This window comes from Leuresthes tenuis, unplaced genomic scaffold (assembly GCF_036924035.1).
Source record: "Leuresthes tenuis unplaced genomic scaffold, fLeuTen1.0.hap1 SCAF_18, whole genome shotgun sequence".
Lineage (NCBI taxonomy): Eukaryota > Metazoa > Chordata > Actinopteri > Atheriniformes > Atherinopsidae > Leuresthes > Leuresthes tenuis.
Genome location: NW_027325372.1, coordinates 16,894,549 through 16,955,469, shown reverse-complemented (window position 1 = coordinate 16,955,469; position 60,921 = coordinate 16,894,549). Strand labels below are relative to the sequence as shown.

At 42.1% G+C, this 60,921-nt stretch overlaps 7 protein-coding genes across 8 annotated transcripts; 6 read left to right on the top strand and 1 right to left on the bottom strand.

Moving 5' to 3' along the window:
- Window positions 1-7,257: 7,257 nt before the first annotated feature.
- Window positions 7,258-9,811, bottom strand: evx1 (even-skipped homeobox 1). Of its 2 annotated transcripts, none has more exons than XM_072370894.1 (3): window positions 9,448-9,811; window positions 8,257-8,492; window positions 7,258-7,785 (listed from the first exon to the last, which is right to left on the bottom strand). In XM_072370894.1, exons 1-3 carry the CDS (start codon window positions 9,809-9,811, stop codon window positions 7,258-7,260), a joined length of 1,128 nt encoding a protein of 375 aa, XP_072226995.1. The 2 variants fall into 2 exon arrangements, with proteins under 2 accessions (XP_072226995.1, XP_072226996.1); XM_072370895.1 differs by having other exon boundaries at window positions 8,257-8,402.
- Window positions 9,812-18,678: 8,867 nt separating this feature from the next.
- hoxa13a (homeobox A13a) lies at window positions 18,679-20,060 on the top strand. Its single transcript, XM_072370425.1, has 2 exons — window positions 18,679-19,330; window positions 19,813-20,060. The coding sequence occupies exons 1-2, from the start codon at window positions 18,679-18,681 to the stop codon at window positions 20,058-20,060; spliced, it is 900 nt and encodes a 299-aa protein (XP_072226526.1).
- A 9,216-nt stretch (window positions 20,061-29,276) lies between these two features.
- hoxa11a (homeobox A11a) lies at window positions 29,277-31,307 on the top strand. Its single transcript, XM_072370428.1, has 2 exons — window positions 29,277-29,946; window positions 30,797-31,307. Exons 1-2 carry the CDS (start codon window positions 29,277-29,279, stop codon window positions 31,027-31,029), a joined length of 903 nt encoding a protein of 300 aa, XP_072226529.1. The 3' UTR covers window positions 31,030-31,307.
- A 5,164-nt stretch (window positions 31,308-36,471) lies between these two features.
- Window positions 36,472-38,791, top strand: LOC140275043 (homeobox protein Hox-A10a-like). The gene is made up of 2 exons (XM_072370433.1): window positions 36,472-37,333; window positions 38,358-38,791. Exons 1-2 carry the CDS (start codon window positions 36,472-36,474, stop codon window positions 38,630-38,632), a joined length of 1,137 nt encoding a protein of 378 aa, XP_072226534.1. The 3' UTR covers window positions 38,633-38,791.
- Window positions 38,792-43,154: 4,363 nt separating this feature from the next.
- Window positions 43,155-44,410, top strand: hoxa9a (homeobox A9a). The gene is made up of 2 exons (XM_072370429.1): window positions 43,155-43,818; window positions 44,169-44,410. Exons 1-2 carry the CDS (start codon window positions 43,266-43,268, stop codon window positions 44,408-44,410), a joined length of 795 nt encoding a protein of 264 aa, XP_072226530.1. The 5' UTR covers window positions 43,155-43,265.
- Window positions 44,411-48,455: 4,045 nt separating this feature from the next.
- On the top strand, window positions 48,456-50,211 carry LOC140275017 (homeobox protein Hox-A7-like). Its single transcript, XM_072370409.1, has 2 exons — window positions 48,456-48,819; window positions 49,676-50,211. The coding sequence occupies exons 1-2, from the start codon at window positions 48,456-48,458 to the stop codon at window positions 49,966-49,968; spliced, it is 657 nt and encodes a 218-aa protein (XP_072226510.1). The 3' UTR covers window positions 49,969-50,211.
- A 4,570-nt stretch (window positions 50,212-54,781) lies between these two features.
- hoxa5a (homeobox A5a) lies at window positions 54,782-56,500 on the top strand. Its single transcript, XM_072370953.1, has 2 exons — window positions 54,782-55,608; window positions 56,188-56,500. Exons 1-2 carry the CDS (start codon window positions 55,026-55,028, stop codon window positions 56,436-56,438), a joined length of 834 nt encoding a protein of 277 aa, XP_072227054.1. The 5' UTR covers window positions 54,782-55,025; the 3' UTR covers window positions 56,439-56,500.
- The last annotated feature ends 4,421 nt before the right edge of the window (window positions 56,501-60,921 follow it).

Sequence of the window (60,921 nt, the reverse complement as noted above, 5' to 3'; positions counted from 1 at the left end):
GGAAATACACTGGTGGTGAGGTGTGGATATTATCATGTGTGGCTCGCCATCACACACTTATATTAGATAGCATTTGTGATAAGGTTGTATAAGACAAAGTATCTAAAGCACGTCTGTAGTTTTACTGTAAGTAAGTATGGTCAGATTCTCATTGCAACCCAGATGTCTTTTCCTAAGTCCTGAATAATTTCTCCTATCAGAGCTTAGGAAAAGTTAAGAGGATTTTATTTATTTTCTATTTTCATCTTACTATTTTACCAGACTCCTTGAATTTTTATTACCATCCCAGAGGCTACCATTTTGTATGTGAACTCAGTCTGAGCTGCGAGAGGCCGCTCTGGGTGGTGCTTGAAGGCATCAAGAGTGCCAGAATTTTGCAAAATGAACTGACATGTGGTGTGTGGAGCAAATAATTGGGTTCTGAACATTCTGTTTAATCTGAAAATGATACAGTAAGAGAATGTTCAGCAAACTCTAGTCTAGTGTATGTCAAGTTGGGAATGAAACTCTTCAAGGTACTTTCTGTGGTCCATTTTTGATATATTGGTCAATACTATCTTCTCTCAGGCCAGTTCAAACATGGTCAAATCTTAGATGGTGGGGCTCTGTGGAGATGAGGATGCAACACCTCTTTTATTAATAAGAATATGCAGTGTTTAATATACACAGTTAAACGATGGACTGATAAAAGAGGATTTCATCTATATGGCAAACACCCAGGTTACCTGTTACTCGTGGTGGCATAAAATCTCACCAATTTCCCTGTAATTATATCAACAAATTCTAAAGCACATCGCTCACGAGATTACATTGAAAAAGCAAGCAAAACATGCGATACATTAATGGAGATGAAAGTCCTGATGAAATAATGTAGGGTTTTTTGTCTAATCACACGTTCTATACTCCTTCTCAGTTGATTGCAGTAATATTTCACTATGCTGGTCTGCCAGCCACCAATATACCTATAACCAGATGTTTTCTCATAGAGGAGCACGTTGGTAACGTGTTGCTCTGGAGATTTATGTACAATTAATTTTGATACTTGCATTTACTTAGGAGTAGTTGGTTCCTTACATGTAATAGGCAGCAGTCACTCTTTTTGGAGAGGCATGGAGGAATTTTCATGGAGGAGCTAAGCTAACAGCTACTTCTCCAAACCGAGAGTGCTCTGCCCGCTGCCCACTTCAGGTTAGAAGAGTGGAGAGAGTTGAGTTTAGAGTACTTGTATATTGGCTACAGTACATCATGTGTGGTATTTACATAATCATGGCGTGTGTAATCGCAACCAATTGGTTTAACTCCCAGTAACTCCAGCTTTTCAACATCTTGGAAGCCTGCAATGACTTCTATCGCCGAGAACTAAGGCAAAACCACAGGAAGTTTCTTTGGTGCCTTCTAACATACATACATTAACACCAAGAAGCCAAAAGAAAATCTTTTGGAAATATGGGGTGTTTATGTTCTTTTTTCCCCCCTAATAAAACTGAAAGCTGACACTTCAATAGTTTTATAAAAAACAGAAATCACACCTCCTCTCACTCTAAAAAGGCTCAAGTGCGAGAAATCTTATCTTTTATTTTTTACTTGTCTGCGCCCCCAAATCCTTCATCTTAAGATTTGTAACTTTTATATCAGAAATCTGAGTCCTGCTCCGAGACTTATGGACTCGATGTCTTTTGATCAGCAGCTGCATCCACAAAAATTAGTTCATAGTTGAAAACGCAGAAAAAAAGCATCGTACCACTCAAGGCTGTATTTTTTGCTCAGATGCAGAGGAAATATCAGGTGAGTTTAAAGAAGCACGAGTCTGAGTCTCACCACTTCCTTTGAAAATTTCTTTTGGTGTTTCTTTACTAAGATCTGCTGCAGATCTTAAAGTTAAGAGGTGTTGCCTCTTCTGCCCTTTTTAGGATATATGTGTGTGTGTGTGTGTGTGTGTGTGTATTTCTTACTGGGGTCCATTGAAATAGAACTAATTTCTCAGATTGTTAAACATCAAATAAATAAAAATCTTCCCTGTGATATCAAAGGTAGCTTGAGAAAAATCTTCATAAGAAAGGAGACAAGTTTGTAAGAAAATGTTTCATGAAGGTATCAAGGTGTCATCGGGCGAGAGCAACACCTAGAACAGAGCTGGGCTCAGACAGACGAGGGCAGTCAGAGAGAGGCAGGCAGTCTCAGGTAAGTTTAATTGCTTGTCAGTGTTAAGAAATTTGGAGCACATTTACGTTAATAAATGTTAAAACGGCAGTCTTTATGCTGTTATGAATTTTGGTAGCTCTGAGTGTGGACAGAACCTAGGAGCAACAGTAAGCATGTTTGTGGCAGTAGAAACTAAATTATTGTGTTAGTTTGACCAAAACTAGACTTTGAACATTAACATAAACACATTAGTCTGACCAAAATTATACAAAATACCTTCCTGAACCGTACTCCTACACCCAGATAATGCTGTTGCAGCTTGATTTACGCCTACATGTATGTTCACTCAAAGTTACATCTTATTGTAAAAACGGTGAACCACACGTGTGTTTAATGTAATATTGAATCCCCAAGAAAGCTACTCTCATTCTCATATTTTTCATCTTTTTTAGTGGCTGAATCCATCAGAAATTGTGATTAGAAAGTAAGAGACTATGTGTCAAGTCAAGGTTGGTTATAGCATTTCCAGACTGTCACTCTGCTCTAGTAAAATCATGATTTTTTTTTTTTTTTATAGCTGCAGCATCATCAGACAAAATCACCATTTAAGAGGCTTTGAAAACCGTCTGCACAATGGATTCGGGTATACTGATCCCTTAGAAAATGTCAGAAGGGTGAGAATGTCTTATAGGCTTTTTCATACAGTCCTCAGCATCAGACACACCTAAGTCAATAACTCCATTTCACTCAGGTGCATGAATGCAACTACAATAAGAAGCCAAGACTGTACACTTTTTTTTTTTTACTTGTCAGACTGGTTGGAACGTGGGTTATAGAAGAGGAAAATTCACATTTCCAATATCGCTGAAAATTAGACTGAAGAAGATTTACCCACCTAATCCCGTTCTAGTTGTGGTAGAAGAAGTATTCAGACCCTTGACTCGATTAAAAGTATCAGTAAACTTAGAGATAAGGCCTAAAAATCCAAGTTAAGTAAAAGTATTACAGTACTAGATTAAATTTGTAATTACTTTTTAAAATTGGACACTAAGAAAGCAGGTTTTGTCACTGATTAAAATGTTGCAATATTAACACAGAAGCATCAATGGTAAGCAGCCTGGTGCTCCTATAGAGAAGGACCTATACAGAGTTTTATGTCCAGGGGACAACATGCACATTTATGGGCTTATATGTTGAGCGAGGAAATAGATGAACTAAACAAAACAAGACACCATTATACAAATCTAAACATTTTTTGATGAGATAATAGGAATAATTTTATCTACATTTAAATGTTACACCAATTTGGACAAAAAAGTCACTAGATAGTGGAACATATCACCAAATGCATTTCAAATGTATTTTCATGTTTTGTTTTGTTTGTTTTTAAAAAAAAGAGATTAAAAAAAAGATGAAGACCACTGGTTAACCTTCAAGTACGAAAATATACACTTTCCATTACTTGCACTATCCAACTATTGCCCGTATTAGTTATTTTCCAACTTGTTAGATATGGCTGCCTGACGTGAGGTCTATTCCGTATAAAGAAAGTCTAGCTGATAAGTCTATGGTATTATATATTTTTTTCCTTTCATTTTGAGTCACCACAGTAAGTTTCGTTTGTATTCATCATCCGAACGACTTGCTCGTGTACTCTTTGGCGCAGCTGATTTAGACTGAAAAATGTAGGTGACGCAGTAATCTGAAGAACACATATATGAACCCTTATAGAAGACATTGATGAATCTGGACCACGATGAGAGAAAATGAGGCTATCCACTAGATTTAAACGTTTCCTCTCGTGCTCTCCTAACGTGCTCTCTCGGTCACCGTTTCATAAATTAGAATGTGATATGCCAAGTGATTCTAGAATAATTGAGACGAAAAAGCATTTAGAACCAAATGTGCGCCAGCCCCCCAAAATAGTTTTTTTTTTTGTTTTGTTTTTTTAAGAAGCTAAATTGAAAAACGGAACATTGGATCACATAGGGGAAATTTTAAAAACAAATTTGGCTCCACGCTTGGAAACTCGAACGACGACGAGCTAATCGTGAGGCTGTCTTGATAACCTGAACTCCTCCCGCTGCTTTATCACTCCTCTGTGTGACACAAGCGCACAGCAGCCGGCCTATTTTCTTCGTGCCTGTGGCTGTCTCCGGTGCACCGTAAATAATGTTGATAAAGACGCCGCCGAAAAACGACTTTCACGCGTCCCCCGATTGATTTAACGTGACCTCCTTTCCCAAATGATATTGGAAGCCTATTTAAACAGATGAAGGCTTAAATTTGTCGTGCTTGTATGCGCATTAATCCCCCATTCATCATCATTACTGCGTGATTGGTCCGTTCACGCCTCCGCCAGCCTCCTGCGTTACGACAAGGGTCTGTAAATTAGGATGTAATCCAATTCAAACAGCGGTAGCAGCAGCCACAGATCCAAAGGTTTCTTTTGTGTGTGACTTTGTGTGTGTGTTTGTGTGGTTTCACTGTTGGTGGACAGCTGCACTGCACCGCCCCTATCAAAATGCTTTGTGCTAGTTGTGGGATCTGGGGAGCCTTCAGCCCATTTGAACCAATATAATCTTAGAAGGCTGGTGTAATTGCTGTTATGTGCGCGATCTATATGAGCCCATCATGTCTCGAAGCTCAGTCATACGCAATATTTCAGCGATTAAAATGACATGTCTATACTGGATTAGGCCACAGAGGATTCAGCCGCATACAAGAAGGGAGAGATGGAGGTTCGTGTGCGTGGCTGGCTAAATGTGGTTGTAATTTGCCTCACTTAATGTGTCATTCTGGCACAGTGTGGCGCGGGTTTGGAAGATGATTGTATAGTGCTGCTGCACCAGCGTAAGGAGACAAAAAAAAAAGAAAAAAGGAACAAGCCTGTAAACAGAAATAAATAGATAACCATATTTGAGGGACTGCACCTATTTAATATCCAGCCTCTTCCCTTCATCTTTGTTTTACGGTGCGATTTTTACAATGCACAAACCAGAGCCATTTCCCTGCTTGACCCGTGTCCCTATCAGGCTTAAAGACACCGGCTGATAGTTTACATAAATCTGCCTTGTGCATTCGCCTCGACCCGGGAGGCTTAAACGGTGTATTATTCCAAACATATGCATTTTAATCAGCTCGGTCACACTTACAAGAACTCCAGTTAATAAGGCCATCAATCAAAGGCGTGCTGGTGCGGGAGAGGGGGCGGGGCGGCTCATTGGTTCAGTTGTCTGATTAGGATGAGCCTTTTTACCTCAGGAAGCGTCACAGGATGAAAATGTACTGACTTTGTAAGGCAGACTCGCTTACAAATGTTCATACGCAGGGTTTTCGTTGAGTGAGGATCGTGATTTGATTGAGATGTTGGGATATAAATCTGGCATATATTTGTCTTTTTTTTGTCACAGAATCATTGTTACTATAAAACGCAGTCTCCCCTACTTCTATGGCTAAATGCCAGCCATTTCATCATATATTACAGCAATCATTTCTAATATGCGACGTAAAACTCCTTTTAAAGCCTTATTTGAGCGTCTCTCTGTGGGCCTCAGCTTTTCGCCAGTCCTATTACGCTCTGAAAACTCCTTTAATTTGTGCGGCCTCGGTCAAATGTGACCAATTAAGATCCGGTTGATTGTTGGCGCTCCTCTCTGAATGATCGATCTCTTTGCATTTCCAATATCTTTAGACAACTAATTTCGTGTCTATTAAGTGGTTGCAGAGAAAATATGTGTGGCGTTAAAGGAGCCCGGGGACCACTTAGCTGTCACGGTCAATCTAGCGGTTCCATCAGGAAATATGGGGGCACACTCTGGTGTTTTGACAGCAACCACTTGAGAGCAAAATTAGTGTTATTATTGAAGGTAGGGGGGGCTGGGAAAAATCCAACCCAGCAAAAGTGGTCTGAAGGCAGCAGAGATGATTTGAAAGAGTTTTATTCTTAAAATAACATTGAGATTGAAAGCTTTGAGTCCTCATTCGGGACTTCGGCTTTTTCAAGTAAATCAGAGATGAGTTTAGAGGACAAACACTCCATTGCTGCATTGATTCTTTGACATAATTTATTGCAAATTGGACGTCACGGACAACCCAGCCAAAGAACAACAAAACAACCACAAAAGATGAGCAAAAACAGACTGATAAGATAATATTAATAGTATAGGACTAAAAACAAAACGAAAAAAAACCCTATATCAGTCACTTTTTGTCCGTATTAATGCCACAAAACTGGTGCCACTGTAGCTGTGCAAAGCGAAAAGAACGGTCCACTGGGCATAATTTAATCACATTTTCATCAGATTTAAGAACTTCCTTATATCTTTATGGGAGGAAACAGACAGAAGTGTGTTTGAAGGCCTTGAAAATACTCAGACTTTATTTTTCCCTTTTTGATTGTCCTCTCTCCATTCTCCTCATGGACCCCCCTCCCCCTCCACCCTTGCCAAACCGCACTGGCTGTAGTAATCCGTTCCCTCGGCGCCTTGTTACCTTTTGGCAGCAACGATCCCTTCCCGGTATTATCATTAATTCAACGCTCAAAATTCTCCGGGTCGTCCATATACATCACGTACTAATTTTACTTGCATCTGCACATTTCGGCCCGGGCCGCCGCCATGCAGAGACTCGGTGTGGAGAGTTGGTTATAATGAGACGGACGCAGTCTGTTAACAAATCCCCTTGTTAAAAAGAGAGATGGAAAGCATCATTTTCGTGTAACTAACAATACGTGGAGGTCGATTTGGATGCGTAAAAAGACAAGTAATGATAAAAGCCTCAACGCCATCCATCACAGAGATTTAAACGTTTCTCTGGAATGTCCCCGTCCCCTTGTCCACATATCAAATTAATCTTCTAAAAGAAATTAAAAAAAAAAAACAAAGAGTCCATGCAGTCATATTTTAGCCCTCTGTCGTGGCTCTGCACTTGGATTATTATGTTACAGTAATGGCAGATCTGTTGTGCGTCGTCTAGCTGAAGATCAGGCTAACCATCTTCTCCATCTTTGATCTGGAATGCACTGCTACCTCCTCTCCTCTCAGTCATAATGCGTGTTAAGAGAAAAGCTTATGGCAGAGGCTTCTGTAGAACATGAGTTGGTTTGTTTTGGTTTTATCTGGTCAGAGGTACTTCTTCCCTCTGGTCTAATGTCACAGATGAGGATTTGCTGAGCACTGAGGGCGTAAAAGTGACGAAAGCGTCTGTCCTGCTTGTTGGGGAGCAACTGAAGTCCGAGCCGGAGGGCCTGGTTGAGAGACCGTTAGACTGACTGGAGTGGCAGGCTAGACAGGAGCAGGGACTCCCCCCGGGACCGAGGCCGTGAGTCGGACCTGGGTACATGGAGGGGTGTCTGAAGGCGCACAGGAGCTCCGGCCTCTGGTAGGGATGTGACAGCACCCGGAAACTGTCGAGAGAGCGCAGGGGGTTCGAGAAAGCGGTAGCTGCAGGACCAGAACCTGCACCGACACCCAGGGGGGAGTAGTAGGGTAGTGGCAGGTGGGATGGGAAGGGGTAGGGCAGGTTCCCTGTGGCTGCTGCATGGCTCATCATGTACGTGTAGAAGGCCGGGTCGGCGGGGTGAGGCCACGTCATGGCCAGACGCTGACGTTTGTCTTTCATTCTTCGGTTCTGAAACCACACCTGGGACAGAGACACGGTGCGTCAAATATTAACCACAGACCTCTCCATCTAAACTCTCATAACAAAAGCAGATATGTAAGTAAGATCATACAGTAGTTCCGCTTTCACGCGCACTCATGAACGGATTTGAGTTAAGCGAGCGTTTTGGTTTTGCGCTGTTTCTTTTATCAAGTAATAGTGGTGAATATAAACTTAAATAAATGAAGTAAAAGTAAATTATAAATGACAAGTCTTATTGTCTATATGTAGATTAAGGCCTCTGCTTCCCAAACAATCTCTCTGCAGGTCTTTTTCCTTCCTATTTGTTCCCCTTCGCTTTCTGTAAATACTGTACATTTGTACATTTCTGGATCCTTTACATCCACTTAAACTCGGTGTTGGTTTACATCCAAACAAGCTCACAAAATGAGAGCCTGAGCTTGTGCACCAGAGGCCTAATTCTGTTTTGCTTCCTTGAGACAGAAATCTTACCTTGATGGTGGTTTCAGGGAGATTTAAGGCAGCCGCAAGTTCGCATCTCCGCGGCCTGGATACGTAGTTTTCCCGGTAAAATTCCTTCTCCAGTCGGGCGATCTGCTCTCGGGTGAACGCCGTCCGGTACCGACGTATCTGGTCTGCTGAGTAGGACAGAGAGCCTTGACCCGGCACTGTCTTACTTGGGTCAGCAGCAGGATCACTTGGGTGACCCGGAGAATCCCCATTTCGACCTGAACGAACATGCAAAATAAATGGATGATTTTGAATTAGTAGGCAAAGCTCAATGTACATTTGTCTAATAATCTGAATGGAATGAAAACGCACTGAGGTGGTTTATTCATTTTTTATACGTTGAGCATTTTACAGGCTATTTTGCTAAAAGTTAACATTTGGCAATTAAATTATTTAAACTCCATTTTGTTTTATTTGTTATATCTAAGGCCTCCCTGGAAAAAAAATCTTAACTCAGGTATTTCTTTTGTTGATTCTTTTCAGCTGCCTATTATTTTTCCAAATGTAATTTACCAGATGTATTGATTTGACTTGTGTAGTTATTTAAAAAAGATTAATTATTAAACAATCAGTTGTTAGCATTAATTTGTGTTTCTTACCATCAACTTAGTTTAGAGCAAACGATCTTGATTTACATGTAAAGATTAGTATCTGGCAGATTAACGTATTTTTTGGATAAGATAAGATAACCCATTGCATATTTTTATGTATTGAATTTAGCATTTTAGAGGATGCCAGCCAGACACTGATGAAGATGTACATATTTCTCTCGTTTCCCGAAAATTGGCTGTGCTTTGTGTTGCTTAAAATCCTGCATTGTTTCTCAATCTGTAAATGTGTACGTTTAACATTTGCTGTAAAAGCCAGTGATAAACACGTCTGGTTAAATTGTGGGTGTCACCTCAGCTTTCCCAGCTGCAGTGGTCACTTGACAGAACAGCTGTACGAACCGACTGCTGCTTCACTGTTATTTATCCTGCTGTTGAGGCTAAACTGTATTTCAGTTTTTATGTCCCTGTGCATTTTTCATGCAACATTTTTGTAACTTTTGAATGGACCTTTTAGCATGCATGTGCCACATTTCAGATGCATAATTGGGCATTTTGCATTCAATCAGCTTCATGAGCTGAATCATACAATCACATTGAGCCTGCATGCTGCAGTGTAGCCTACCTTTAGCTGTTGGATAGTCCATGCTTTCAGGAGTGCAGCTAACATCAATTTCCTCATAGAAGTCTGACTCGGTGTCCGAGCTGCTGCCGTCCTTATGGGGCGGATCAGCCCGGTGCCTCTCGCCAGATGAGGACGTGCTAACCGCCCGCACGTCGGCGCACATATTCCTACGCGCGCTCTCCTCCACCACCAGCTCGGTCCTATCCCGGGAGTAGGGCGCAGCGGCGGGGCTAAGGCGGCTCTTGTGGCCCGGCTTCCCCTGCGGTTCTCTCACGGGGCTCCCGATGGCTTCCGACAAATTCGAACCGTTCTTTCCAAGCTGACCTCCCTCCGCCAACCTCGCCACCTCCTCTCTGCTTTCCATCACCAGCGCTGCTTAAAGAGCTCGACTTCGCGGGAGAGTGCGAGCCGTGAAAAGCCGAGGCGATAATTCTCAGGGTGGAGAGGTGTACGAGTGCGGTGGTGGAGGCGGAGGTGGGTGGGAGATGTTTTGCCCAAAGGGGTAGGAGAGGCTTCTGGAAAAGAGGGGATGCAATCCGTTCTGACCCTCAGAGAAGACAGCTCCAGAGTGCGGAGAAGGAGCTCTGGGAGGGATCACCATTTACCCTTGCTCTCTCTCTCTTTCTTCTGAGCTGTCATTCTTAACAGACCAGTCGTCATGATGGTCCCCCTGATGACGACACGCATTGATTGGAAATGTGGGTAAACAGAGGGAGCAATGGCAGCGACGAGATGGAGGTGGGGGTGGTGGTGGTGGTGTGTGTCTCAGTGGGTACAACAAGCAGCAAGAAGAAACAAGAACATCCATTTGCAGTATGTGTTTGTCTGCCTGGTGCTGATGTGTACTTGGATGATGTTTCTTTCTAAGGAAATCATTTTTTTCTAACTGCACATCAACTAAATATTCTTTGATAATGCAATACTATCCTGAAACGGAAGACAATTAAGCACATCTTTTTTTTTTCATGCCTCAACTGCCCCAAATGCGTTGTGCTTTTCACAGTGCTGCTTGATAATGCAGGTGGTCATAAATGAACTATTCTTATTCAGTGCACCCCTCCTCTTCACCTTTGTGTCTCTGGTGGCTCCTTTCCTCATCTTAAGTGGAGTCAAGTAAAGTCCTCAGAGGTCAAGTCTTAGGTCAGAGTTTAGATAAGAGGCCGTTTAAACAGGAAGTCTTAAAAATGAACAGAGCCTGGACCAAATAACGCGATATCGTCACATATAACGCGCCACTTTGGCACATTCTGCTCGTCATGTTTTTACATTATACGTCTCGTTTACCTTACATGTCGCGCGAAATGGATGGAGCTGAATTAGGATATAGTGTTATCCCTCCAGGGGTACATGGCCTAACAATGAAAAAACGTGTTTGGGGGGTTGGCAAACAAAAACGTCATGATTTGGTAAGTCATTCATCATGAGTACAGGGAAAACATTATTCGTCAAATTAAATATAAAACCTGCGATCATCACACGTTGTGTGCAAATGTGCAATTATATATATGCACAGGGTATATTTTCAAAAAGATCAAACTTGGATCAGTAAGAATAATTCCTTGTAGCCTTTGATATACAGTGTGTCACTGAAATGGTAATGAGAAATGGCAACGAATGCCCAGCTTTGCCTCAAGCTTGTTGTTCCTATTCCGGGGATAAGAGTCTCAACTTCTTGTGCTTTCAGCGGGCAAATGTGTCCTTTCGCTTTGAACGTAGGCCTCCTGTTGAAAACTTAGATTGAGCAATCGGTGTTTTGTAACAAGTTTGGTTTAGCTGTCAAGCATGCAGCACACTTAATGTCCTTTGTTTCAGAGCTCAATAATTCTTCAGCCAAATTTCGCTCCATCATACTGGCAAGTCAACTGTAAGAAAAAGAAAATGGGCCCCATCAATTGTTACATTATTTTAGTCTAAATTATGCTGAAGTTTATACACTGCGCTTTACTGTAATCGGCGGCAACTGCTGGAAAAATGAACAACCCAGACAGCATTTGGGCACTATAACTTTTAATTATGAGTACTCCGTAATGTCTTTTGTGCATTCCCCATGGAAATTTGACTCGAGCTTGCAGTCAGTCTGCTTTTTAAAAAGTGACGTATAATGACCACATTCGGCGTTTTCATTTTCAGGACCAGTCAGTAAGCTCCTTGCTCTAAAGATACTATTAATTTCAGACAGGTTTCATCACACTTTGAACAGATAAGTTTATTCAGGACTGCGTCACGGCGACCTGCCACTTTTGATACCTCTTAACTTTCCCTTTTCTTTTTCGTGATTGTGAACATAGTTTAAATGTGTAGCTGCAGGGAACGGGGTAGTTGCGCTTGGATGTAAATTATGTACTTCAGAGGAGGTGTCATGTGGTCTCACACAGACAGGAGAGAGGCAGACTGTGGCGTTCCAGCAGCCTCCGCTGTCCTTGTGCGCCCTCGCCTGTCCGAAAGAGGGAAAAGGCCCCGAGCAGCAGTCGGCCACCTCCCCCAGCCCAGAGGCTGAGGAGTGAGGGAAATTCCTTTGGCTTTCTACCCCAACTCTTTCATCTGGTCTGCAAAGGGAAGAAAAAAGTTAACTTATGTCTGCACCCTCCTCACTCTCGAATGGCTGCTGCTGCTTTTCTCATTTGCAAAAGCGAGTCGTAATTTTCAATAAGTCTGTCTATCTGAGGCAATGAATCGATTTAACTGTTTGAGGTGAACCTCTGTGTTTTAATTGGTACAGAAGGAGTAATATTTGAGAGAGAGAGCAGAATGTAGAGCTATCGTCTCGTCGATGGGAGTTAAAGATCAACCACAGAATAGTGGAAATTCAAAATACTGAAAAAAGCTCTCAGCTGAACCAAAAGTATCTCGAGTCAAAGAGAAAAGGGCAAAAGGAATTCGTTTAATTTCCGTCTTTGTGACACAGAGGCAACTTCAAGCTTATCGGTCTGCATTTACTTTGTTGTGCTAGGCCTTTTTGTTTGTTAGTTTTCTATAAGTATATCCTGCGCATGCTGTGTAAAGTATTCATTAAAAAAAACTACACGTATTTGAACTAATCAAATGACATCAGAGGTACTGGCAGAAGTTTCGCTCTCTGTGCAGACGGGATTTGATAACTGTTGCTCTTACATTCATAAGGGGGCACATGTAGTCTTGGTGCAGCGCCCAGAGGTGGCAAAGATCTCATCGCTTTGTTACTCGCCAAGAGTTATGCAATGGGTCGTGGCCAGGGCAGATTGCATCTTGTGATCGTGCAGAGATAACGCTTGGAAGGGTTTTGCGCAACAGACGAACGACCTTGCGCGTTAAGAGTAGTGTCACTTATATTGTGTGTGTTTTAGATAGTGAAGGTCACGGGATGGGTTTGGAGAGTTAGCTGATTGTGTACCACGTTATCCCTTACATTAAATATATCTCTGAAGTACACTGTTTGTCCGAACCCTGCGCATTCTTGTGGCAGAAGTGCAGTACAGCTCTGACTCCAGTGTCTAGTTTTGCAGGAGAAGATCAAAGTGGAGGGTGGGTGGGTGGGTGGGGGGACTCCCCCCCGCGGCAGACACTGCAGAATGCGCCCCTCAGTTTTACTAGCCAGCCCAACTTGAACTTGACCATGGAGCCTGCGCAGTTCGTTTGTAATCTAATCCATGGCCCTAGCTGTAAAGAACTGCAAGAGTAGTGTGCTTTCAGTCTCCAAAAACTGTTGCAGTGTGAGAGAGAATCATTCATGAAGTGTAGATGTCGGATGATCAGTCCGCCTCTGGCTGAGGTGCGCAGCACAGGAAAGGTGGAAGTAAGGGGAAAGAAAAAAAAACTGCCTCTCCTTAATTATGGTGGCCCCTCCCGTCTCCCTTGCTTCAACTTGGCCTTGAAACAGGATGACGCAGCCAGTAGAGAGTTAACTCGTTGACCTTGGAGCGAAACTAGTCCCGAAGACTATACAGCAGGAAATATCTCCGCTGTAAGACACTCTTTTTTTTATCGCTCTTTGCAGCTCCATCCTACAAACACTAAGGGCTTAGCAAACCACTGAGATTAGGCCTGTATTACCCAATTAAAGAGGTGGGGGGTGGCTTACCATCAATTCAGTAGAAACACACCAGGTGCAAAGCCCCGACTTTTAACCAGCGCGTTTGCCATTCTATAGACTGGTCTGAGCGTCCGTGGCATCTCTGAGAAAGGTGATATTTACAAGTCTGTCTGCCTGCTAATGGGTTTTTATTTTTAGGGGCTTATGGTGTCGTAAGATCCGCTTTTCCCCTGTTTTCTTTGTGGTGTTTTTAGGCTGCTACTGGCTAAGGGGTTGGATATTTTTGTTCGTGTTTGTACTCTTTCCTTTGAGCTTTGCGATGCCTGCAGTTAGATTAATGGTCGAATTAAGGGTGCAAAGCAGTATGCAAACAGGCAATCTGGTTTGCATAAGCCTGAATGTATGTTAAAGAAGGCCTCTAGTGTCTATGACTCGGGGCTTCTCAGTCTTCAGCACTGATTACCTACTTTTCAGTCAAATGTAATTGTATTTTTTCTAACTAAAATGGCTAATTAAAAACTTCGGTGTCTGACTTTCAGCCAGTGTCATTTGAATAAACAGGTCCACAGTTTTTTCTTCTTTTTATTCCCCCCCCCACCAAAACATTTATACAACAGTACTCTTAATGTTTAACAAGTCATTGCAGGCGTTAAATGGACGCCATTTAATGGATAACTTTTTTAAATCACCAGTATAATCACAGAAAAGATATCATAGCTTTACCAGAAATTTAGGTGAACAAGGAGCAAACATTGTCCAACATTAAATAATGAAGTTAAAACAAAATGTCGGGCAATATTTTAAAATAAATACCTCTACTTCAAGATAATTGCAGATGTTTTCACATCTGCTGATAAACCTTTCAGTATGTAATTGTATATTCTAAGGACCCAACACCAAATGCATTTACACACAAAAGGCACGACAAGCTCACTATATGCTGTATATATCTATATATATTATGTATATATATACATAATATATATATCTATATATATATAGATATATATATTAGAGAAAATTAAATAAAAGATCATTTAGAATATTCATTCGACATATGCGGTCATCTGAAATTTAGGTCACATTTTCAAGAGTGAAAGTTTTTATCTAAAACGACTTTAGTTTAGTACTTGGTGAAAAGGGACACTTTGGCCTTTTACGAAATTATCTGAATGCGAATAACAATTGGACAGAAATGCAGGTTTTACCTCGTTTCCCGATGTCTGTGTGGATTTAAGAAAAAAAAAACAAATACGGAAAATAATTAAAAATCTTGATATTTACAACAATTAGTAATCATAATGGTAATAGTAATGGTGATGATAATGATAATTTAAGTCCAGGTGGTATAGAGGAAATATAAGATAAAGCTGCTTGAGTTCTGCTTAAATGAAATGTATGAATCTCCCGACAGTCATTGTACTTTATGTGCAAAATAGCTTACAGACTTACTGTCAGAATGATGAAGTTTAAAAAATGGTACATAAACCAGTACCTCCTTCCCTTTTGGAAGCCATTTGCCTCTACAGTGAGAAATCCACCAGATGTGGAACTGATCATTCAGTGGCACAAAGCGCGGACCTTTGCATTTCCTGAGGTTCCTGTATGTCAGTAAATGAATGGCACATGCAGCTTCCAGGTTGTAGCTTTAGCAGCCTGTTAACGCAACATTTAAGACTTCTACTGCAGAAGCTGAAACTGAGCGAAATCTGCAGCCAATGTGTCTGTTGAGAGCTGACACTAAGGACACTTTCCTGTTAACGGCGGATTTAAGTGCCTTGTGTATGAAAATGGTGTGGCTCAGCTTTTCTTCTTATACTTATGCAGACCGGCATAATCACACCGCAGGCAACCGTCCAGAAAATATGGAAAAGTCAAGTGTGTGACCGCCCTGTGGTTGCCTGCTTTGACCACAAAAACATATTGGCTGTTATGTTTTGACAGCTCTTTGACAGCTTTCTACTATAAACACGTGTCATCAACAAGACTGTAATTTGACTGCAGGTTCTTAGCAGCCCATTTTATATCTCAATTCCAGTTATTAGGGGTATAAATTTATGGCTGAACATAACTTTATATGGACCTTTCCCTGCTTTACCCAGGCTCCAGGCGCTGAGGCCGTGGAATAAATGTGTTCTTTCTTTCTCTGGCTTCGAATTTTGGATGCCAGTACAAACAGGGGGTTGGAGTTGATAATGACCTCAGAGAAAAGCCTCCGGGCTGTTCTGCCAAGTCCCAAAGTGGAGTCCAAGGAGTTTTCGGAGATCTTTTAGATGGATGAGTGCGTTCCATAGCAAATCACGGAATGTAAATGCAGTCTTATTAATTCGCCTCGTTATCTTAGAGTCTTCTGCATACAGCTGAATACAAACCATAAGGGTGCTTCCTGGGGTCCCTTGGTGCACTGTGGCGCATCTTTTCAGGCGCGTGCCTACACCGCAGACGCTGCTCGTTGAGGGCCACCTTGGGCTGTTGTCTGCAGGACGGTGACGCAAACAATTGAAGCAGGAACGTGGACGAAGGCAGAATGAACTCTTCCAGTCGCAGCAGAATTGGTGTGATAAACAGACATTAACTATGACAGAACAAAGCACAACTATGGACCAGTTAATGATTAAAGCGATTGTGTTTGTTATGAAGCTAGATTTTCTTGCATTGACGAAAACGCCACAAGGCAGCGCGCAACAGGCCGGGCCTTGTACCATGACTCATAATTATTGCTGCATGTTGCTGCTGAGTAAGTTCATTTCTTGGCCTTTCTTGCTTGATAACGTCAAGATAAAACCTGACTACTGTGCAGCTCGCTGTAGGGACCGGCTTCATGTTTTAGCTGGTCATGAAACATATTCAGAGGTGCGGAGCAAAATTTGATGGGACAAGTTCGAAACAAACGAAAAGGGACACGTGACTTTGTTTAATGTCTTAATATAATTAGAGTTTTTGAGCAACAAATGGAATAACATTTACTTGCTATGTTTGTTTTATTTAAACATACACCTGATACTATAAGAAACCACAGTATGCAGCATAAACCTACCATTTGCCATATCCAACTAAATGTCTTAAAGTCCCCTTAACTCTCTTATTTTGGATAAATGCTTTCCTTTAGCAACTGAAAACAAATAGCACCGTTCCCTTTAAAATGCAGCTCATCAAGTTTAATTTGACTCAAAATAAATGACACCCAAAACATAACAACACGAAGCAAGCGAGCTACAATTTCGGGTTTTGTCGCTACAACGCTCTCTGTCCTTTGAATGTGAGTAAGCAAAACCATTTTCAGTCGATCGCTGTTTGCTCTGCCTTTTTTAAAGTGCCAATAGCCCCGCAACGTCACATAGTTGTGGTTCAGAACATTCCTGTTTAAAACTTAAAGACGCTTTCAGTGTTGACAGTTGATCAATCTATTTGATTTAAGGCTAGATTTTGTTGGCGTTAAATATTAGGTTGCGATTTACTGGTGTTCAAATTGACCAAATGAGATGGAATAATACTTTTTTTTCTATTAAACAAAGTGGGAATCAAACGTCTAAATCCACGAGTGGCACGCACGTGAGCAGTAGCTTCTTTTTGGAAGGTTTTTTAAAATTATTTTTAAGATATAATGGCTGTTAACAACAACTATACAACTATAGGCCCAAACTCCTGCTGGACTTTGAAGCTGAACACAAATTCAGTGAAAGTGCCACCACGTTAATTTTCCCTCAGTGGAATAGACTTGGAGCCACTGGCCATAAACAAAAAAAAAAGCACACACACACATACACTTGCTCTGTCTCTCTGTCTGTTTCTCTCTCACACACACGCACCACACCACACCACACGTCTATTCCGACCCCCCTCCTCTTCAGGGATCAAAATCATTTTCACACTTATCTGTCAAAAACACCTCCACAAATAAAAATGAAAAAGGAAAATAAAAAAAAGAAACACACACAACAGCCTTCAGTTTAGGTTTCCAACGCTGGGGCGCAAAGTTAACGCATGGAGCAAGGAGAAGCAGCCACAGACGAGCTGGTGAGAGAAGACGGTGGAGAAAACAAAATGATAGTAAAACTTAATGTCCTCCAATAGCTTTCATTGGGACAGGAATTCTCACCCTCCTTCCGCTCTTTTCAAGAGCTCAGACGGGGCCCTTCAACGCCTGAATAGTCTGACAGGCTGGATGGCTAGACAACAACTTTCAACTTGACCTTGGCCTCCAGCCGCGTCTTCCTCTTATGTAAAGCACTTCCAAGTCCAGAGCTGTTTTTTTGACTTTGCATGTTGTAAACAGGTCGGAAGGCGAGTGGCTGGATGGTTCTCATTAAAATTTGGCCTTATATCAGATTTTGGGTAATTTGTTTGACCTTAAACTCGCATGGTGATAGTGACGTGAGACTCCATTTACGGGCCTTTTTTTTTTCCAGAATTGATTATTTGTTGGAATTTCATAACTTTCATGGACTCCGATGCTTTTCCACAGTATTCTGCGCCACATAGAATACCGCGCGGATATGCACGATCAAGTAAAGCGTACATACGCTGCTTATGCATTGGCGGGCGATAAAAAAAACGTGTGTAATTGGATGTAGATCGTGTACAATGCTAAAATGCGACATACTTTCTACTTATGTTTTCAGAAACACAATCTTATATTGTGTGTATGTCGTTTAGTAATACCCTGTTCCTGCAGCATGGAAGACAAAGAGGGTCGGTTTGCATAAAGGCCACAGGACTATGCTTATTAATCCTCTGTAAATTGCGGAGTTAGAGCAGTTTCTTTTTTCAAATATTTAAGTTTTTTCAAATAATCGACTCTCAATTGAACATTAGATGCATTTTAAGTGAATATTGACCATTTTTAGCATTTTAAATTTTGAAATATATCAGAAAATACACACAGAAACCTCGTTTCATGTCTACCACACTTATTATAGATAATAATAAAAAAAAAAAACCCACTATCCACTACAACTAAATCAGAAAAATCAAACGTTAAATCCTTTGATAGGAACCATCACCTTACTTCGCCGCATTTTTCTCCATTTAATTATCTGCTGATGTTTACCGTCCTCTTTGCATAGCCTGATCACATGACAATGTCTGGACCAATAACATCACCAGCCCTGTGCTCTTGTGCGCGTCAGAGTGGCTTTACTCCCTGAGAAGCAGTATCTCCTGTTTTCAGTCTCTGGGCTTTTTAAAAAAGAGGCAGAAGCTTCAATGTTGGATGCCGTGCTATGACAACGTCACTGCTCCTCCGTCCTCGCTGGGTCGACCCGTCGGTGATGTTTCTGTACGACAACGGCGGCGGTTCCGATGAAGTGAGCAAGAACATGGAGGGTTTTGCTGGTGGCAACTTTGCTGCGAACCAGTGCAGGAATCTGATGGCGCACCCCGCATCCCTGGCACCCAGCACGGCTTACTCTTCGAGCGACATGCCCACCTCCGGTATGGGCGAGTCGGTGAAACAGTGCAGCCCCTGCTCCGCGGCCCAGAATTCATCCAGCGCGTCCTTGCCTTATGGTTACTTCGGTTACCCGTGCAGAATGTCGCATCACAGCAGCATCAAGTCGTGCGGAGCGCAGCCCCCCTCAGCTTATGGCGAGAAATACATGGACACGTCCGCCTCGGGCGACGATTACACCTCTCGGGCAAAGGAATTTGCTTTCTATCCAACTTACCCGTCGGGCCCATACCAACCTGTTCCCAGTTACCTGGACGTTCCTGTCGTGCCTACAATCAGTGCGCCGTCAGAGGCCAGGCACGAGTCCCTGCTGCCTATGGAGAGCTATCAACCGTGGGCTCTCGCTCCCAACGGCTGGAACAGCCAGGTTTACTGCGCCAAGGAGCAGCCTCAGCCTGGACACATGTGGAAATCCTCCATGCCAGGTAGGCTAATCCCTCCGAATACCCCTTTTGCATGGAAAGTTTGACTTGTTTGCGTGTTAATCTACAGGGTGTGAAACCAGCAGACCAAATACCAGAAATACATGAGGAGTTGCCTGTTATGAATAAGGGATTATACAGGAAATCATTTTAAAATTATTTGCTTAAAAGTGGAAAACACAAAATCCCCAAATGCGTACATCCCTTCTTTTTCCAATTTAGAAACCTAAAACATTGTTGTAATTACTATTTTTCAAATTACTCATCTGTTATTGTCCCAACTTTCCCCAGATATTTTTTTTTTTAGGAATTGAACGCATCATTCCATAAGCAAATCTAGGAATGTCTGATTCTAACTAGAAACAAGTATAAACGTCACTCCTCATGTTTTTATTTCTCCGGGAAAGAAGAATAGTGAGAGGGTCATAACGTGAGACCACATGTAGGGAGACAGATTCTGACATCTCCTTTTCTCTCTTTGTCAGACGCAGCGTCTCATGCCGGCGGAGACTCCGGCTCTTATCGACGTGGGAGAAAGAAACGCGTGCCATACACCAAGGTGCAACTGAAGGAACTCGAACGCGAGTACGCCGCCAATAAATTTATCACGAAAGACAAAAGGAGGAGGATATCTGCCCAGACCAACCTGTCCGAGAGGCAGGTCACGATATGGTTTCAAAACAGACGCGTCAAGGAGAAGAAAATTGTCAACAAATTGAAAACGATCAGCTAGTTCATTTTTATTATGTGGACAAATTCAGCGGGAGTTACTTCTACACGCTGACACGCGCGCGCGTTTGGACGCATGGAAACGGGACAAGAAACTCCTTACTGACTGAACATTATTCAAATGTATGTAGGCAAATGATTTTCCGGAGCCTCTGGAACAAACTTTCCGGGGCCTGTGAAGGCCGGACCCTCCGTTTCCTGCCACTTGTTGTTAAATATTGTTCAAGTACTCAAGTGGGAGAGAAGAGAAAATATACAGTATAGCTGCCGTATGTGTGACATTTTTTTCCCTTCCTTCTGGAATGCTCAGTCTCAAAACAGGAAAAATGACCCCAGCCCAGAGAGACGTGCGCCACCGAGCTACACCTTTATCTGTAACAAAAGCGATAAATGGAAGATACACAAAATGTTTTGGATTCGGACCTTGGGAATGTTAAATATTAATCAACCCCGGCTTCCTTTTAAAACCTAGTCACGTGCTTAGCTTGTATGAAGTTTAGTCTTATCATTATGAATCTGTGCTCTCATTCATATCCAGTCCATTGTGCAATTCTTATTGTAATGCTTAGATAATCATCCAGGACACGTGTTCATAGCTCATCAATCATAGCTTTTATAATGTGTGCGTATTCTTGTGGTTGTATATAAGTCTATAAATATATATTAAAAAAACAAAAAAAAAAAGGTAAATTGCAGCATGATATCCATGTTGTGTGTGAGTCCAGTGTGTCAAAGTCCGTTCCAATAAAATATGGACTTGGTTGAATTTTTCTCTAAGTCATGGTGAAGATGGATCTTTTTCATGGATTCTTATATCATCTGTATTTGATTATAACCCCTGCAGCTTAATGTAGCCTGATGCAACAAATGACACTTCCAACTTTGTATGAATTGCGTGCACTCGTTCCATGCGCACACTTTAGGTTTTCTAAGCAAACTGTCTGGTAGCAGAGCTTGTTGTAAACTTTATCCAGAGACGCTTCTTAGAAATTCTGTCTGACTTTTCCAATAATTGATATATATATATATATATATATCTTAAAACGCTTCATGTCGGGGGAAGAGGGAATGAATTTGAGGCTGCTTTGTGCTGAAATATGGGCAGACGTCGCCATCTAGCGGCCGCTTTGTAACATACGCCAGTGGCGTGTCAGCAGTCATACACCCCATTCAAAGCTTAAAGTCAACTTAATAATGATAATAAAAATACTTCTACAATTACTCTACAATAACTACTGCTAATACTGATAATAGTTTGACCATTAGGTAATTTTTTTTGCCTTGGATTCTGACAAAAACGAGTCGTATGAACACACGCAATTAACACAAGAACTGAAATCTCATTTGTTTTTATTCAGAACATAAAAACACAACAAAAGCAACACTATTAAAATCTTCCCGTCCCTCCCTCCCTGTGACGCCACACTCTAAACAATCCTCTTAATTATTACATTTTTAAATCGACATTAACTTCGCCAAAGTGAACCTGTAATCATGACTCAAATTAAAGCAATTAGGAATTATAGGAGCTATAGGTATGTTTGAAAAATGTTCTCCTAAAAAATAAAATAATATCCATTTATTATCTAGATCCATCTATGAAACGGTCCTGGGGCTTTATTCTGTTTAGTATTACCTCTTGTAAATAGTTCCAGGATGAGCTTCTTTGCTCTGAATTGATCAGTTTGACACTATTGTTGATCCAAATTATTATTATTATCTCTTCGATAAAATTTAGATATTTAGTAATAAAAAAACTTAGAATTTAGTAGAACATTTGAGTAGATTTAAAAGGAGAAAGTGATATGCGTGATATAGACGTATCCACGTGCCACTTGACGCATTTTTAAACAGTTGATCCAAGTCTAAACGTACCGAACTTTAATCAGAAATATTATGATTGCTTTTTCGTTTTTTTTTAAGGTGGCGTTTATGTTTGAATTTAAAAGAATTGTGTCCTTACGGCTGTGCGTCTCAATGAGGACTTTGCGTCGTTTCTTGCACTTGGTCGCAGTGTGTGTGTGTTTGCGTCTTTTCTTCTAATAATAATAATAAATATAGATACGTTTAGATTTTTCTTATTTTCTTTTTGACTGAAAGTAACCGACAAATGCCCACCCTGCCTGTCTGATAAAGCTGCCAGACGTTGTTCGGTTGGTCAGGACGGGAAATCAGGCACGAAACCAAATCCGTTCCTGCTTCCAGCCGTGAGGCTCACACACCTGGTGATGTGACCGTTTCTGATCCACGTCGCAAGGATCGGCAGCTTCACACATTCGCACAGATTTACATCTTAACATTCGACAATTTTGTACTAAAAATTTCGAAGGTTTTACACGCAGTTATCGAAAAAATAAATCACTTTCTCGTTTTAAATTCTTTAGATCTAGATAAGAGAAATACTGCGTTAATAATAACGATATTATTCAGTCACAAGCCTGCTTCTTTACAATAATATGTGTTGTGTTCATAAATTAGAACATTAAAAATCGCAAAGCGTTTACTGTCTATCTGGACTTTATTTTTATTGGTTAAATGTCCCGTTTTCTATCCTATTTTTCTGTTTTGCGTTTCATCTCACGTGTTCCCTCTGATGGGAGAGTTTCACTCACTAGTAGAAGCCCGAGTAAAAACACTCCATATTGACAACAACTTTCTCTGGGCTGCTTTGGTGAATATTTTCAAAAGACAAGACTGGTCCGATATTTCGTGCGTGTGACGTGGCCATGTGAAAATGCTCGTCCGCGAGCACGTACTCTGACGTTGAAACGACGGGACGAGCACGTGTTAAATATAGCGCTCAGAGATGGGAGAGACGGAGCGATGTGTGCCTGCCCAGTCCAAAGGAAATAGGGGAGGAAAGTGGAAGCGGAAGCGCCTTGCGGAAGTGACGTATCCCTAAACTGGGTGGCTTATTGGCTGCGAGGCAGCAGAGCAGCATCTTATTGGTTCAACCAGAACCAAAACAAGCCTTGCAAGTCCCGCCTACGTCCTGAAATGTGTGAGTTTGGAGCTCTCAGCACGAGGCTCCGCCTCTCCCTCCCATCGCCTTTGATTGGACAGACTCTGATAGGCCAACGCACGAGGCATGGAGCAGCACCGCGTTCAATCATTGAATTCTGCTGCCACACTAAGGATGAAGTGGGAATTACAATTGGCTGCTTTAAACGAGGTCCCTGATTTCAGGACAACAAAAAAAGAAGGTAGATACTCATGTACACTTACTCATGTTGTAAATGAACGATAAAAAATGGAGTACAAAGGCCTTCTAACAATAGCAAATGGCACCTTTCTCATTATGCCATCTGATTCCATCAATCAGACAAATATCCACGCCTAAATAAATGACTATAAAGGTCAAGAACAGTCAAGAACGGACTTAAAAAACCCACGTCAGGTTAAATCTTCTGAGACTGTACAGGGTGGATTGAATCCAAGTAGAAGCTGTTTACTGACTAAACGGATCAGTGCATATAGATAATATCCGCATCTCCAGTAAGCAGAGCCGTTTGTCTCTCGCCTTCCTGTCACGAGCTGCTGATCTCCGGCAGAGCCAGAGCTGCTCTTTACATTGACCTTCGCTGTCCGTGTGTGTGTGTAATGGAGGCGAGGCCTGCAACCTTCAGTCACTCAACGGCGCAGCTCTGGTCAAGCTTGAAAGCGTGATCTTGAAGATAATCTCGTAATGCACCACAAATACCTCGGCAGACATGAGTTTATCCAAGACCGTGACAAGCGGTCAAATAGAAGCACTTGACCGAGATTATGTGAAAGCCTCCTCCATGTCCCACTCGGCGCCTGATTCATCTACAGACGGGGTTTTCCTGCCTCCTGTCACCGCACATTGTTCGACTTCGAATCTGAAGATCAAATAATGTCCTGTCTTCATTCATAAAGCCCGTAGAGACTTTAAGAAGACCGGGTTACAGTGAAAGCGGAGCTGGTTGTTTGCGTTTCAAAACACTATATCACAAACGAATTCTAAATCACACTAAAGAATCAACGTTTTCAGAAGATTTAAGGCAAATTTGCGCTTTTCTTCACGTAAGTTACACTTGGCCCTGTTGGCTTAATCCTTAACGTGTGCGTCTCCGTGGAAAAGTGTTCACGAAAAGCGACGTGTGGGGTTGAAGGAGCAGTCCAGACAATGGTTACGTATCACAGGATTACTGGTATTTCCATTTAATTTAATTTTTAAAAGCACTATAAGTGAAATCCTCAGATTTATCAGAAAGAAGCCCTGATGATGTGCTGCTCACTGCATGAAGACGGACGCTCAGCTTGGTTTTCTTTGGTCCACGAAAAACCTAAAGCAACAACAATAAAACTAAGAAAGCTTCTCAAAGAAGGTGGACGTGCAAAGGTCGAGCGGGAAATTTCGGCATACATTTTCGGTTGATTTTTATGTAGATCCGGGGATGGGAACGAAATGATACACGCCAGGATCATGATATATTTACCGTAAACGGTCCTGCTGTGTCCGCAGCCGTTACAACGCGATTTGGACAAATAAAAACACAAAAATAGACGAAATTTCTGTTTCTTGTCATTCAAAATGTATCGAAACTCCGGTGTCGGGTGTGCACATCCACACGTTAACATGTACATAGTTGCTCCCAAAGATAAAAACTGTATCAATTCTTAATTTACTCTTTTTTTTGCTGCGTTTTTTTTTCTTTGATGCAGCGGCCTTCCTTCCTAAATGTAGATTTCTGACTTATTGGAGCAAGCACAAGATTAGAAGCATTAATTGAGATTGAATATCAAAAACCTTAAATGTGCTTTTTGCTCTACACTTTCCCAAGCCATCAATTAGGACACCGATGCCTATTTTATTTGCCTAATATAATTTATGCCTATTCTTCTAACTGCAGTCAAGTACTTCTTACTCTTTCCTTGTGTAAATGTCCATTTATTCGCCGACTGAAGCCCAGTTTGTTCTTTTTGTCCAGGCGCCTCGTCTCACAGCCTCAGACAAACCCAGCAGTGTTCCTCTCCCCTGCTTTGCCAGATGTGCTCCCGTTGACCGTGGAGTTGATCGGTTTCCCTGTGTGGTCCGCCTGCAGCCGCCCGGCCTCCCCTCTGTCGTCGCCATCGCCGTCGGCTCACATTTCTGTCACCTGTGGATAAATCAGCAGTTGCTCGCTGAATCAGGTTGAAATTTATTGACATATTACAGCTTGCTCATTTAGGCAACTAAGTGCGACCTCTGATTGTTTCAAGTTTCGGTCTGATGGTTTTAGTAATCGCCAGCAACATAGCGGCTGAGCCCAGGCTGTGTCAACATATGCCATTACAATTCAAGTTCAACAACATTTCGTAGAACTATATATTTGATACTTTAAAAAAAAAAAAAGTACACACAAGTTAACACGCACGTATGTGTTTTTTATAAACTTTTTGGCTCAACAAAACAAATAATTCACCAGCTTTCGTTTTGTTTTGCAGCTACTGGCACGTTTGCGCATCCCAAAACTTTACGTCAAGTAAAGCTAAATGTGTCTTTTTTTCCTTATCTTTTCATGAATGCATGATAATGTACTTCTAAAAGTTCACATTTAGCACGTTTCTTCACTTCACGGTGCTGTCAGACCGCTTTTGTTTCCACTCCGGCCCCCTGTTCGGCGCACTATCCGAACGACAGTGTTTCCATCTTGGGATTAAGGATCTTGTCAAAAGGAGCTTTGATTCGCAGGTGTGGTGGCCCATTTTTCTGCCATAAAATGAAAACAAAAACAAGCTGTGTTAAAGCTCTGGACTTTTTCCTCTTTTTCTTCATTATACTTGAAGACTGAAACCACAGGAGATGTCTTTGCAAGAGACTGAATGCGCCCATTTAGCCTCATTTACAGCCTTTGGGCCTACCTGACGTGGCCTTAAACTGTACTTTCAGATCCTCCCCACACTTGATTGTTTACTTGTTGTCTGACGGAGTTTTATGGCACACGGATTGGGCTATCTACATGTCGGTCTCTTCTTTAGACAAAACCACTGTGCGTCTGTCGCTTTTAAGTCCGCAGATGATTTCTCCTAATCTATAGTTAAATCTTGCGTTTTTCAGGGGTTAATTTAGTAAAGTAAAAAGGTAAGTCCAGCATGTTTTTTATTCTCTTAGCCACGCCTGTACGTTAAGGCAGGAACACGTGAACATAAGCTTTGAAGGGAAACAAAATGTCCCTGAGTAAATACCCTGATTTGTCTATCTCGGTGTGCAATCTACAAAATAGCCTCTCATGGTTATTCATTACCAAACAACTCAAGTATCTGTCAGTTAAATGATAAGAATGTTTTCTTCTATTTCCAAAAAATCATCTTTTTTAAAAAAACAAAAAACATGCCAGTGTATATTGTCTTTGCATACAGCGTGTAAACGTGAACTTATTTTAGTGAGCACGTGCTACCCAACTAACATAATTGTTGCTAGTTCCATTATTTCAACCTTTTAGATATGAAAATACGACCTTGGGTTCATTTTTTCCCCCTATTGCTTACGGCTCTAGTTTCACACTATCAACCAATCTCGTAACCTAGCCTGAGTAGATGCAAAGGCAATTAATAGAACTCCATCCGGGGCACAGCGGGCCTTTTGCTCTCTGTGAAAGGACCCTCTCCCTCCCCCGAACTTGAAGTCGACCGTACAGACAAAGCTTTGGCTTTGAGAGTTTTTACACAGCACCAGACTGTCAGCTCTGATGACCAAAAACAGCTCCTCGGTGCTGGCCACAGGACCCACACAACCACTTTCTTTAAAAAAATAAAAACACGTTTGTCCTAAAATGGGACCACAGCTTTGCTTCCCCCTCTTTATAATCTTATAATCTATCTTTTCTTTTGCTTGTTTTAATCAAAATCAACAAACCCAAGATTTTTTTTGACAATGGGTTGAAGAGCAGCTTATTTAGTGTAAGAAGAAATCTTACCTTAGTTGTTTACAGACAAATGATTCTATGTTTTTGAAATTCCTCAGTCACTGGCTTTGAGTCCGCGTAGGTGGCGACTTCCTATCACGCTTGGCCAGTTTTGTGGTGTCTGTCTGGCTTGGGGAAAAAAAGCTCAGTGGAATACTATAGCAGCTATAAAAACGCAGGTCTGTGCAGAACTGGCTTTGGTTTTCCTGGGCATCCTGTCCTCAATTACAGCTTAAAAGCTTCAGCACAACTCGTAGAATTTGTCTGGATTGACTGAGAGGCGGAGCGTGTGGTCGCAAAGACACTCAACTTGTTTGTGTCCGTGCAATTTATCCAAATAAAATGGCCTGTAAGCAGGACTCTGTATTCTTTTTCCATGTTTTGATACACACACAGGGCGTTGGTTGTTGCTCGCGCAGTATTAGTGTTTGTGATATTTCAGGCTTGTGTTTCATATGTGTCACCAGGAGACCCTTGAATCCCCATATGCATGTCAGGCTGTGGGGCCAGACCAGCCGCGGCGATCTTAATCCGAGCTCAGGTCTCTCGTTCACAGCACATTAGAGTCAGGTTGCAGCCTCTCTAAAACAGGCTGCATGGTGGCCTCAGAGAAGAGCACCGCGGAATTCGCAATGTGGCATGTTTACCAAATCAAATAACAGAAATGCATTTCAGTAGAGATTCTATACATGCACTATTATAATTTGCATTCGCTGATATGGGGAGAAAACGTTTCATATACAGCTATCAGTTTATCCCATGTTAATAATATGGACATATTACGAATTTATTTGCAGATGTAACTGTAAAATGCAACTGCAGTCATTCTACAGTTCTGCAGCAAATGATCAGTTTGTAAACAATGCTGATTCCTTTGCTCGTGTACTATGTGGATTGACGCAAAAATCTAAAGAAAGAAAAAAGAGTTCCCCATGAGAGGGGAAAAATAAAAACGTATGAAACTGCTAGATAAAGTCATTCAGGCACACATGATGTAGTCTTGCGTTCTGATAGATGTCTCCTTGCAGAAGAAGGCATATTTGAATTTGACCCAAGCGTCGCGAAATAACCGTGCGTAAAAGTGGACCGGACTTCAATAATGCGAGTTTAGTTTTATTTCTTATACATTTTTACCTCTTCTGCAAGCTTTCACAGTGTCACCAAATGAAGAAGATGGCGACACATTTTAACCACCGGTTTTGGCGTATTTCCCTCAATAAGAGATGCATCTGCTATAGTATTTTCTATTGAATAACGAGTAAGTATGACAGTATTTAAATGTCTTAGTAATCTTAAGCTAACATGTAAGTCAAGTATTTAATGGTGAATGGTTTTATAGACAACAGAGACCACATAAAAGACCGCCTTAACTATAATGTCTCTGCTTTCATCAAACACGGTGGTTATGACAGATTGGTTCTAGTATTTATTTTGCTGTTTGGTCTTCAATCTCAGTTTGGGCTTGTTCTGATATCACAAGGCTTTTTTCCCGGTTGAAACATTAGCCGCTACTTTGAACATGACCCTGATAACCAAATGCCCAATCAACCAAATGTTATGTTGTAAAACCACCAAATGATGACTAAGGCATCCTTAAAAAAACAGACTTTAGGGAAAATGTCTATTCTGCGTCCTCCAGTTATCAGTGATGCTTATTTAGTTAGTTGTTGTTGTTGATATGTTTTGACAGTATGCGTTTTTTTTCCATAAATTGCATGCTTAAAAAACAATAACAAAAGAACGTTTGGAAAAATCAAGAAGACAATAAGTTTTTAAAATTTTGCAGAATATTTGACAAAATTATTTGGAAGCGCACATTTGGAAAATTCATAGGAGTATTTTGGCAAAGATTTTAATCTTTCATCTTTTTTTTTGAACAACCGCAATCTGGAAATAGTTTTTCGTTCTCGTGACTTAGCTGCATGTAAAGGAATTCATTTAAATCCGCCATGGCGATAAACCACCAATGTCAAGCTTCAGGACACACAGCAGTCATGTCTCTTACACTCCTCCACACTCTTTCTCTTTGCAGAGCATACACACCCGCAGGCACGCATGCACGCACGCACGCACGCAAGCACGCCTACGCAAACACTGAGCTTGAAAATCTGTCAATTTCTACCGCGTGGTCACGTGTCCTCCTCCTCAGAGGAGTGGATGGAGATGGCTCTCCACGTCAGCTTACGTCTCCAAATTTCTGCTTCGCGAACCTGCTTCAAAGAGGCTCGAGGCACGGCGCTTCAGAGCCATGTTCAGGGCGGTTATAGAGGAATCCAATCCCAACATAGAGTTATAGAAGTGGCTGAACTACGATGATGGATTTTGACGAGAGGGTCCCCGTCGGATCGAACATGTATTTACCCAGTTGCACTTATTATGTATCGGCGGGGGCAGATTTCTCCGGTCTTCCCTCGTTTTTATCCCAGACCCCGTCCACCCGCCCCATGACATACTCTTACTCGTCTAACCTGCCGCAGGTCCAACCAGTCAGAGAGGTGACATTCAGGGACTATGCTGCTATAGATGCATCCGGTAAATGGCCACACAGGGGGAACTTGGCCCAGTGCTACCCCAGCGCGGAGGACATGGTGCATCGGGACTGTCTGTCAGCGCAAACCGCAGTCGTGGGGGATATGTTTGGCAAAAACAGCCCCGCAGCCGCCGCTGCCGCCGCGTACCACCACCACCACCACCACCACCATACGGGCGCTGGCTCCGCTGCCACCAATTTCTACGGGAATGTGGGCAGAAACGGCGTGTTACCACAAGCCTTCGACCAGTTTTACGAGACGGCGTACGGTAACGCGTCGGAGAGCTCCTCCACGCATGCCTTCTCAGGGGACAAAACAGCGATCAAACAGCCCAGCTCTGCGCCGGAGCAAGCACCATCTTGTCGGGACAACGAGGCGAAGGAGCAGCGGGATGAAACAAGCAGCCCTGAGTTATCTTCCGGCAACAATGAGGAGAAATCCAGCAGCAGCAGTACGTATTAAAGTCAGCGCCTTGGTTATGAGAGAAAGTTTGCAATCTTGCGCGCTGCTGTTAAAAATTTTATATGCTGTTTTATAAGCATATAAGGTTTATAGAGGGCCTGTAGAGCCCCCCACCCCCAACAAAACTTTGTTATAAACTGCAGGATCACGTGTTTGGAATTGAAATTGGCCGTGAAAGACAGCAGGCCGGTGATTTTTTTTTCTGTAACACTTCCTGACGTTTCCAGAAAGCACCAAGTTATTAGGAACGTGGATTCTTGCACAGACCTGTTATTTCCATTTATTACGTACGTGCTTGTTTCACGCTTTCTTTGCGTTAAAGGAGCCCTTGCATGTAATGAGGGTGGTGCCTGTGTTTTAAGGTTTAGCACACATGAGCTTTGCTGTTAAAGCTATCGTAGGGTTTGTGTTACCACTCGTACATTTCCCCTATTATGTCCTCTATAAAACCAATATTTTCAAATAAACTGTCTCGTGCAGCACGGTCTCATTTGTTGTAGCTGTTAGTTGCTTATATTTTAAAGTGAGCTTGTTTTCATTTGCTAGAAATTGTCAAAGCCCAAGTGTATTCTCTAATGAGCCAACAGCAACTGGTCTGGTCGTATTTTCTGTGTGAAATAATATCAGTGTATATGACAGTTGAAATATCAGAATGGGAAACATGTTGCTAATGCTTTATGTAGAAGGAAATCCGCTAATGCGTAATGTGGATAACATCCAAGGCATATAAATCTTTTTTCTTACATACTTGTCAAATCAGAAATGTTTGTATTTTCTTTCTGACTGGTGTTCTTTTTTATTTTTTACTTATCTCTCATCTTTTTATTTTTACTTTCTAGGTGGGCAGAGGACGCGCAAGAAAAGGTGCCCTTATTCCAAATATCAGATCAGAGAACTTGAAAGAGAATTCTTTTTCAGCGTGTACATAAATAAGGAGAAACGGCTGCAACTGTCGCGGATGCTCAACCTCACCGACCGACAAGTAAAGATTTGGTTTCAGAACCGTCGCATGAAGGAGAAGAAACTGAACAGAGACAGATTACAATATTACACGTCCAACCCTCTGCTTTAGGAACCAGAACAACCCACGCTACAGCTCCAGTAGTCCCCTGCTGTGGGGCTGGCTACGTTTACAAACTGACTGACTCTCTCCAGTGTACTTTGTGTACCACAATGGCCGCGACAGCAGCAATAACACTGCTCAATGGTTAATTTCAAGTTCGAGGACAACTGTCCGATTATATGAAATACCTTGAACTGAGACAGTCTGTGGACTTGATTTCGCTCATACGGTCTCTGAATTGGGAAAATATAGAAACGGTTTTCTGTTCCCGCTTAGACTGTGTATTAGCGAAGGCCCGTGTTAATATTGTGAATCACAGACGCCTTGTTTATTTCCCTTTCAGGCGGGCAAAAAAAAAAAACTAAAAAAAAAAAAAAAAAAAGCTGCAGTCACCAAATGACTGCTGTAGTGTATTTTGTAATCAAATGTTATATTTGATTTTTTTTTTTGTCTGTTAAAAAGAAAAGTGGTGCATTTAGGTAAATATGAGACTTATAGGCTGATCGAATCTGTATTGGTGTGACCAAATAATGAGTCCGTACGGACGAGAATGATGTGTTTTGTTTTGTGTGCTTATTTATTTTGTAGCCACTCGTTTACTATCTCCTTTAATGCCACGGCTATCCAAGTCACTATTAAAGGCGGGCTGTTTGGAATCCATGCTGAATGTGAGTTGACCTCAAAACCATCTTTTTGTCGTCTCTCGTGTTGCCTGCAAAATGAGGGCTTACTACTCTAAATACTTAAGTCCCTGCTCTCCTTTTGATTTTCGGAGACTGTCAGTAGAGTATTGAACATGCAGGCCAAACCAGAGAGATAAGCTTGTACACCGGATCCGTGTGGAGTTGCACTGGGGTACACGCCCGATACATTCACACAGGTGTATAGCCTATTATGCGGGCCTCTTTGGTCTTATATTGATAACAGATTCTTTTTTCATGATTCGTGCTCCTTGGGTACTCGCAATATACAAAGACAAAAAAAGCTACTATTTGAAGTGTGCTGTCAGGGCAAGGCTGGTCAGGGTCATCGCATTGAATCAACTGCTTGATATGTCCAAATTGTTGTGTACTATACTATATTTCCAAATAAAAACAAATCAAACGATTACTGAAAACCGACTTACTGCTGTCATGGTTACTATATTTTTTCACATTTCTTTTTATTTTCTTTTAAAAAGCTGTGTATCCCGTGTCGACTGCTGCGCACATGTGAAACCTTTTACGCACACCAAATCAACACATTAAACACACGCTGACTGCAAAATTGTGGCAATTAAGTGTCTAAAAAAAGTGCCGAATCTTTTAAATCATGTCAAAATGAGTAAAAAATTTCCGTCATGGAGTCTAAATGAATCCACTGTAAACAGGTATTTTAAAGAGGGGATTTCTCCGTGAGAATAAAATCATGTTCCCATTGATGTGTTTCCCCAAATATTTTCAACAATATCTGACCAATCTAAAATATTTGACCTCTCTTGAAATCCATATGAAGTACATTTTTGTTTTTGAGGAACACCTTTATTTATCTAAACAACATCTACTGTTGCTAAACATTCAACTTTCCACCACTTTGTCCTCCGATTGCTTCTTTCTGAGATTCTCTCTGCGTGCATGCAAGCTGTCATTTTGCTGACTAGCTTTGGCAGCTCTCCTTCAACAGCAGGCTCTTTTGGCGAGGGTCGCCATATTTGCTGTTGTTATCACTGTGTTTATGGGAGCTGGCCGCAGCGCATTGGCGTTCATATATGACAGTCAAAAGGGCCATAAACGCGGGGAGAGAGGCTGAAGTTTATGGTTGCCTCTCTCTGCCATAGTCCGGCCTTGCCTTGCGCATCCTTTACTGCGCGCTGGAATTCCGTCCCTAATTACGGGACATCCTCTCCGTTGCTGCAGTAACGCCACCATAAAAGCTGTCTGAGAGTCTGGAGCATTTGTACAATTGGAGTGCAGTGCAATAAACTGTCTGAGACCCAAGGTTATTAACTGTGTTACCAAGGAGGCGACAGCAGCGATAGGGAGAGGACGGATTGGAAGAGCCTCTAGCTGGCTGGGTCGACTTCATTTAAGAAGCGTTTCCCCCTCGTGTGGTTTATCCACCTCAAATCAGTTTAGTGAAGACGGCTACACTGTGGATTTTGACGATCCTGCCACCGGGCGGCGCTATTGGGACCAAAGTCATGGCCTTGGGTCTTCTGCTCTCCAAGCTCACTTCAAATGAACGCAGGTAAGGCTGCCAAAGCAGCTTGGAGCTTGAATAGTTTGCACTGCGGCAAACAAATATGAGCATATACCGTCACAGAGTCATAATTTGAGTGATGAAAGGGCCGTTTTGTGTTTAGTCTCCACATTTCTTTCTGGTGCCAACTTGGTCGTGCGTTATAGAAAGTCTCCCAGAAGCCCTAATAAGGCAACACGTGTGCCAAGACTTCATGCTGCATGTGCTATTCATTTTGCTGAGCTAGACTGTTTTAATAGTTTAAGTACAGCATAGCCAGCTCGTACCTAGAGGGTTCTGCAACCCAGTCTAACCACAAACGTTTTGAATTGGGGAACGTTCTCCTTTACTAAATTGAATACGGCATAATAGGCAATGTGTTGGGCGCAAACCAAATGGAATTTATATTCCAGATACTAGTGGAACGCATCTTAAATCACATCACGTGTTTTGTTCATTCTTCTTCCTCTGCAAATCATTCGCTAAAACCTTTTGATTCACTCTCAAAACACATTGGTGTCGGTGCGTGCCAAATAGTCTTCCAAAAGTTGTTATTAAAATGGTTGATTGGATTGTGATGGGGAAGGAATGGCGTCTCCCTTTCCTTCCTGTCATTTAGCTGAACTCTGCCTTTTCGATGTCAGCTCGAGTGGCGAACGGCTTTTTTTGGACCTTAATCTGTGCGGACTGAGCCTTTCTCTCCTTTGTCTCTCGTGAAAAATAAATGCTTCCGCTGGATGTAATAAAACGCCGCATTATTGTTCATAACTGCACTCAGGACGAACATGATACGACTCAAACGGCCTCTTCGGCCACCATTATATGGGTCTGATCAAAGCCAGTGGTCAGAGTAAAGTGTTTTCAGGATATAATAGCCGGGCAGCTGTGAAAATGAAGATTTAATAGCTACAATTAATAACTGTAACACAAAGATATCGATAGGCCCTCCCATGCTACTTCAACATCGTGAAGCGTGCGGGCCAAAACAACTTAATACCCGGCACACATTATTAATGAATGTATTTAGTTTCCTTTCTGGGTCATATGTCCCACAAAGAAGGGGCTCTCTGTTTGGAAAAGTGCACAGACTTTAAAGCTCGTGTTAGTTTTTCAATGTAGTGGAAATTTTATGAAGCATTTTATGTTTTGTGTGGATGTTGCTAAAGGTGCGCACTGCTTTGTTTTTAAATCTCCACAGAAAATGCTCCTTAGTCACTCCTTTACGTCTTTTTACCTTTAAGACTGGTTATTGTATCACGTTAAGATAGTTCTAAATCACCCACAACAGACTTTATTTACTAAGATTATTTGGCATGTCTGCCTTCTCAGCCTCAGCCATTGACAGACGTCCACCCTCGGCGACGAAAAACGACAACTATTGTGCATAAACGAGCTCTCAGGGACATGTTGCTAAAGTATGACTGACCCGATTTATGAATTTCTCCCGAATCTCCTCATGTCAGTGCAACAGGCTGCAAACAAAGCTGGGGGGGGCGCGCAGACACCTGGGCTTGGTAATGGCAAGGCCGGCCAAGATTCGCTTCAACCTGGAAAAACGCAGCAGAGCGCACATGTCCAAGGACACGACGAGATAGAGGGAGAATTTTATTGTGGCTCTTATTGCCCCAAATTGGAGCGACAGGATGTCTACTTTCACGAAGGATTTTTCAGGTCTGCTTCACTTAGGCACCCAGAGACATTTCTCTCTCACACACCATCAATATTTTTGACAAATGAGCACATTTAAGTTTATATTCTGATCTTTCCTTAAATTTCTGAGATCTCTCTCTCTATCTATATATATATGTTGAAAAGGCAGATGTATACTGCAGACCACAGGAATCAAATATTGATATTGTAGTAGTAGAACAAAAGCATTTTTTAATGTCCACAATACTTCTTTCCATATCTTAAATTATGGGGTAAACAGGGAGCCATTCAAGCATTTCAAATGAACGCTCTTACTTAAAATCTACGCAAGAAAACTATGACCATGTGTTAATGTGAAATGTAAGAATACTCGCGAAAAATATAAATCAGAAAGTATCATTAAAGAGACTTGAGGTGTCAATTTCATTCCATGAAGTTACCCATTAAATGTTGTTTGAGGATTTTGATGTTTGGATCAGCGTGATGAGATCAAAACAAATATTTAATGATTTTTCCCAAATGCTTTCTTTATGTGAAGCTCCTTCTCGCGACCGTGTCTTCTACTTGTGGCAGAGATTTGATCTTTCACTTTTTGCGGTAGTTTACACGTGGGCATAGTTTTGTTTATCCTTTAATCCTTTTGGATTTTGCATAATTCAGCATTAGTTCAAACCCATTGGTTTAGTGAGATATTTTTTATGTAAGATAGGATTTACTAATAGATGTATCCTTAGAAATTTATATCAATAGTTGCAGAGATCTCTGTCAAAAAAACACATGAAGGACCAAAAAAAAAAGAGAGTGAGAGAGAGAGGGGGGGTGTTTTCATATGACCTCTATGGACTAAAATGTTCCTACTTGGTTGCTTTTAGCGAGGAAGAGCTCAAATCCTCTTAAGGCTCAAGGGTGAACCATATAAAACGGCTTTTGCCAGGTCATTTGGCCAAAGGCGAGTTCGCCCCTCAGTTAAAAAGACTTTACTATCATGGACTCCCGTGGCTCTGTTATTTTATGTCTTTGTTGGTGGGTTAGAGCAGCTCTACACTTTTAAACTTAATTTTCCACTTTTAGGCCACATCATTCCAGTGCAAAGTGGCATTTTAGTGTATTTGTGATCAAAATTGATTCTTTTGATTTGACTTTTTCCTTTTTTGTCCTCATTTCTTTCTATCAATGCCCCCATGAGCTGTTATTACTTTAGAGACTTGGTCTGTAATACATTGGATTAATCATTCTTGAGCTTGATCTGATTTGGTCGCGTGCAAATCAGTGCTTCGGTTGAAAAAATGTTTTTGAAGCTCGAACAAAGAATGTCTCGGTGAATGCAGTCTTTAATATAAATATGTATTTTGAATCTTTGAACTGTGTTAGACCTCGCCCCTTCTATACAGGGTGGTGAGGGAACACACTGATTGCTGTGCTGTCTTCTTTCTCTGCTTCAACTCCATGATGAATATCGTCCCGACAGCTACGTAGCCTCAGAGTGGGAGGGACTGCCCATCTTCCAGCATTTCCATTGGTTTTACAGTCCGCTCGGTGGAGAGGGGGTGCCTCTAATCATATCCAGCATGTTTTGCACAAGAAATGTCAGCCAGAAAGGGCTATCTTCTCCCTTCGCCAAAATACACCACAATAATGTCATGTTCGGACAGCCCGTCAGGAAATGCGTTTTTAGTGGATTCACTGATCAGTGGTCGTACCGAGAGTGGCGGAGGCCACTACACTGGGAGCGCAGTGTGCGTGCCTCACAGCACCGCTGCAGAAGTGCCTTACGGACTACACAACTATGGATACTTCCCGGGTATGGCTAAACGGAGCGAACTGGGTCACCAAAATATGGTTTCCGCCTCAGGCGCATACATGTCCAGCATGGAAATGTGGATGGACGCGCAGAGGTCATGTCGAATGGACCAAGAGCACCCGGTGGGTTCCCAGATCGCACCCTGCTCATTCCCGCAAAATATCAAGGAAGAGAGCACCTACTGCCTGTATGAGCAGCCGAAGTGCCCCAAAGCCTCCACCGCCGAAGACCTTACATATTCAAGGTTAACAACAACCGGACTCGGGTCGAGTTCTTGTACAGTTACCGATGGCGGCGGCGGGGGCTCAGTGCCTGTGCCGGGCTACTTCCGCTTGTCTCAGACGCACGCACATTCTCATAAACTTTACAACACCAACGGCCCCCAGTCGAACCCTTCCCATTCTCATTTTGGCCTACACCCCACTGCTCCTGCTCGCTTCCACACGCCACCAACCTCGACTTCTGTTCCAGCCACGGCGCAGGAAAGGAGCGACACGGAGGAGCCTGTGTCCTCGGGAAACGCAGACCTACAGCCTCACGCTGCATCGGGCACGGAGGAAGTGCGCGACTCCTCAGATGGAGAAGCCTCCTCAGCGGACGAAACAGAGGAGAATGACAAAGAGAGACCAACAAAGGCCAATAAAGGTAATCAAAGTTCGTCTTAGGTGTGGTCAGTCCTGTTTTGGTGGCATGCAGGTAGAGTGACGCTTTTTAATGGCACCTGTCAAGTTTTACTTTACGGTTTAGACTGCAGTGACTAGTCAAGACACATGTCCGTAATCCTCACATTTACATATTATCCATGAGATTGGGCTGCATTATCAGTAACTGGAACAAACTAAAGTTTTACGATAAGGCTGCATTTTGATATGATCATGAATACGTTGTAAAGCAAAATATTTCGAAACGAGACAGTGGTTACAGGGTTAAGTTTGATTCAGTGTCATCAAGCAAATCTACAAATTTGCATAACATCACAGACATATTTCTAAACTACATAAATGCATGGCCTTGGGTTTGTTTTCCCTTGACCGCCGCCTACATCAGAGCGTAAAAGGCCTATACAAAAAAATGTGTAGGGAGACATTTTTCTCTGTGTCAGTATTTTTCAATGGGTTTACTCCATTTACAATTCTGCAATATGTTATTTTTTCTATCCATGCTCAAAATGTTATACGCACTGATGCAATATCGACAACAAATCCGTCTGAATCCAAGATGGAAATCATACTTTACGCACAAGATACCCCACGAACACCTAAGCTCTCAAACAAAAAGTATTTTATTTAGCTTTCATAAACAGTGCGTAATCATTCAGTGCGTGTTGTTTAACAAACCCCACAGTTTGCGTACACGACACTTCAGTGCATTTGTGCACATTTGACAGTGTAGACAGTTCTGCGCTAATACAAAAAGCATTTATTAAACTCTGATTATATCATAGCCTTTGCTTATCCAAGCTTTTTGTAGTTATTACAATTGCTCTTGATTATAGTAGCGAGCTCATATATCTATTCAATTTAAGGTGTAGCCCACTACCTTATTAAGTGCGTAGCATAAACAAATGTACACACTCTTTGCTGCTCTCACTGTTTATTTTTCTATCTCAGACACAACTCAGTTCATCTTGTTGCACTGCGTAAACCCGTTTATGTGCCATTTTCTTTAGGAGACACAAAAAGTGAAAACGCGGCCAACTGGCTGACAGCAAAAAGCGGCCGAAAGAAACGTTGCCCATACACCAAGCACCAGACACTTGAGCTGGAGAAGGAGTTCCTCTTCAACATGTACCTGACCCGAGAGCGCCGCCTAGAGATCAGTAAAAGCGTCCACCTGACGGACAGACAGGTTAAAATCTGGTTCCAGAACCGCAGGATGAAACTGAAGAAAATGACGCGGGAGAACAGGATCCGGGAGCTCACCTCCAACTACGGATTCTCGTGATGAACGAGGTGAACGAGTCGAAAGAGATGAAAAAGGTGAAAAAAGTGAAAAATCAACGACACCCACTTCTTCTAAAACCACCCTACCCTCCCTCTCCACGTTGTCTACACAATGACTCATTTCACTGTGAGGTGCAACTTTCTTTAATTTTCACACAGGCGTAATCCCCGCCTGTGACCTACTAAGAAAAATCAAAGGATAAATCAAAGGAAAAAAGAAAACAAAGGAAAATAACTGAATGCTATCGGTTCTGGTTGTTTTCTGATGTTGTGTTTTTGTATCGTTTAGCCTCTTTTGTATGGTTGGGTAGTATCGTTAAATCAGTGCAGTTAAAACACACACACACACACACACGCACGCACACCAACCCACACTAGCATGCACGTACATGCAAATACACACGCGCACGCACACCGCCTATACACATTTGTACCCCGGAAGGTGACTTAAATGCTCTACTTCTGCCCCGACTCTTTCAAACGTCCTTCTATCCAATTACAGACGAACAAACACATATGAAATTATTTTATACGAATTGGAATTGCATGATAGGAAGTTTTCCTCTATCTTTTTTAAGCAAATTTAAACCTCTCTTGAATATATTACCCCTTATATCTCCAAGCGGAAAATCGTTCACCCTGTGATAATTAGATGTAGTCTACCAAGATATAGGCCCTAATCTATGTATGAGTTAAATGTATAAATTGTAACTTTATTCACACTGAGAATGTTTACACAAAAAGAGTGTGGAAGATAAAGTAGGAATGTTTTTACTGTATATTTCTGTGTATATATACAACATTGTGTTTTTGTGTAATGCTTAATAAATTATCAGCTCGCACAGAGGAGAATCTGCTTGTATTTTTGTACTATGGTGTATGTGCATATCTATCCATCTCTGTATATATATATATAAATATATATATATATAAATATATATACAAATGTATACAAATGTATATGTATAATATGTTTTTTTGTCAATAGCCTTGCTAATAGTCGGAAAATAAATACGGTTTTATCTAAGATTCAAAATCCAAACTAGTATAGGCTCCTATTCACAGGGGATTCATTTGTTTTTTAACAGCTGAGAAAGAGTGGTTTCTAAAGGGTAATGCATACTGGCCATCGGAAATAATAAAGATATTAGGCTATAAGCCGTCTTGCAGCATACCCAGCCGGCTATTGTAGAGTTTTATGACTGGCTGGTATATGAGGTTTCTCCCTCTCCTCGAAGAGCAGCTTCAGTCGTGTGAGAGCCTGTCGGACGGAGAGGAGGCCCGGCTCCCAGCTAGAAATCTGAACTGTACTCACACACTGTGGATAACATACTTTCAGCTTCAGTGTGGAAATACTGGGATTAACACTCGCGGAACCGGGTAAGTCCACTCATCTTTGTGCATTTGCCCATTTTGCGCCTTGTTGCTGCAGCTTCTCTATATTGTGCACACCCGAGTTGTACTCTTATAAATACAGACGATGTTTGGACACATGATGAAGGAAGCGACCACGGTGCATTATGAATCGGCTGATTATGTTTCACTTGAGGCCCGGATCGACTGTCGAGTGGTTTAGGTAGTTTCATGTTGTTGGGGTCCGTTTCTAACTCTGCAACATGAAACTGTCTTAATTGCCCCAGTTTCAAACATCGACACCAAGTGGAGAGTAAACCAGGAACTGAAGGATGATGGGATTTGTTTAAAAAATGTGGAGAAATGCTTTGAAAGTACGTTACAAGCCCCCCAATGTAATAAATTGGGGAGGGGTGACTGGCTGCTTTGTATGTTCTCAATCTGTCTCCTATAGTGTTCCTTTTGGATTCCTTTAGACTTGTTTTTTTGGCGGTACAACAAGCCAGAAGAGGCATGTGTGCCGAATATCAACGTGATCAAACCTGAGCTGCAGAATGCGACGTGGACTTGGGATTAAGGCTAAAGCCGAGAGTGTTTTCCGTGAGTAGTAGTGACGCAGACACGCCAGACAAGGCCTCGGTTACGACCACTGCAGTGGAGGGGAAGGGGAAGGTGAATGGGGGAACAGCGACCTCCGTGGGCCATGAGACCGGATGCTTCCGCTGCGCAATGGTGGCTCACACAAAAGAAGGGGAAGGGCTTTATGGCGATATTTAGATCCGCCAGACAGGCTGTTATCTGCAGAGGCAAAAGAAGTGAATAGCCCCTGTGGTAAACTGCAGTGGGAAAAAACAGTCTGATTTAGGTTTACAGCCTGAGAGCCATTGGCGTAGTGACATCTTTTCCTGCTACGAAGGTGTTTGTCTGTTCTTGTTTGTCTGTTCGAACTTTTAGTGCACAAGCAGGCGCACAGCCGATCCTTTCCTCCCCTCCTCGGTGTGTTTGATGTCTGTTGGACAAATAGTGTGCAAGTACCGGTGAGGTGATAGCCTACAACTACTACTAATGCACACCATAGACACCTTGTGCCTTTTTTCCCTCCCCCTCATCCTCTTTTAAATTAATTCGTAATAGCAGACCGCAGAGAATCTCTTGAATTGCCTGTGGCCTTGTAGGGGTGTTGGCCAGGCTCTCTCTCTTTTTTTTATTATTTGATGGCAATAAATAAAACACTAGCGTAATATGAGAAAACTCAAGGTTGTTGCTTTGAAATCCACCGCAGAGCACAGATTTAGGATACAGTATCGCTGGACACTTATGCAAACATAGACATACAATTTATTCTCTTTTTAATACCTCAAATAGTTTGATCGTGTTTTCCTTTATCAAACATAAGAGCTCTGATTTTTCTTTTCATGCAAACTCATTTGTTTAATAGTTTTAATAGTTTACAGGATTTTTTTTTCGGTGACAAGATTACGTGAAATTCGCGACTTAGAATTTAAGTCTGAAAAGAATAGCTCTTGTTTACTTCTTTATTTTTGCCTGTATATGTTTAGTATTGTTCGGTATTTGCGGGCAGCTTTCCTTGTAAATCCATATATATTTTCACGAACTATATGGGGTATATTTAGAATATGTTTTTATGCTGTGTTGTCCCGCTCTTCTTGTGCCACTTCATATCAAAATGAGGAACCCACAAACAAGACTTTACGCTTATTTTTAGCTCCGTTTATGCGTAACGTTACACCGAAGCTCCGGCTTTTGGCAGGTACTGGAGTTAATTTGTTAATGGCCGTGACGATACCAACATATAGGCCTATGCAAGTGATAACTGCGGTGTAAATAGTAAACGGATTTTGATTTTATTGATGGCAAATCAGGTTCTGTTGTTAATCTTTCATATACATATAATATAATATATATACATATACATATATATATATATATATATATATATATATATATATATATATATATATATATATATATATATATGTGTGTGTGTGTGTGTGTGTGTGTATTTAAGAATGAATATTCAGTGGTTTACCGGAAAAATCACAAAACTTACTACCCTTTTTTGTTATTGATATTCTCTTTTCTCCTTTCTTGCGTAGGTCGCTATATATCACACACGTGGCATTGTGTGTGATTGTAGAACATGCAGCTTTAAAAAAAAACAACAACAATAAATGTTGCCTCACTGCCCCCAACTTTATCGAATATGTAACACTCTCACGCCATTTTAGTCTATTTTACTCTGACTGAATTTTTCTGAAAGTATATCTGTAATTTAAAAAAAAACAGAGCCACGCCAGTTTACTATAATTTCACTACAACACGTTTTATTATTCTAAGGTGAACATATTCTTGTTAAAACAGAATACAAGCTAGGTTATGATGCGGATTCCATGTTGGAGGGATATTCGAGAGGTAGCCTGAACATGTTACATTGTCGTGAAAATGAAGGGTGTTTATGGAAGATAAATAACATTTAAAAGCCGTTCTCCTCGGTGTGTTTACTATTTTGAAATCAGCCTACAAATGATAATCTTCTCCACTCAAATGCAAAGCTTGTGGTTTTCATTTTGCCCGCGGGTAGTAGTATCTGATGCTCTGACAAGGAAATTGAGCGCACAATGAAAGATGTCTGATACAGCCGAAAAATAGCCAAACAAAAACAGAATATCGTGCCTTTGGTTGAAATTTGTCATCACCGCTCCTATCCTTGAGCTGAAAAGTTTCTGTCATACGCTGGTGTTTTAAAATGTGTTTTGGCGAGCAGCAATTGCAGGGTGCTTACGTGTCCAATAAAGTATCTCGTAAAATGAGGCTTCCACATTCATATTGTATCGTTCTGGATTACCAAGAGGGAATTGTAACCTCAGCAAGTGGAAATGATACTGTAAAAGTTGTTCTTGCTCATTCATATTTTCCATCTCACACACAGCAGATCTAGCTTAAATCTTGATAATTCTTAAAACTCGAGGTTGTTATAGCAGAGCGGGTGAGTATTTAATGACCTAAGGGATTGATTTATCCTTTATTGTTCAGCCGTATGATCACGTGTGTCTGCTGCCCAATAGCATTGCAGCCTGTCTCCCCATTACTTTCCCACTGTAGTTCTCTGAGGGGGCCAAGTTGCTACTTGATTTCTCCACATTGTTATTTTGTGAGGCTGGGTTTACTGCGTGTGTATGTGTGTATGGTGTGTGTGCGCGTTGTACTTTGCATGTATCCGTTGTATGACTGCGTACATGTGAAAGTATAATTTTTCTGCCATGTCGACATCCGGAACACTGACTAGCTACTACGTCGATTCCCTCATTCTGCCCGAGAGCGAGGAGCTCTCTGTTCCGAGGTACCCCTCCGGTTCGGGGCTCCAGCACGCCAGGCAACCCGCTTCCATCAGCGACCACAGCGAGCTTGGGACTTGCACCTTCCCGTCCAAACCCCAGGTGTTCGGGCCGTCATGGAACCACGTCCCGGCTCAGTTCCCAGGCACCGTCTCCTCTGTGTATCATCACCACTATGGGCATCCACAAGGCCCGGTTGGTGCAGATACAGATGGCCGCTATCAGTCTTGGCTTCTTGAACCCGTGTCCGGTTCGCTGCCAATGACCGGATTACCAACGACCCATCACTATGGAATCAAACCGGAGGGTCTGGCGACGAGAGCTGACGGCGCGTTGCCCGGATCCCACACGGCGTTGCTGCTCTCAGATTACGCCAACGGCACGGTGGCGACAGCATCACCAGGAGACAAGGACGAGCTGTCTGTACAGGCGGGGGACGTGAGCGGAGAGGGGGATGAGAAACCGGGCCTGGACCCAAGTAAGTCGCCAAGTTCTTTAAATTCAAACTATTTATACGCATAAAGCTGTGAGGAATGAGGTGCGTGATGGGGGTGCACGTCCTAACAGATGCCATTCTGAACGTGCCATTTCCTTGTGGGGGCTGTTAATGGCCCTGCTCACATTGCAGTATTAGATATTAAAGTGACCGTGGGCAGAGAGGCAGACAGCTGCATTTGCACATGTAGCCACTTTCACTTGATTTAAACTGGAGCTTCTCCTTTTACGTTGAAGCTATTTACATAGTGACTGTGTTGATTGTTTTTTTTTTTGCATTTGCTCAAGTCAGAACCGGGACCTCACACCAGTTTCGCACCCCACTCTTTTCAGATAACCCGGTTTCCAACTGGCTCCACGCGAGTGCCACAAGAAAAAAGCGCTGTCCGTACACGAAGCACCAGATCCTGGAGCTGGAGAAAGAGTTCCTCTTTAACACCTACCTGACCAGGGACCGTAGGTACGAGGTGGCGAGGCTGCTAAACCTCACCGAGAGACAGGTTAAAATCTGGTTCCAGAACCGCAGGATGAAGATGAAGAAGTTTAATAAAGACGGCGCACCGAAAGACGAATAACCGACCCGCAGATAAGCAGAATTTAGGCTGATAGCGAGCTTTATGACTGAAAGCTCTTAACTCTGCTGGACCTTGTTTTTAAACTCCATTGTCTTATTGTTCTATATAACAGCTAGAGGATTATTTGTCTTGTCAGAAATTCTAAAAAAAAAAGCATGTTGGGCTTTCGTTTGATGCGGCTACCCTTATATTGCACAATTTTGACAGTGCCCACTCGTTTTTTTATTTGCTCTTTCCCTTTGTTGATTTTGAATTAATACCTCGTTAAAGTGTATTAGTTGGCCTGGTCCCTGTGCTTGTTTGTGTATGGATGTTTAGCTGTGTGTGTTTTAGTTTGGTAGCTATATTTGTTGTCTATCTCTGAGTCAGTTGAACAAATAGTTTCTAAAAAAAAATGTAATAATTTTATTGTCGTTCCTCCATAACTGGTAGAAGAACATTGACTGGTGACCACGAGTTTGATACTAACATTAGAACCGTAGAAGAAACCGACTGGTCGCATTTTGAAGTAGGTGCATAAACTGCAGATATCTCTTGGAAATTCTTACGAAATTGAAAGATGTTATTGAAGATATATTACGTGACATGATTGACTACCTATGTCTTTCAACTACCTACGATATACGTTTTTGGGATGGCGGATTATAGTAGATTTGCTTGCATCACTGTAATATGTCTGACTGAATTTCAGGGAGTAACATTTTCAAGGGACATAATGTTTATTAGAGAAAGAAAATTAAACACTGTAGGCTACTCATTGAATACCTCGCGGTCTGCTGACCGTCTGACGTTTGGTTCACAAATGTAATTTGTACTATTTATTAAATAAAACAAATTATATCTGGCATACATGAATGTTAATTTCCTATTTGTTTTTCTCCTGACATTGAACTGGATTACAAGCTTTAATTTAGTCTTAATTCGCCAGTTTCTGCAGTTTAGCTATATGTGTGATGCGAAATTATGACACGCGCGCACACACACACGTACACACACACACACACACACGTACTCGAAAAAGCAAAACATAAAATGAATGGCTCGTATCTATATTCAGTCAAGTGATATATTTAATACCATTTCTAAATATTCAAAATAATACATTTGTTTTTCATTTACTAGCGATTTGTGGAGAGTGCAGACACAATGCACACGACGATAGGTCAATATTGGTGTGTGTGCGTGTGTGTGTGGGTTGGGGACAGAGTTGCATCTTGGCAGAGGATGTTGCTAGCTGTATACAGCCATAAAAGACAATTACCGCTATAACATTTTATGGGGTGCAAAGCGCTCTGAGGCGAGAGGACGCAAAACAAGAAAATACATCGCAGTCTTGGACAGCTGAAGCCCAAAATAATGCAGCCGATGTGTTTGTGTCCAGCTCAGCACAGAGATGACACGGCCGTGCAGCCTAAAGCTCTGCCCCTCAGCACCATCTTGACATTCAGTCGAACCATATTAAACAAAAAGACCGGACTTTGTTTTCCCTCCTCAATAGGACACAGCATGATTTCAAGAAATCGGTTTGTTTTCAAAACACAACTTGACCTCAAGTGTCAGAATGGTTTTACAGAAGGTTTTCTGATTAGTTCTAAGATATGACATTTTTGTCCCTGTTTAAGACTGGCTCAAGTCTCTACATGTTGGAGAAAATATTTGAAAAGAGACTAAATGCAAGAAGCCGCAAATCCAGTGCGTGCAAGTGTCCTGATCGATCAGATACAGGCCTGAAGCCAGTACAGCTCCAAATGTAGTTCTTATGGTAGGGCTGCACAGAGACGAATAAATGTTTGCACTTCGAAGGCTAAATCGGATATTAGTCCAACCGAAGTGCTGTTGTGACGCGTTAGAGGACGCAGATGCACCCAAACTTCAAAGGCTCTGCCAGAGACAGTGCAATAAAACGCCTGGTCTGCTATACTGTCTGGCATTCCAGTTTTAATGGCTTTATGGCCGTCCAGACACAATTAGGCCGTTTCCAGAATGGCACCCATTTGTTTTTTCTTCTCTTTCTGTGTGACTGGGGTCTCAACAAAAGGCCGAGCGGAAATGATCAGCTTTATTGGATTCTCCCCGACTGGGACGCGCAGGACTCACGGTCATTTGGAAAGATCCTTTGTTTCTACCTGGGAACCTTCCGCCCTCTGCTCCTTTGCTGGGCCCGTCCTAAAGGAAAAGGAGCAATAAAGTCAGCAGCGAGATTCAAATACAGCAATAGACTTTAAAATGTCCCGAGAAGCATCTCAACAAATGTGTGGGGGCACAAGAGCTTTGCTCAAAATCACAAACACGGGGGCATAACATTATATCTCTGCGTCATTTCTCTGTGTTTTATCATGAATAATTACTTTGAAATGCGGTTTATAATGCTCACGCCTGCGCAGTGCTGCCTCCCAAGCCCGCAGTCCCTACGAGTCACCAGAGGGTGGCGACACTGTTCCACAACATCAAGGCTTATTCCAACACTCCTGACGACGCTGCGTTGGGGCAACAAACTCCAGTAACATTTTAAGAGTGGAGGAAAATAATTTCACACCTTTTTTACAGTCTCAGCGCAGAGGCTGCTTCCTTATCCGGCAGCTCTGCAGGGAGGAATGCATCAGCCAGATAACCGCGGCTGCTGGATGACGGCTGCTCATGCGCTCTGACGGCCCACATTTACACCGACGCACTCCTCAGACGTTTTTAATCTATTCCTTCATATATTTTCACTTCCAGATTTTTTTTCTGTTGAGTCTATGTCACATTTAATTGTGTAATGACACAAGTGTATTGATTATGAAAAAGCGCAGTATTTCTGCACTCATTTACATTTTGTGTTTGTGTTCATTTTGATATCCTGTGCTTTCAACTTTCTAGTTTTCATTTCAAATTTCAGTTTTCCCGAAAGCAATGATAGCACGACGTATAGGGGTAACAATAATAATAGTAGTAACAAGACAATATCAGTAATACTGAAAAAGATCATCGTAATTCTGGTAATAATAACAACAATAATAATGATAATAATAATAATAATGATAATAATAATAATAATAATGATACTACTACTACTACTACTACTACTAATAATAATAATAATGATAATTTTAGGGAAGTTTGCATTTTCATGTAATTTTGACTTGGATTTTGTTTTGCATGTTAATTTCAAGATAATCGTCGATATAAGTATTGACAATTCTGTTTGCACAATAAAGGAAATTATAATTATAATTATTATTATTATTATTACTAGTACTATTATTTCTATTGTTGTTGGTATTATCATTATTGTTTTCATCCATTTGTGCAAAATTGGATAATATTGAAATTTGAGGGTCCAAAATAGAGTTTTAATGCAAAAAATTCAAAATGTTCTAAACTCAAACCTTTAAATTCTGGTTCTTTTTCTTCGTAATGTCTCTTTTTTATTCCCCTTATCTTGATACTGACATTGATACAGAACATGTCTTTAATCTTTTTATTTTTTCGTTCCGACAAAATAAAGTCTTTCACAAGACTTTTTTTCTAAAAGCGAAGGGAACAAACAAAGTTCCTTCCTGTTGGAATTGTTTCCTATTTCTTATTCAAAGTTATTGAAGATGTTAACGTATGTGTGTGTGTGGGTGTGTGCCTTATTAGCACGTAGGGTGACGCATTCCAGGAATGTGTGTGAAACAAAAATACAGGCGTTTATAAGCTATTGGTGATTATCTGTGATGGTGTTGGAAGAAGTTGACATAAAACCATCAGCATTTATTTCCACCGGCAGAAATGCATCTGCAGATAATTTGAATTGTGTGAATTTCTCTCACGTGTGTTTATATGTGTGTACGTGTTTATGTGTGTGAAGTGTTAATCCCACTCTGCAGTCCTTTGCCATAATGAAATCCATGCCTCTGCTGATTGGATGAGAGCGACCAGGCCTGAGTCACGTGGGTGAGATCTTTGGTCCGGAGTAAAAATGGGGTTTGGTGTAAATCTAGGGTGTATTGCTGTCATATATCACGCTACCTCGTAAAAACGACACTGAGGATTCTGGGCCAACAAATCAGAGTGAAAAAATATGAGTTCTTATTATGTGGATGGTCTTCTTAGCAAATCTACGGCGGGTAGTTCCCTTTTCCCGAGTGTGGAGCGAGCTTCTTGCAGTATTGGACCCAGTGGAGACGGCCAGAGCGCGACACGGACTGCTGCGGCCATTGCGTTTTCATCATCTCTCTCTGGAGTTTACAGCGTCAGTAATGCAGTCTACCAGAGCCATCCCGTGTTTACCTCAGGCTATGGCCAGGGACAGGACGCACACATGCACTGCAACCCGTTTGACCAGAGCCGCCTGTTCAGCGACAGCTGCTGTCATCCGGGGCCGGGACCCCTCACCTCGCCGCCGGATAAGCAGTACCGGGTGTACCCTTGGATGCGGGCATCAGGTATGTGCTAATTCAAGGCTCCAACATAGAATAATTTTTAAAAACATTGTTATACTTACACTAGTCGTTATTGGTTCGATTAATTTCTAGAAGCTCATTGCTGTTGCATGGAAAGAATCGTAAAAGTTTTATTGCGCAACTAATGAGTTCTGCAGCCATAAATTCATTTGGCCAGCTCTTCTGTGTGTTCAGTGTGCACAGAGACCTTTCCGCTGGGGGGGTTTCTCTGCACTCCTATTACTCTTACAGCCTCTTCTTCCCTTTGTGGCTGTAAAAGAGAGCGCCCTGTTGTGTAAATCAGTTATCTTGCATTCTGCAGCTCCTTTCTAATTGAGTCCGCACTGCAGAGGCTCTGGTATTTTCTCAAAACTTGGATCAATATTCCCCACTATCGGCGTCAGGTGGATTTGGAATACAATTAAACCCTGACATTTAGTTATAATTTTTAAGAGAATGCATGGGGGCTGTAACCCAATTACACATGGCTCCTTTGGTGAGCAGAGCATTGCTGGCTTTTAATTGGAAAGGCATGCAGAATATCAAAGGAGGCACGAGGCAAACACCCCAGCAGGACTCCTTTTAATTGATGCAGAAAAGTTGGAAAAACAAACATGTACCCTTTAACAGAGAATGTTTGTGGGCATGGGGATAGTGTGTAAATATGAGCCACAATTAAATAGCAATTACAGATACATTAAAGAGACCCTGTTGTTTCTTTCAGCGGGTTTTTATTGTCAGCACACAGTTTCAGCAACGTTATAATTAATGGTTTAGTGTGCCATATGTCACAAATACAGACGCATGCATTTTTAAGTTTACAAATTCCTCCAAAAGTCTTTTCTCTTGTCCTCCACAGATCCAACTCGGAAGCGTGGACGGCAGACCTACTCCCGGTACCAGACCCTGGAGCTGGAGAAGGAGTTTCACTTCAACCGGTACCTGACCCGCAGGCGGAGGATCGAGATAGCCCATGCGCTCTGCCTCACGGAGAGACAGATCAAAATCTGGTTTCAGAACCGCAGGATGAAGTGGAAGAAGGATCACAAGGACGAATCGAACCCCAGAGAGAATCCCGGTGATATTCAGGTTGAGACCGAAGCTGGAGACACCGACAGCGCCGGCGCAGAGGCACAAAAATCTGCAAAGTAAAGACAGACAGTGAATTAAACGAAGAGAAAACAAAACAACACACTGTTGATTATGTCTGGGATACTAAGGGATATGCTTTCCTCACACACCACGCGCGCACAGCAATAGGCTGGTTATTTGAATGACAGTGATGGAGCTACTGTGGATTTTATGTAATTAGTATTTAGAAGTAGTTCTGCATTTCATATTTGAACCCGAAATAGTATTTTCTTTTTCCCCCCCTTTTTTTAAAGCTCCACACCAAAAGAGATATACTATGTCCGAACTATATTTTTTATATTTGCTAGACTGTATGTTCTCTAACCTGATTGTACTACTGAGTCAACATTCCTTTATCGAAAAACTACCTAACAGCATAGACAAACACAGGCACAAGAAATTAAGCATACGTTTAATATATATATATATAAATATATATATGTTGTAAATTAGAATATTATCTCCATAGTCAGCTGTTTTTTCTTTTCTCTTTCCTTTTTCTTTTTTACGGAACAAACTCACTCGCGGAAAGGTGTCTTATTTGAGTCGACTAACTAAAACTAAATGTTTTATTTGACCAGATAGCTTTGACTTAGGCTGTTCATTTATTTCATGTTTCTCACTTCCCTTAATTGGCCGTGGCCAATTATGCATGAGCTCGTGCAAACCTACCTCAAATTCCCAGAGAGCCAACTTGCTTACTGTAAACAGGAACACACAAATGTACATGTTTAGCTGTAAAATACTGGCACAACCCTTCATTTCAGCCTCAGCATTTCATGAAAGTGTGTGACACGCTTGAGGCTAATTAGTGCATGCACCGTTATTTAGCAGACATTGCATTTCACTGCTACTTCCCTTGCTTTGTTATCGTCATGGAGAACATCAGGATCTACGATATGCAGCATTGTGACGTATTTATCGTGAAAACCCTTATTTCAACTGTGAAGTGATATGTGAATAAATGGTCGAAATACTAATGAAGGATGACTTACATTTGTAAATGAGCACAGTTAATAAAATAGCTTTTACCTGTATGTACTCAATCAATATCTGCGCACTTAAATCACAATAATCAAAAGTTAAATTTGGAAGGCAAATAGTATTTTGCTCACATAATGTCCCTCAATGTGACCAATGTGTGTATCGAGACACGTTGCAGTTCACGATGGTAAACAGCAAAGTTAAAGAATGTGAACTATGAGGACGCGAGACGGGACAAGCTGCAGATGAAGGGAAATTGCTGTTGAACTCTGTGTTCCCTCTCCTCTCAGTAAGATGGCGCCTGACCCCCTCCCTCCTTCCCTCACCATCTCTCCCTCCAGCGCTGGGTCATAAATCCGTTGTTGTTTATGAAAATTTACAACACAGCGGCACAACTTTACGACGCGGCTCGGCCTCCTATTGGCCACAGCTTGTCACGTGGCAGGGAGCCGTGAACATGAACTTTTTTATATATAATTTCCAATAGCAGAATAGAGCAGCCTTTCATTTAACGGGCGCGGGCTCTTCACGACAGCGACCTCCATTCGCTCCCTCTCACATCGCCGTTTTATTTGCATTTTTTTTTGCTTTCTTTCTCGGAGTTTGTTGTTTTCATCCTGCTAGGCTGACGCTCAGCTCGAGGAGCTTACACCTAAACATGACTGGATCATTTGGACTCTTGACATGTCTTGGCACGATAAGTGGAAGGAGCCCCTGTGCGTCAATGACCCCACGGGAGCCCCTGTTTCCGTGCGAGGACTCAGGTGGAGACTTTGCTCCGTCACTGGCCGTCTGCACCTGCCCACTCCCTCCCTCACCTCCTGTGTTGACACGCAGAAGCCCACGTAAGGTAAGAGCTGAAAATTCTGTCACTTGCATGCATCTGATCTTTTATTTTTCTTTAGGACAAGCGGCTCCGACAAATACTAAGATCTGTATCCAAAGTTTTCTCTTCTTCTTTGCAGTGTTGAAATCATGCGAATAAACCGGTTGAATGTTACCATTTATTAGGATTTCTATGACAGAAGCTACTGGTACATCTCATCGGGTCAGTCTGATGTAGAATTGACATGCTCTTCTTTGACCTAGATCTTTGCATGCTTGCATGCCATCTGCACCATGTTTGTTGTTTGATTTTAATGTGAATACAAACTCGACTCGAGGACAACAGTGTGTGCTCTTTGCCGCCCTCCTGTGGAGGCTCTGATGGTGTCGTGGCTGCAGCTGCTTTGCTGCATAACCCTACACGCATGCTGGACAGCAGACAGGCTGACCTCTGTGTGTGCTCGTGCAATTTTCTTTGAGGTTTTCTGCCTCACATGTGTGCACACAGGCATTGATTCCCTGCGCCTTTAACTGCTCAGGATAGTCTTCGGTCTGCGAAACGGAAACTGGATTAATTGGTTGAATGAGCTTTGCTTGACACAAAGGAATTTCTCTGCAGGAGTAATTCGAAAATGTCGTTTTTGTCCGAAACAAAATATTGTCTTTTGAATCCCACATTAATGTGTGTTTGCTGTGATCCTTAATTTATTGATGTTGACAAAAGCAAATCACGCGCTCATTTCTTTGACAGAAACTGAAGAATGCTTAAACTCTAATCTACGTTTTCTAGTATACACAGCCTGTTATATATCTGCAAGGGTGTCAACAACATTTCTATTTTCGCTTTCATTTTCGTCTTTGAAAAATATAAATTGCGCAAATTAAATCGTAAATTACAGGACCGTCACTCCAAAAGTATTACGGTGTGTTACTGATGTTTTTTGTGTGTGAGGGTGCCCGCAGAGTGCACTGCCTTTTTTTTTTCACTTCCCTTTTTTTCACTTCCCTGGTAACCACCCCCCCCCTCCTCCACCTCCTGTCCTCCCTCCCAGTCTGACACCACTGCGCACTCACTTTTCTCCTCTCCATTCTTTAGGTCTTAATTTAGTTTCTGGGTGTGTCCCTGTCTCAACTCGGAAAAATCATTTTCGTGGGAACTTTGTTGCCATTGGCTTACCATAAATCAGCTGCTGTGGTGCGACAGTTAGCCAACACACACTCTCTGTGTACAGGTCTGCCTCTTATAATGGGCCCAACTGCTGCATTAACTTTCCTTAGAACACCCTGCCTCCTGGGTTTCTGTTACCGCAAAGGGCACACATACCTGGGACAGAATAAATAAGCAGTGTGGCTGCGCTTGTCACAGTTAGCACAGGAACGGGCTTGTGTTGGAAAAACAGGCCGCTCTTGCAGACAGGGCTCATGTTGAGGAAACCAGAGGGACAAGTATCTGCCTTCGAGAGACGAAGGTGCCATAAAAATTCCTCAAGGAGAAAACCAAACGGCAGGACGCTGCGCCGCGGCTTTATTGCGACTTCACGCCTCTGTCGGGATCTGTGCTGATCTGTTTGTCTGATCTTCCTCACGAATCTAGCTGGATAAAGTGGATGGCTGTTAAATACGGTTTAATGAGTGGATTTGTCCGGTCGTAGATTGTAAAGTCGGGCAGAGTGTGACAAGGTTTTTGAATACCAAAAAAAGAGGACTGAGGAATGAAACTTTAACAGCTATTTTTACACGGAAAACCAACTTTTAGTAACTCTTTTGGCCTCTTTGTTTGGAAAATTAATATTCACACTATTGCTTTTAGAATCCGATTTTATTTGAACATGTCATGTATTTTATGGGCCAATTTTAAAAATGTAATTGGAGGAGCAAATCATGATGTTGCTACTTTTTTACATTGCTGGATCCAAAAAGTACATCAAATAAATGAACAGCTGTTTCTACATCTAAAAGAAAAGTGAAGTAATGACTGAACATTGTTTGATTTTTCTCCTTAACTGTTTCAAAAGCACCAGCTCTATATTAAACCCAAAACAGCTTCCAATATGTGCATTTTCAATCATTCCTAATGCTGTTATTTTTTTTCGGTCGTTTTGTTTCTCCAGATTCCACTGGGACACGCAAAGCTTTGTGATGTAGCCTTTGGTTTCTAATAAAAAGTTATTATATGCTGTTGTCTATCCTAAGCTGGCATCCCATCAACAGACAAACAAAACACTAGAACCGCAACTGGGTAGGACTGACTACTAAAAAGTTAAAATGACAGAGGAGTTGCCGCTAAATAAAACCAATAATAATTACTTCCAACGGGCCTCCAACAGCTATTATCTGAATGTTTGGCATAGTAAAATTTGAACTTCAACGTCAACAGTATTCGTACTCATATAAAGCCTGTGTATGTGGTTATTAATTTTGTCAAAGTGGCAAAACAGACAGGCCTCGAATCGGCAGCCTCTGTCGCGTTATTTGATTATGTTGTATTTGGTTTCTATCCTCCCCTCAAACATTTATTCATTAGACTTTTTTGTTCGCACGAAGCCGCTCACTTATTTCTTTGATTGTAGAAAAAAAGCTGTGAAAGAGCGCAGCCCATGCTCTGGATGGGCTTTTATTCTATTAACTGCAAAGACTATTTACACCCATCGCCCATCACAACGTGCATAACAGATCCTGATCGAATTATTTCTGTACATTATCATTGCCGAGATTGCACTCTCAGCATGTCACTTGTTGTATTGTTTAGGATCCCGTTGGTTTTTTGCCGCAATGGTCGTTAACCTCCGAATGACCCCGCACGGAGCCCACGCCTCAGAAATCGCGGCAGACGGGTAGTGCAACAGTTGCGCCAGAGGATGGCGCACAACGACAATTCAAAACATCACAGCACTGCCTCAGAATTTGCCCTAGCCGATAGCGCAGGGAGGCGCGCGCCCCTGATATCCCACCCAGTATTTCCTGCGTGCGCGAGTTTACCTCTCGAGGTCACCAAGCAGGATTTACGACTGGTCAACAAAAGCACGTGATTCTTCGCCGTACCCCATATTTGGGTGCCTACGTAAGAGAGAATCAAGTCCATGTCCCACTCATTTCCATAATTCATCATAAATTGTGCAAGGGTGCTATAGGACGCGCTAAACCATAAGAGCCACAAATCAAGACAGCAGGTTTATGTTTTTTACTTCCTAAAATAGTAAAACAAAAAAACAACAACAACAACAACAACTACAATACCTACTGTAAGCAAGCGGTGGAACTGTCAACAAATGAGCTCCTATTTTGTGAACTCATTCTGCGGTCGCTATCCCAATGGCGCGGACTTCCAGTTACATAATTATGGAGACCATAGTACGGCAAACGAGCAATACAGAGACTCAACAGCAATGCATTCCAGCAGGTACGGCTATGGCTACAACGGGATGGACCTAACAGTCGGGCGAACTGGTAGCGGACACTTTGTGGGCAGCGAGCGGACACCGGGCTACTCCCCGACTCACTCAGCGGCGACGACACCCTCTGTGGAGCCCATCAGGTACAACCAGTCCGCGAGCACCACCGGGAACTCGTCTCTATCGCCTCCACCTGAACCTCTCCCGTGTTCCTCGGTCGCCAGCTCGTCCCCAGTCACCGAGACCCAGTCGCAACACAGATCCGTGAAAAACTCCATAAGCCCTCCGTGCTCGAGCTCGAACGGAGGCACGCTACTGCTCAGCCGGGACTGTGTGCCCAAGGCTTCCTCCCTAGAGGAAGAGAAGCCTGCGGGAAGCGCACCGACAACTCCCCAAAATACCAGCGACTCAACGCAACCTCAGATATATCCGTGGATGAGAAAACTCCATATAAGTCATGGTAAACTGCTGTTAAACGATCTTGTATTGATTTTATGTCTTGTATTGTGACCTGGCACTGTGTTATTTAGTGACTTTTGTGACTTTTAAGCATAAGAGATCATATTTGGACAGCTTTGCATTATTTTACAGTAGGTTCAAAGACACAAATAAATGTATTATCCAAAAAAATGTAATGTGGCGCCAAACGCGCCACTCACCTGTTTGGTAGATTTTTGGTGAGACAAGGTACGGCATGATTTAACTTAACATACGTGGATACACTTAGTTAAATTAAATTCAGTAATTACCAGATAGCAATATGTTTTCTTGTCGTATTGTACACATTTTTAATGGTAAAATGGAATCTTTGCTATGTTCAGTTAATTAGATGTTCCATTGTTACCTGTAGTTTTTAATGATTCGGATTCAGTTTCCCCTTTAAGACTGATTTCTGTGTTAAATGTAAACCATCCTAACCTAGAACATCAACTCACATCTTCACAATTTGCCAGAAGTGTGTTCAAAGTTGCTACACCAGCCTAATCAGTTTTTACATCCACTGTATCTGATGTTCTCCCCTCCTCGCTTTCTGTCCAAGATTTGTCTGGACCAGAAGGCAAAAGAGCCAGAACCGCGTACACTCGGTACCAGACCCTGGAGCTGGAGAAGGAGTTCCACTTCAACCGCTATCTGACCCGCAGGCGGAGGATCGAGATAGCCCATTCCCTCTGCCTCTCAGAGAGACAGATCAAAATTTGGTTTCAGAACCGCAGGATGAAGTGGAAGAAGGACAACAAGCTGAAAAGCATGAGCATGGCGGCTGCAGGCGGAGGAGCCTACAGGCCTTGATATTCACACATTTACTCATGAAACCGAGCACGATCAAATAATTAAAAAGATTTAAAAAACAAAACAGAGATTGTCATATCAACTTCTCCTGTTATAAGAAAGAAAAGAAAAAGAAACCGCAGAGACTTGTTGACGGGGTTTGAGCGGGACAGGGGGTGCTCCACCTCCTGTATGACCAACAGCCCCATTATATTCCTTAATATTATTTCCTTTATACTCCCAACGTGTTGATGCTTATGTGAGTAAAACTGCATTATGTACAGATCTGTTTAGATTTAGGGCAAAAAAAAAAGACACACGTGGAAATATACGTTTGTTTAAATTATTTCTTGCTCCGACGAAAAAAATGAAAAAACTTAAGAAATGTCAAAGCTTGAAATGCTATTGTCTGCCGCGAACAATTCCAGTAAATTCTGTGGGATGCACTCAACAATAACAGAAAAATAAACAGTTTGTGTTTAGCCTATGTTTTCTCTGTATGTACTGTATATGTATGTATTTATTTGTTTGATGTATTGTGCCAACTTGTCAGAAAACTTGCTTCCAAAAGTAGAACCAGCAGATAAGCCTTGTGTGGTTATTGTGTGCGTCGTGAACACATGTATGGACAGAGGTGCCGCCTCACCCTTGTATGTACAGTAGATGTGCCTTGGTTTCTTTGTTTTTCCAGGAGCTTATGTTTGAGTTGTTCACCTGGGCGCAGCTTCTTAGTAAAAGCGTGTTTTGTCTCTGTTTTCTCTCGCTGTTTTTATGTGAAAGGTCCCGCAGTAAACTTCCTTTGCCTACGTGTATAACTTCATCGTGATGAGCTTTTTGTAAATGTTTTTCAAAGACTGGAAGTCAAAATATGCTATAATAATCATGATGGTCATGTAAATGATGGCTACAATAAACTTTTTACTGGAAAGGAGACATCACTGTGAGTTTTTGTAAGCTTGGTTTGTGGCTGTGCCACACAAGGCTGCTGCATGGAGGAGTCAGAGTTTGCTTGGTTTAAAAGTCATTGCAGCTGAGCTGTGAAAAAAAAGTGGCAAAGTTCACTCAAGTTAAAATCTCCCTGAATCCAACAGGTCCCTTTGAATGAAAGCCTTTACTCACCTTGCTCTGGCGCTGGGGGCTTCAGGGGTCCACTAACAAGCTTCAGGGGCCGAGTGTCCCCTTTGCGCACAGACTGCTGAGCTATTCCTAGAGAATTAGCTTGACTTTTCTTGCTGTAAACTTTATTAGGGCACGATTCTGGCTCCCTGACATTTGGGTGCTAAATGAATGGGGGTTTTGTCTATGAATTAGATCGTAAAATTCATCCGGAGAGCGGCCAGATAGGCTCACTGGCCATAAACGGTCACGTGGTAGCCATTAAAGTAAGTTTTATGGTTTTGGGGAGTTGACAGTATATTGCACATAACATATAATCGCACTGACGGCAAAGCTTCGTCTGACTCTCTCTTTGCAGGCTGTAAGTGTTACTTGACCGGTACAGACCTTCTCTATTGCTCAGACTTCCCCAGTGTGGACCGGACGCTCTCCAGGATGAAGACCGCGTCTCTGGGTAAGTTTCTCCAGACTAGCCGGTAGCCGAACAACAGCCACCCCGTGTTAAACAGCCGTATTATTGTATTCGCTCCCTCTATCCGTCCCTATTAGTCCATTACACTAATTTGTCAGTTGTGGAGTGCTGAATACTGGTCTCGGCAGATGTTGCGCAGGGTTGGGTCCGGCTCATGGCTATTTAATTGCTTCCTTTCCTGTGCAACTTGTTTCCCTCCATCTGTGGTGTAGCTCATAATCCATTTTTACATGTTGGATAATTATCTCTGTGTCCATTTCCACCCCCACAAACTTGTCGTTTTATTACATTGGAGTATTCACAGACCGTGAGCCAGAAAGTTTCCGTTGGACTGCTGTGGAGTGTGTAGATTTCCTTGATAAAGTCAAGCGCAAATGCAGGCCAATTGAGTCGCAGCCAGCAACTGTATGATTTGATTTTGTATATGAGGATGAGTTTTGGAGATTGTAAGTTAATATTTGAATGAGTTGCAGTTGCTGTTCTGCTGATAGCTGCATGCGCTCCACATGTTGGCTCCCTGCATGGCTGTAGACTTTAGGGTCGGCTGTAAACAGTGTCAAGTAAACACAACATGGGAAAAACAGCAGCAGGGAAACGTTTAAAGGGAATTCCGTTTTGTGTCAACTAAGTCTTTTTGTGTTTAGGGTTGAAAAGTTCAGATGACCTCTTAAAAAGTCACTCTCCCTGTGTGGTGACCTCTTGTCCGATCAGAGCAGGGGCGAAGCTGGTCACCAGTGGACACTGATTCCGAAATTAATTAACTTAAAAGTGGATGATTTTTGTTATTTCCTCTTTGTAGGTATTTTTTTTGTTAAATTCAGATATTTTTTATTTAGAAGTTTTTTAGATTTTAGTTTTTTTTCTTCTTCTTCTTTTTTCCCCCCGGTGCGCTGCTTCCGTGTTTAAACATTTCGGGCCAAACACAGAGATAAAATGCCAAAAACCTGTCGCGTCTTTTGAGATTTAGCAACTGAAAATGTCTTAAACAAAACCTCAGCTGTATCTTATTGGGTCCTGGGCTGATTTTAAAGGATGCACTGTCCGCTTGACAAAACATTTGAAATCTGAGGGTTTTATTTACGGTGCAGAGGCCTTCCTCGTGCTGCCTAAAATCATTTTCTCAGTAAACTTTAAAACAAAGTCAAATTCACAATAAATCTACCCCTGTTTAAAGAAGAGTCAAATCTCAGCCCTTTTAGGGACACAATTTCTGTGTAGTGGAGGTGAATTTCTTCCCGATCGATTTTTTTTTCATTCATTTTCCTATCATCCTATCAAGTGGAGGGGAAAGGACTTTAAGACTACATTTGCTCAAATCACACACACAAATCTGTGGATTCATCGCCTCGCATATTTACATTGTTGTGTAAACCAGCTTAACAAAGATACGGATTTATGCTCTTTATAGCTTGATTTTCGACACATTGAAAATAAAACAGGACGTACCGAGAGTGCGGATATTTGGAACTCTACCCCTTGCTAATATTTCAAAAGGAGACATTTCGACAGGGCCCCATGTGCGGCATACTGCCAGGCAGATAGAGAGGGGAGCGCTGCATGGGTTCATCTGGAGGTCAGCCACAGCACCAAGATAAATCTGCATCCTCTCAGAGCCACCACCAGAGCTCGCTTTAGGCCAAGTTCACTGTCACCCTGCTGCAGAGAGAGAGAAGAGAGGGGGAAACCGCTCAAGCATCCACTGTGGCGCGTGCACAGACACACACATGCGCCTATACGTTAATGGCACGTTTGCTTTGCATCGCCTATAAGCACAATGCACATAAATGAAGTTACGGAAGGACGAAGAGCCTGTGTTAATGTACTACACTGAAGAGGAAAACTGTGTGAACAGAGAGTGGAACTTCAAGCGTTGCCTCCAACAAAGACTTTTGGCTGCTTTGGTTGCTCTGGCTCTAATGAATGATTTGCATATTTTACGGCCCTATCAGTCTTGACTTGGAGCTTGCTGTTGGATGGATCTCCCATCTCTGCCACAAACATCATGACGACACAACTGCGTTTTTGGATCTTGTGCTGGCATCCTCTCCGCTCATCAAAATTGTGAAAATGATCATTGAGATGGCAAGAGATGTACACATTGTTAAAATCAACTTCTCATTTCAGCAGAGGGGAGGGGGAATTGAGGGTGGTGGTGGCGTGGGGGTGTTTGCATCTCTCTGGGCTGGGACTGATGAGAGTGAGATAGCTGCAGAAGAGGAGGAAAAATTGGGGTCAAGAGTTTACGCGCTGAACAAGTCTCCGTCATCTGTTCACTCGGAGCTTGATGCCAGCCTTATAATAGCGATCTTGACTCTCCACACAAAAGACAGAATAGCTTTGCATTACATATGTTGCACGGTGCACTCCAGGTGAACCCTGGAAGCGCAGTGACCCCGCGTTTGGGACCGGGGAGGGGGCTGGATACGTCCCCCAGCAACAAGATTGAGTGGCTGGCGTTTTATTAGGGCGGTTGATTGGTGAATTTCCTTTGAATAAATTGCATTTGATATGTTTAGGGACGAGGGCAAAATTTGCATTTTGAGGATTAATACTCTCGACCCGGTCACGGGGTAATGAGAAGGCCCACAGCCCCCCAGAATAAGCCCCCTGATCCCTTAAAAAACATTTAGCCCCTCTCTTCCTGATCAGCTGAATGGAACCTTTTTTTGAAGAATAGAAAGTGCAGATTTTTTTTTTTTATGAAGCAATTTTAGAAATACATTTTTTAATGTTATTTTACAAAAGGCCCAGTCTCTGTAAAAAAAAAAAGAAAAGAAAAAAAAGAAAGTATGATTATAAAAAAGTGTTACTCTTGCGAACATGTTGTAGCTGTAAAGGGGATAAAGACGTGAATGCGACATGTTGCGTAAATTCATCCACAAGCGTCTTTTTGTCAGATTTCCTTCTTCTGATATG

Bases quoted from the DNA above. Each gene is read 5' to 3' on its own strand.
- evx1 (XM_072370894.1), bottom strand. From the start codon at position 9,811: ATGGAAAGCAGAGAGGAGGTGGCGAGGTTGGCGGAGGGAGGTCAGCTT. The intron at 8,493-9,447 runs GTAGGCTACACT...ATGTTCGTTCAG, and splicing joins GGACTATCCAACAGCTAAAG to GTCGAAATGGGGATTCTCCG. The intron at 7,786-8,256 runs GTAAGATTTCTG...TCTCTGTCCCAG, and splicing joins TCCCTGAAACCACCATCAAG to GTGTGGTTTCAGAACCGAAG.
- hoxa13a (XM_072370425.1), top strand. From the start codon at position 18,679: ATGACAACGTCACTGCTCCTCCGTCCTCGCTGGGTCGACCCGTCGGTG. The intron at 19,331-19,812 runs GTAGGCTAATCC...TCTCTTTGTCAG, and splicing joins GTGGAAATCCTCCATGCCAG to ACGCAGCGTCTCATGCCGGC.
- hoxa11a (XM_072370428.1), top strand. From the start codon at position 29,277: ATGATGGATTTTGACGAGAGGGTCCCCGTCGGATCGAACATGTATTTA. The intron at 29,947-30,796 runs GTACGTATTAAA...TTTACTTTCTAG, and splicing joins GGAGAAATCCAGCAGCAGCA to GTGGGCAGAGGACGCGCAAG.
- LOC140275043 (XM_072370433.1), top strand. From the start codon at position 36,472: ATGTCAGCCAGAAAGGGCTATCTTCTCCCTTCGCCAAAATACACCACA. The intron at 37,334-38,357 runs GTAATCAAAGTT...CATTTTCTTTAG, and splicing joins ACCAACAAAGGCCAATAAAG to GAGACACAAAAAGTGAAAAC.
- hoxa9a (XM_072370429.1), top strand. From the start codon at position 43,266: ATGTCGACATCCGGAACACTGACTAGCTACTACGTCGATTCCCTCATT. The intron at 43,819-44,168 runs GTAAGTCGCCAA...CACTCTTTTCAG, and splicing joins GAAACCGGGCCTGGACCCAA to ATAACCCGGTTTCCAACTGG.
- LOC140275017 (XM_072370409.1), top strand. From the start codon at position 48,456: ATGAGTTCTTATTATGTGGATGGTCTTCTTAGCAAATCTACGGCGGGT. The intron at 48,820-49,675 runs GTATGTGCTAAT...TGTCCTCCACAG, and splicing joins CCCTTGGATGCGGGCATCAG to ATCCAACTCGGAAGCGTGGA.
- hoxa5a (XM_072370953.1), top strand. From the start codon at position 55,026: ATGAGCTCCTATTTTGTGAACTCATTCTGCGGTCGCTATCCCAATGGC. The intron at 55,609-56,187 runs GTAAACTGCTGT...TTTCTGTCCAAG, and splicing joins AAAACTCCATATAAGTCATG to ATTTGTCTGGACCAGAAGGC.